Source organism: Pelodiscus sinensis, chromosome 22 (assembly GCF_049634645.1).
Source record: "Pelodiscus sinensis isolate JC-2024 chromosome 22, ASM4963464v1, whole genome shotgun sequence".
Lineage (NCBI taxonomy): Eukaryota > Metazoa > Chordata > Testudines > Trionychidae > Pelodiscus > Pelodiscus sinensis.
The window spans coordinates 16,455,451-16,527,539 of record NC_134732.1 but is presented as its reverse complement, the minus strand read 5'-3'; the positions used below and the strand labels follow the sequence as shown (position 1 = coordinate 16,527,539).

General features: G+C 48.5%; 1 protein-coding gene across 5 annotated transcripts; it reads left to right on the top strand.

Moving 5' to 3' along the window:
* The first annotated feature begins 26,970 nt into the window (after positions 1-26,970).
* Positions 26,971-67,801, top strand: LOC102451136 (histo-blood group ABO system transferase-like). Of its 5 annotated transcripts, XM_075905153.1 has the most exons (9): positions 26,971-27,380; positions 33,180-33,273; positions 37,002-37,058; positions 40,125-40,160; positions 44,343-44,390; positions 45,128-45,175; positions 46,279-46,314; positions 53,369-53,503; positions 66,973-67,801. In XM_075905153.1, exons 1-9 carry the CDS (start codon positions 27,365-27,367, stop codon positions 67,658-67,660), a joined length of 1,158 nt encoding a protein of 385 aa, XP_075761268.1. In that variant the 5' UTR covers positions 26,971-27,364; the 3' UTR covers positions 67,661-67,801. The 5 variants fall into 5 exon arrangements, with proteins under 5 accessions (XP_075761268.1, XP_075761269.1, XP_075761272.1 ...); XM_075905154.1 differs by lacking the exon at positions 44,343-44,390; XM_075905157.1 differs by lacking the exon at positions 53,369-53,503.
* The last annotated feature ends 4,288 nt before the right edge of the window (positions 67,802-72,089 follow it).

The window sequence follows — 72,089 nt, the reverse complement described above, 5'->3', positions numbered from 1 at the left end:
GGGGTGTTCACACTTGCTTCCTTTTTTGACAGATCATGTCCACACTGGGGGCACCATTATCTATAATGTGAACAATGTACTGCCGGTATGTTTCTCACAGTGCAGTCTTGTGGGAATGCAGAGCTGTTCCCTGCATGATGGGGTTACCCTCCAAGTTCTCCCACAGCCTCCCCAGCATGAGTAAGTAGCTCTATGAGCTCTCTGTATTGAGGAATGTCAAAGAAGCACAGCAGTCTGTCCTCTCCCCCTGCAGCAGCACTCTGCCTGCCACTGTGTTTCTGGTGCAGGGCAGAACAGGAACAGTCTAATGATTTGTTATTTGTTTATTCCCCAAATGGAGCTGCTCATTCCCGGAGCTTTCAATGTGGAGGGATGCATGCCTGAAGGACAGCAGAGGTCAAAACACTGAGCAGAGCCATCGTGGCAGGTATTGTGGGATACAGGCAGAAGCTAGTTTGCAGAGTCTACAATGGCTCTTTATCCACAATAAAAGGAGGGGGGCAGGAAAAGTCTCTCATAGGGGTGGAAGTTTTGTCACCGAAACAATGTTTTTCCAGACAAAAGTTGCATTTCAATGTGAATGCAGTCAAAAGGCAGTTTCGGTGACGAAACTTGGTAGTGTAGACATACCCTTAGTCTACTATTGCCAGCTTTCTCCTCACACAAAACTGAACACCCCTGCTTAGCGATTCCTTTTGTGCCCCACCCATGCCATACCCCTTCTCTGAGGTCTCACCCTCCCCCCGCTTAGTCAGTCTCCGCTCTATGCTGCTCACTCTCCACACCCTCAGTCATTTTCACTGGGCTCAGTTGCAGGAGGGGATGAAGGCTCCAGCTGGGAGTGCAGGGTCGAGGGTGGGGTCAGAAATGAAGGGTTCTTCTTCGGGTAGTGTCCCCGTGGGTGCTTCACTGTGGGTGGCGGGCTTGTCCCAGGGCCGCAGTTCGGAGATGTGTTAGCTGTTGTTCGCCGGACTGCACATGCGCGGCAGCCATCTTGTGGATTTTCGCGCCGTTTCTGGTCACGCGGTCCGGCCCTGCCAGTTCCTTCTGACCGTCTTCAGGCACAGACAGAGAGATAGCTCCCTCTCATGATGATCCCGTCAGGACTGAGAGAGAGGAGAGTTTTGTACGTAATTAGATAGTTCATTAGTTAATTAGTTTCTTCTAGTTCTCTAGTTGTTAGTAAGTTTAAAAAAAAAAAAACATTTATTATTTCTTGTTCTTCAACCATGCCCAGGTCACCGGGCTTCAAAAATATCTGACATGCTGGGACTCTATGCCCGTGTCAGACAGGCACTCTTCCTGCATAAAGTGCCTTGGGGAAAGCCATATTCCCCCAAAATGTCAGCACTGTTCAAGGCTGACAGCAAGAGCACGGCGCGACCGCAAAATGTACCTCAAAATGCTCCTATTTGATAAGGCGCTCTGGCCTCAGACAGGAGCCGAAGAACAATTGCCATCCCCGCCGGCCACATCTCGTCAGCCCTCCCCCGTGGTGACAAGCTCCCGAAGAAGTCACTCCACATCTCGCTCCCTGCCAGCGATGAGGGTGAGCTCCGGGGACAAGCCGGGAATGTCTCACAAAGCGGCAGCTCGAAAGCAGCACAAAGAGTAGCTGGTGCGAAGCATATTGGCACCGAGCTCAACGGTGCACGTGGCACTGGGACCTAAGCTGGCACCAAAGCTGATCCCGGCACCGAAGCCGACCCCAGCATGGCCAACCCCGGCACCTCCGGTGCCTGACCTCCCAGCACCATCTTCGGCACTGATGATAACAGTGCACCCGGTGCCCAGTCCCTCAGCAACGAGGCCAGTACCAGGGAGTCAACGGTGCAGCACGGGACCTCTGTGCAGGCACCGACAGCTCCACCTCCAGAACGTGCACTGACATCAGCACAAACAACGCTGTCAGCACCCGCCTCCTGACCACATCTTCACACGGCGCCATCACATGTGGCACCGGCACCACTAAGACGCTCTCCAACTCCATCATATTCCCAGAGGATCTCCATACCGAGTGAAACTCCACCCACACCTCTGATCCAGGTGTCCCACTCCTCCACAAGCGGACGGTCACCAGTAAGCCCAGGACCAACGGCTTTCTCCCTGGAGCTGCCATCTCCACCTCGACATCACCGGCGACGGAGACACTGTGTCTTCCCCCCCCCCCATCAAGACACCGTTACCACAGTTATTATTGATCGCCATTTCCCTGCTGCTCTCACCACAGATCCAGGCCACCAAGGTCCTCCTCCTATTCTCGAGGTTCCAAATACAGGGAGGACTACAGGCACTCATACCACTCTTGGTATGATGACCGCTGGCACGCACATCACGACCATCGAGACCATTATTCCCGATCGATCTGTTCTTCACCATCACCAGATCCATCATGGTTCACTCACGGCTGGAGTAGATCCTCCACTCCGGCAGCAGCCAGACCACCGACTCCGTCCGGTGACTTACCTTCTGCGGAACAGCCCATCATTGAACTACCACAGGTCTTGGAGGTAGAGGCACCACAGCAAACCTCTCCCACAGACGTGGCTTCCTCTTCTCCGGACAATGCCATCCTCACCGGAGATACGTCACCCTCCGATGACCTCAAGGAGTTCCAAGACCTTTTTCGCTGGGTAGCGGACACAGAGAACGTGAAGCTCACAGAAGTCCAACAGAAACAACGCTATCTGTAGCACAATCTACATCCTTCTCATGCTTCCAAAGTCACACTGCCTCTGGATGAGGCTATATTTGAGATTGCCAGCACTATCTGGCAGATGCCTGCCATGGCCCCAATAATGAATAAAAAGGCCAATAAGAAATATTACGTCCCGGCCATGGGGATGGACTACCTATTCACGCATCCCCAATCGAACTCGTTGGTCGTTGACGCGGCGCAACAACTCGCAAAAGCCCCCCAGTACAAGGCAACGACTGGGGACAAAGATAACAAACACGTTGACCTGCTCGGGTGAAAAGTTTTCTCTTTGGCCACCTCCATCCTTCAAATGGCCAACTACTCCGCACTGCTGGCCAACCATACTTTGACAATTGCTCGAAATTAGTCCAGCTACTGGAACACCTGCCGGACACAAAACACCAGCTGCTCAAGGCCATTATCCAAGAGGGCTATACGGCTTCCTGCTCAGTGCTGAACATAGCCTTTGACATGGCGGATGCTGCAGCTAGAACAACAGTGATATCTGTCGTTATGCTCCATATATCAGCGGTCCCCAGGGAACTTCAGTCTAAGGTTGAGGACTTGCCCTTTGACATTCCAGGTTTGTTTTCAGAGAAAACAGACCAACTTCTCCATTCTGTCAAGGACTCACGTACCACCTTGAGAACCTTAGGCATGTATACGCCGCCATATCGGTGCAAAAAGTATACACCCTATCAGAGGCAGAGACCGCCCGCCTATGCACAGCCATGACAATACAAACAGCAACGTCCTAAGCAATGTCCTCAAAGACAACGTCCACAGGCTTCCAGACCTACAAGTCAACCACAATCCAAACAGCAAGTTTGACGTGTTGCTCGAGAGTTTGCAAAGTATTCCAACTCTTTCTGCCGCGAATGCCGACACCACACTCTTTCACCACCACTTGTGGCCCTTCCAACATTGTTGGGCTGCAATAACAACGGACAAATGGGCCATGCAGCTCATAACAGGCTATGTAATCCCCTTCACATCCCATCTCCCTACTACTCCTCCCCATCTCTTTTCAGGGACCCAGCTCACGAGCTCCTCCTCGAGCAAGAGGTGGATCATCTCCTCAGTATCCGAGCTATAGAGAGGGTGCCCATACCCTTTTAGGGGAGAGGGTATTACTCCTGCTATTTTCTGACACAGAAAAAGTCTCGCGGCTGGGGACCCATATTGGACCTCCGCAGTCTCAACCAGTATGTGAGGAGCCAATGGTTCAAGATGGTTACTCTCACCACCATCATACTGGCGTTGCAGCAAGAAGACTGGTTTGCATCCCTCGATTTGCAAGTTCCTTACTTTCACGGCACAGTCCTCTCTGCCCACAGGCATTTTCTTCGCTTCCTGGCAGGCTCCGAACACTACCAATACAAAGTACTGCCGTTCAGTCTTTCGTCAGCACCAAGGGTGTTTTCCAAGACACTTGCTGTAGTGGCAGCCTTCCTGCGCCGCCTAGGAATCATAATCTTCCCTTATCTGGACAACTGCCTCCTCAACGCCCGGTCCTTCAATGAGGTCTTGATAACAGTCTCCACAACAAGGCTACTTTTCGACAACCTAGCTGTGATAATCAATATCCAGAAATCATCCCTCATCCCTCAACAGACTATAGATTTTATAGGTGCTCGTATTGATTCTGTGACGGTATGCACTTACCTTCCCAATGCCAGACTTAGCATGATCCAAGATCTTGTTCAGGTCCTTACTACCAGTCCCACAGTTCCGGTGCTCACCTGCCTGCAACTGATGGGGCATATGGCAGCCACGACTTATGTCATCGTGCATGCATACCTACATTTCAGATGCCTGCAACAATAGATATCGACTGTATACCTACCTCACAAACGCGATGTGTACAGAATGGTTACCATACCAAACACAGTCAGACAATCTCTGAAGAGGTGGACAATTCCACACAACATGTTAGCGGGTATCCTGTTCCACACACCCCAGCCTACCATCCAGGTTACGACAGATGCCTCCCTGCTTGGCTGGGGAGCCTACATGCAGTACAAACAAGCACAGGGCCATTGGTCGCCACAAGAATCACTCTGCCACATAAATCTTCTCTAGTTACGAGTGGTATACAATGCTTGCAATCACTTTCTCCCCTGGATATGCAACCAGAGGGTACAAATTCTTACAGACAATATGACAACAATCTATTATATAAACAACCAAGGCGGAGCCTGATCCTGTACTCTGTGCAGAGAAGCCATGCATCTCTAGAACTGGTGTATATGACACAACATCATAATTACCTCAGCATATCTCCCAGGGGACGACAACACCAAAGCAAACACGCTCCGCTGACATTTTGCACAGCAGCATGAATGGGAGCTACACCCCGAGGTTTTAGAGAACATATTCCAACTCTCGGGACACCCAACTACAGACCTCTTCGCCACACAGTACAACGTGAAGTGTGATCACTACTGCTCCAGAGCAGGCATAGTCCGAGCATCGAAGGGCGATGCCTTCCTCCTCCACTGGGGTCGACAACTGCTGTATGCATTTCCACCAACCCCCTAAAACACAAGGTCCTAGAGAAAGCAAAAGCGGACAGAGCAACACTAATCCTAGTAGTACCATTCTGGCCATGCCAGACGTAGTTCCCTTACCTCCTCTATATGTCGTTTCATCCCCTATATCGCCTTCCCAGTCGGCCCGATCTTCTGACACAGGAACAGGGGAAACTACTTCATTCATAACCGGATCACCTCACCCTATCCGCTTGGCTCCTGGCACCTGCCAACAAGAAAGATTAGGGGGTTCAGCAGCGGTCGACCATGTGCTCTTACATAGCAGAAAAACCTCGACCCAGAATACTTACCTTCATAAATGGAAAAGGTTCACCGAATAGTGTGCACATAAGGGCACGGACCCTCATGGAGTGCTGTTATACTCCATTCTAGAATACGTTTTACACCTCAGACATAGTGTGCTTTCCCTATCGTCCCTGAAGATCCACTTAGTGGCCATCACAGCCTTTAGACAGTCGGTCGAGGGCTATACCATTTTCTTGCATCCAATTAAAAAAAGATTCCTCAAAGGCCTAAACAACCAGTTCTTCTTTGAGTGATGTCCCCATGGGTGCTCCACCATAGGTGTTGGGCTTATCCTGGTGCCGCAATCCGGAAAGTTTTTGCCAGCAGTAGCCCCATCTGGAGGACTGCGCATGCGCAGAGGTGTCCTGCGCTGTTCATGCCTTTTCTGTGTCACACGGTCCGATGCGCCAGTTCCTCTTAGCCGTCCACGGCCATAGACGGACTTGGAACATGCTCCGCTCCTGAGGAGAAATTGTATCTTAAATTCTTACTGTTCCTTCCCAGTTAGCCCCTTCCTACATAATGTTAGTCAGTTTATTATCATAGTTAGTTAGTTAGTTAGTCGTTTAAAAAAAATTCTCTTTTGTCGTTATAATTACTAAGGGCCGCTCCGACCAGCCCCTCAAGTTGTTTCTTCCCCTGAAGACCTATGCACTAAACATGCCCGGCTCTCCCGGCTTTAAGAAATGTGCCTCGTGCAGCGACACCATTCCGGCCTCTGATGGCCACTCCCATTGCATTCGCTGCCTGGGAGAGGGCCACATCCCCCAGAAATGGGGTCACTGTTCAAAGTTGACCACTCGGGTGAGACGGGATAGAGAAAGGCGCCTGAAGATGTTACTCTTCAATAAGGCGCTTCAGCCCCTGTCAGCAGAAGAATGGGAAGATCCAGTCCTATGTAAGTCCAGGGATGGAAAAAGCTCCGCTCCGCCTAGGAGCGTAAGTGCAGGAGAGGCTCATCGGGCTTCCCTCCCAGACAGGAAGTGGACAAGTCAACCAAAGTCTGAAGTACATCGGCGCCTAGCCCCGCACTTTCAGTATTCTTGGTACCGCCAGGTCGTCCAGAATCGGCATCATCATCTGCGGCATCAAGTCTCCATGTGGCACCGACTCACCCGGCACCGTTGCCACATACGGGACTGGACCAGACGTCCAGGGCAGAGTCGGCACCGATGACCGATCCCACACCGAGAGCCGGCACCGAAGACTAAGTCGGCACCAAGAGCCGAATCAGCGCAGACAGTGGAGCCTGCACCGAGAAAGCACTCGGCACCCAGATCAACCCGGCCCCATTCAAGACCTAGGGACGCGGCTCCGCATTGCATACAGGGCACGTCCACGCCTGCCCGCACCGACCACCCAATATGTGCGACCCGACCGGCACTGCCCGTCGTTTCGGCTCCAGTCCCTGTGGTCCAACAATCCGGCGGCCCAGGGGAGGATACAACACCAGCATCCCCACTCTCTGCACCTAGGTCACCACGCCTCTTGGGGGAAGTCTCCAACTCTGCCTCAGTCATCTCGATCCCCTGTAGCCCAATCCCCATGGCTCCCCCATCCACAAGAATACAGACTAAGGCGCAAAGGAAGACTCACCATCCCCATACGCCTTCCCCCAGTCCCGACAGGGCGGCGTTTTCCCCTGAGCCATCACTCTCACCTTGTCAAAGACGATGGCACTACCATTAGGGACACTCTCCCACACACCATTACTGCAGATCTCCAAGGTGATCTATCACACTGCCACGTTACCACCACACATACTACTCGAGATCTCCATGTCGTCATTCCCATCGCTCACGATCCCTGGGATCCCCTCCTCGCTCACGTTACTATCGTCATAGGAGCACTTCTTCTTACTCTCCGACATATTCGCACCATGACTTCCATTACCGTAGGTGCACCTTGCGCCATCGTGATCGTTCATGTTCCTTCACAAGGCCTTCACCCCCCTTGTCTCCAGAGCGGCAGAAATTATACTCACCAGAACCAATAACTCAGGACTCTATCCCGCTGGCTCAGCGCCTACCAATGCCTACCAGTGATGCGTCAACAACTTCTGCTCCCCAAGGCGACGTCACTCAGTCACCTGTTGTGGAGCTGCAACCCACAGCTTCCCCAACGGACATCTCTTCCTCCTCCCCAGATGACGTGGTATTTAATGATGAACCCTCTCTCGTGGATGATTACAAACAATTCCACGAGCTTTTTAAACGGGTAGCTTATTCACAAAATTTACGTACCTCCGAGGTGCCACAGAAGCAGCATGCCCTCCTCAGAAACCTCCAACAGTCCAACAAGTCGAAGCTGGCTCTCCCTTTCAATGCCGCGATCCTTGAAATATCTAATGACATCTGGCAGACCCCAGTGTCCGTGCCCCCTACCCACAAATGCACAGACAGGAAATACTTTATTGACGCCAAGGACGCGGAATTTCTTTTTACACACCCCGCTCCAAATTCCATCGTCGTTGACGCAGCGCAGCAAAAGGCGAAGACCGCACAATCGAGAAACTCTGCCACGGACAAGGAAGCTAAGCATCTGGACTTGTTCGGGAGGAAGGTGTATTTGTCGGCAACAGCCACACTGTGGATGGCCAACTACTCCGCCCAACTTGCTAACCACAACTTCGATAATTACTCAATGTTGGTGCCTTTAATGCAACATTTGCCGGACTCCAAACAGGACATACTGAAATCCATTGTGCAGGAGGGTTATACAGCAACCCGTAATGCACTCCAGATATCTCTGGATATTGCCGACTCGGCTTCCCGCACTACGGTGACATCGGTCGTCATGTGACGTGCCTCTTGGCTCCTCCTTGCTTCTCTACCGAAAGATATACAGCCCAAAGTGGAGGACCTCCCATTTGATCGGGCCTTCTTGTTTGCCCAGAACACGGATCTAGTGTTCCATTCTGGAAAAGACTCCTGAACCATATTAAGAACCCTCGGGATGTACACTCCGCCTTTCAGGTGCAAGAGAACATGGCCGTATAATAGACAGAGGCCTTATTATTATTATTGTTATTATTATACCACCAACGCTTCAGGCCGTATGACCAACATAAACAAAGGCAGCGCCCCCAACGACAACGCCAGCAGCCTAATAAGCCACAAAACCAACAACAGACTCGGCAGCAGGTTTGACGCCCTTGTCGAGATTCTGCGCATCATCCCCCTATTGGAGCCTTCGTCACAAGTAACCATACTTTTCCACTGCCACCTGGGCCCTTATTGCCGCTGTTGGTTCGCCATTACCACAGACCGTTGGGTCAGGGTGATCGTAACCTCTGGACTCACCATTCCCTTCTCCACTCTAACTCCCTCCAACCCCCCATCCCCGTCCCTTTTCAGAGACCCCTCTCATGACCTTCTACTGTGTCAGGAGGTCATGTGCCTACTTACCATCGGTACAGTAGAAGAAGTTCCACCCGAGTTCTGAGGCAGAGGCTTCTATTCCCGGTACTTCCTCACCGAGAAGAAGTCTGGCAGGTGGAGATCGATCCTGGATCTTCATGGACTCAACCGCCACCTGCGGAAACAGAAATTCAAAATGGTTACTTTGGGCTCCATCATCCTAGCGCTACATCAAGGGGATTGGTTCACATCCCTCGACCTCCAGGACGCGTTCTTCCATATTTCCGTCCATCCTGCTCACAGGAGATTTCTACGCTTTACCCTGGGCAATGATCACTACCAATATGCAGTGCTTCCCTTCGGTCTCTCCGCAGCCCCAAGAGTGTTTTCAAAGACCCTGGCAGTCATAGCTGCGTACCTTCGATGGGCCGGCATCACCATTTGTCCCTATCTCGACGACTGCCTCCTCACGGCCCCCTCTATGCAAGAGACTGAGACTGCAGTTACCGCTACAAGAGGTATTTTCGATACTCTTGTACTAATCATCAATCTTCCAAAATCTTCTCTGGTCCCGGTCCAGTCCATCGAATTCATTGGCGCCAGACTGGATTCTACAACCGCTATGGCGTACCTACCCATAGACAGAGCTCACGCCATCCGAGACCTATCGAGTGTCCTGCTTACTGCCCCAGCAGTCTCGTACCTTACCTGCCTGAAGCTGTTAGGCCACATGGCGTCTGCAACGTATGTCATAGCACACGCTCGTCTTCGTATGCGGTGCCTTCAACATTGGCTTCTGGCAGTCTAAAAACCCGGTATCACCAATATCCACAAACTCAGGTCTATCCCTGCCCACGTCAAGGACTCGCTCGCATGGTGGCTCGACCCTGCCAATACTCTCGTGGGGGTCCCCTTCCGCGCTCAATCCCCGTCAATCCAGCTTACCACGGACGCGTCCCTTCTAGGCTGGGGAGCACATATGCGACAGCATCAGGCCCAAAGCTTGTGGTCCCACCAGGAATCCCTAGTCCATATAAACTTCCTGGAGCTCAGGGCAGTTTTCAATGCTTGCCGCCACTTCGTCCACCAGATCCAGGGAACTACACTACATGTTCTCACGGACAACATATGCACTGTATACTACAACAATCGCCAGGGCAGAGCCAGATCCAGAACTTTATGTGTGGAATCGGAACGCCTTTGGAACTGGGCGATTCGCCACGGTGTGTCACTCATAGCCTCCTACCTCCCCGACAGGACCAATACCATTGCAGATGCACTCAGCAGATCCTTCCACTCCCAACACGAATGGGAACTTCTCGACTACGTAGCCCGCGATCTTTTTTAGCTATGGGGCTACCCAGAAATCGACCTCTTTGCCACCCGCGACAACAAGAAATGCCGTGGTTACTGCTCAAGAGCTGGCATAGGCATCCAATCGAAGGGAGATGCCTTCCTGCTCAATTGGGGGACATATCTCCTATACGCCTTTCCCTCGATTCCGCTGATACCCTGAGTGATAGGGAAAATACTAGCCGATGCAGCGACAGTAATCCTGGTGGCTCCCTTCTGGCCTCGTCAGAGCTGGCTAACGCAGCTCATGCAGATGTTGCTATCCCGACCTCAGTGACTTCCACAATTGCACAACTTGCTCTCGCAACAATGCGGCAATCTTCTCCATCCAAACATCAACTGGTTGCATCTGACAGCGTGGCGCCTAACTGGCTCCAAGGGCTAGAACTAACCTGCTCCCCAGCAGTCAGAGACGTATTGGTACAAAGCAGGCGGCAGACCACTCAGAGGTCTTACCTCTACAAGTGGTTTCGCTTCTATGCCTGGTGCCACTCACAGGCCATTGATCCTCTCCAGGCACATATCCAATGCATCCTAGACTATATACTCCGCTTGCATTCGCAAGGCTTGGTGGTCGCTTCCCTGAGAGTACACTTGGCAGCGATTTCGGCCTTTAACACTCCGATAGAGGGTTTTTCCGTCTTCTTGCATCCACTCACAAGAGGTTCTTTAAGGGTATTTCCAATCTCTACCCACCACACAGGCCTACCCCAGAACCATGGGACCTTACCTCTGTATTGGACACTCTTACTCACCCACTGTTTGAACCACTCGCAACTTGTGACTTACAGACTCTCGCTATTAAAGTTGCCTTTCTCCTCACGATCACCTCGGCCCGCCGAGTTTCCAAACTCGCTGTACTCTCCGCCGATCCTCCCTACACATTATTCACTCAACAGGGTGTCACGCTGAGATGTCACCCAGCATTCGTTCCAAAAGTTAATTCGTCATTCCACGTCAATGAGCCTACAGTTTTTCCTATCTTCTACCCCAAGCCACACGCTACACCCAAGGAAGCGCGCTTACATACATTAGACGTCAGACGGGCTCTTGCATTCTACTTGGACAGAACGTGTCCCTTCCGGAAGTCCTCATGATTACTATGATCAGTGGCGAACCGTTCTAAAGGTCATCAACTGTCATCACAATGTATATCGTCGCATATAGTTAACTGCATCACTCGCTGCTACACACTTAGGGGCAGGCCTCTGCACTGTGCACCAACAGCGCACTCAACCAGGAGCCTGGCTACTTCCACAGCATTCCTGAAGAACGTCTCGCTACGAGACATATGCCGTGTGGCAACGTAGTCGTCATTATCCACATTTGCTAGGCATTATGCCCGGATCGTTTCAGAGCTACGGACATAGCAGTCGCTCAAGCCGTTCTTTCTTCTGTACACAGATAAATCTGAAGCACGATCAGTCGTTTGGATTACTGCTTCATACTCACCTATAGTGGAGCACCCACGGGGACATCACTTGAAGAAGAAGAAATTGTTACTCACCTTGGGCATTAACATCTGTTCTTCGAGATGTGTGTCCCCGTGGGTGCTCCACGACCCGCCCTCCTCCCTGCTTCAGAGCTCTTTTATTTCTCTGTTTCTGTTGTTCTGGCTAGGAGGAACTGGCGTGTCGGACTGCATGACACAGAAAAGGTGCGAACTGCGCAGGACACCTCTGCGCATGCGCGGTCCTCCAGAGGGGGCTACTGCTGGCAAAAACTTTCCGGATTGCGGCGCTGGGACAAGCCCAACACCTATAGTGGAGCACCCACGGGGACACACATCTCGAAGAACAGATGTTACTGCACAAGGTGAGTAACAATTTCTTCCCCGAGCACAAACAACCCTCCAGATCCTTGGAACCTCGAATTGGTTCTAGATACACTCATGCCACCTTTCGAACCATTGTCCATGTTCAATTTTAACTCTCTCACCATGAAGGTTATGTTCCTGCTGGCAATCACAACTGCACGCAGGGTATGGAAACTGGCAGCCTTGTTGGCATCACCTCCTTATATGGTTTTCACTGCACAGGCAATCATCCTTTGACCACAACCAATGTTCTTAACCAAGGTCAATTCCAGCTTCCATATAAATGAACCTATCGTTATACCCGTGTTCTACCTTAGACCACACACCTCTGAACGCCATGCTAGACCCCATTCATTAGACGTCCATAGAGCACTGGCATTCTATATACAGTAAAACTCCATTAGTCCGGCATCCAATGCTCCGGGACTCTTGATGGTCCGGCACCATCAGGAACCCGGAAGTGCTGGGGCAGCCGGACAGGCTTCCCCCATTCAGCTGCTGCTGAAACTGACCAGCAGCTGAATCGGGGAAGCTGGGAGCAGAGCAGCTGGGGTGCTGCTGGGTTGGTCTCGTAGCGCTGCCCCTTGGGGATGCCTGGGGCAGAGCTGCTCTGCCCGGGGCTTCCTGGAGTCAGCCGCTGATCTGTTTCAGCAGTGGCTGACTTGGGGACCCCTGGGGCAGAGCAGCTGGGGTGCGCCGGATTGGTCCTGCAGCGCCGAGGGGTGGCGCTACGGGACCAACCCGGCAGCACCCCAGCTGCTTTGCCCCAGGCCACGGGATTCAGCCGCTGCTGAAACTGACCAGCAGCGTCAGTTTCACCAGCAGGCTGAATCCGGAGGTCTGGGGCAGAGCAGCTAGGGTGCTGCGGGGTTGGTCTTGTAGCACCACCCCTCGGCGCTTCAGGACCAACCCAGCAGCACCCCAGCTGCTCTATTGCAGGCATCCCCGATTCAGCTGCTGCTGAAACTGACCAGCAGCGGCTGAATCAGGGATGCCTGGGGCAGAGCGGGACTATCGTAAGGGGGGGCTATGAGAGGTCTGGGGTAGCATCCCCTCCCACCCCACTCCAGACCCCTCATAGCCCCCCCCCTTCTGATAGTCCGGCATATCTGATAATCCGGCACCCCCTGGGTCCTAAAGGTGCCGGATTATCGGAAGTTTACTGTAGAAAGAACTTGTAAAATACGGAAAACAAACCATCTGTTCATCTCACTAGATGACCGCACCAAATGCTGTCCGTTATCATCTCAGCGAATATCTATAGGTACGTCTACACTACAGCACTAATTCAAACTAACTTAATTCGAATTAGTTAATTCGAACTAAGCTAATTCGAACTAGAGCATCTAGACCTAAAAACTAGTTCGAATTAGCGTTTTCCTAATTCGAACTAGCATGTCCACATTGAGTGGACCCTGAACCGAGGTTAAGGCTCGCCGGAAGCAGTGCCGGCAGGGCATCAGATTAGGACTTAGAGCATGGAGCTGCTGCCTCAGGCTAGCCAAGGGCTGTGCTTAAAGGGACCTGACCCCCACCCTGGACAGACAGTTCTCAGGGGTTCACCGCTCTCTTGTCTAACTCGATGAGGGACAGCAAAGCAGTCCTGGCTTGGAGTGCCCTGAATGCCCACACTCGGCACATCACAGCACTCGGCCATCAGCCCGGCTGCACTTGCCACAGGCTGCCATCCGAGGGAGGGGGCCAATCGGGGGGCTGCAGGAGAGCTTCCACCCCGAGGAGCCCGCAGAGCCATCCCAGTCCTCCCCATCGGGGGCTCGTACCCCATTCCTCCCTCACCTCCTTCCACTTACCCCTCCCTAGCCCCCCCTTCCTGATGTACAAAATAAAGGACACGTGTTCAAAAATAGAAACTCTCTTTATTGAACAAAACTCAGGGAGACTGGGAAAAGGAGATGGGACAGGGGAAGAGAGAGGGTGGGAGAAGGGAGGGCAACTAAAATGTTCAGGTTTGGAACAGGTCCCATATGAAGAGAGGCTAAAGAGACTGGGACTTTTCAGCTTAGAAAAGAGGAGATGGAGGGGGGATATGATAGAGGTCTATAAAAGCATGAGTGGTATGGAGAGGGTTCATAAAGAAAAGTTCTTCATTAGTTCCCATAATAGAAGGACTAGAGGACACCAAATGAAATGAATGGGTAACAGGCTTCAAACTAATAAAAGAAAGTTCTTCTTCACAAAGCAAATAGTCAACCTGTGGAACTCCTTGCTGCAGGAGGCTGTGAAGGCTAGAACTAGAACAGAGTTTAAAGAGAAGTTAGATAAATTCATGGAGGTTGGGTCCATGGAGTGCTATTAGCCAGGGGGTAGAAATGGTGTCCCTGGCCTCTTTTTGTGGAAGGCTGGAGATGGATGGCACGAGACAAATGGCTTGGTCATTGTCTTCGGTCCATTCCCTCCAGGGTACCTAGTGTTGGCTGCTGTTAGCAGACAGTCTACTGGGCTAGATGGACCTTTGGTCTGACCCAGTACGGCCATTCTTATGTTTTTATGTTCTAAGATCAGGGCTCAGGGGTCTCACTCGACCACCTTGATTTTCATGCAAACCTGCTCCTGGGTGGCCAGGCTGGCAGCTAGCCTGCCCTAGATGGCCGCTTTCCTGTACCTAGTGCGGAGGTTGTGGACGTTGGAGGCTTCCCCCCAAATCTCGATGAGGTCCATGATGTCCGCACTAGACCAGGCGAGCGCCCGCCTCTTGCAGCCCCCGGCAGGCTCCCGGGAGCCGCCAGCCTGGTCCCGGGAAGAGGCGGAAGGCTGGGTGGCAGTGGGTGTCTGGCTCATGCTGTGCCAGGTGCAGGGTCTGCTGGCTGGGTGCCGGCAGGCTTGCACCTGGCACAGGCACTGTAACCAGACCGTGCCCCTTTAAGGGCTCCGGGGCCGGGTGGGGGGCAGAAGAGTTTCTCTGGTGGTGCCCAGAGTGGCCACCAGGGAGAGCTGGGGAGGGCTAGCTTCCCACTAGTTCGAATTAAGTGGCTACACAGCCCTTAATTCGAACTACTTAATTCGAACTAGGCGTTAGTCCTCGTAGAATGAGGTTTACCTAATTCGAATTAAGCGCTCTGGTAGTTCGAATTAAGTTCGAAGTAGCGGTTTGCATGTGTAGCGCCTATTAAAGTTAATTCAAACTAACGGCTGTTAGTTCGAATTAACTTTGTAGTGTAGACATACCCTAAGATAATTGTGTCAGGCATCACCAAATGCTACCAAATGAGAAATGTCACAGTACCCCATATGATCAAGGCCCATTCCACCAGGGCAGTAACATCCTCAACAGCCTTCCTTAAAGGGGTCCCTATGAAGGACATTTGCCAAGTGGCAACGTGGTCTTCTGAACTTATGTTCCTGAACCATTATGCACTTTCCAGAGTTATCACCTCCGACAGCAGTAGCCAATGCCATCCTCTCTTTGGAGGCACCACATTGACTCTGACCCTCCTCCTTAGGTCAGCTACTGCTATAGAATCACCCACAGTGGAGCACCCACTGGGATACTACACGAAGAAGAAGTTACTCACCTTGTGCAGTAACAATGGTTCTTCGAGGTGTGTGTCCCCGTAGGTGCTCCATGACCCACCCTCCTCCCCTCTTTGGAGTCTCTTGTTTTGTCTTGCAGACCTCGACGGTCGGGAGGAACTGGCAGGGCCAGACCGTGCAACCAGAAACGGTGCAAAAAGCTGCAAGATGGCCGCTGCGCATGCATGGTCCAGTAAACAACAGCTAAAACATCTCCGAACTGTGGTGCCGAGACGAGCCCAACACCCACCGTGGAGCACCCACGGGGCGACACACCTCAAAGAACCATCGTTACTGCACAAGGTGAGTAACTTCTTCTTCAGGGTGTAAGAAGGGGCTCTGGGTTGAGGTGGGAAGTTGCAGTGCGGAAGACTGAGGGCTCCAGCTGGAGAAACAGGCACTGATGTGGGGCTGGAGATGAGGAATTTCGGATGCAGGAAGGGACTCCGAGTTGGGATTGAGGGGCTGGGAGGAAGGGAAGGGGATCATGGCTGGGACAACAGGTTAGGGTGCAGAAGAGAGTGAGGATTCTGGCTGGGGGGGGTGGGCTCTGGGTTGAGACTGGAGATTATGGGTTTGAGGTGCAGGGTGCTCTGGGTTGGAACTGAGAGATTCAGAGGGCGGGAAGGAGATCAGGGCTGGGACAGGTCAGTGGTGCTGACTGCAGCCACCAGGATCTCTTTTTCACAGGGTGTGCCAGTCAAAAACTAGACACCTGGTACCATATCTCAGTCCCACCACGTAGCAGTTAAGGATGCTACCAACAGGGCTTTTGGCACAATCAGATTTCTGTGCTCTGATGACTGGGTTAGGAATAGGAGACCTTTGAATACTATGAAAGGAGAGAATTTGGATGATCCACTGACTTCTTGCAAAGTTACCTTTAGAAAACTAAAAGTATCTAACTTTGTACAATTGCTTTGGCTCAATGAGACGTGGCTGATCTTCTCTTGCTCCTACTAAGTTTGCTCTTTGCTCTGTCCCAGAAATTGAAATGCCGAAAAAAAGACTTCCACTTTAATCTGTTCTAAACGAGCTGGACTTTCTTTAGTGATCCATGAGGTGAAGCCATTAACTGAACGTGGCAGCAGGTACCATTATATATGGCAAAATATATTGCACAAAAATATGATACATAGATCCAGCAGATTAAGACACACAAATTGATGGGTTACATGAGGTATTTTGCCAAAAAGCATCGTATGCAAATGTATGTCCATAAATCTATTTCAGAAAGAATGGTCTGGGGGGATGAAATTGTCACACCAACAGTTCTGCTCATTCCGGGGCCTCAGTCTGGGGTCTCTAGTGAATACATTCCTGGTCTCATGGCAGACTGGCCTACTGTACGTCTTGCCCCATTCCACTGGTCCACAAGGTTCTCCTCAAGCTCCGCAGGGACGGGGTGAATGTCATTCTGATAGCCCCAGTCTGGGTGTGTCCACACTAGCAACCCATCCTCCAGTACCTGTCAATTTGGCACTCCTTTCACCTTCCCTGGCTCCTAGACTTCATCACTCAGGACTGTGGTTTCCTTTGCCACCCAGACTTGTGCTCTTTCCATCTCACAGCATGGTGGCTCCCTGGCTGAACCCCATCGAACCCCATTTGTCTCACATAGCTGGCAAAATTAAAGTGCTTCTTCTGTTGGGACCTCCAGCATAACCTGAAATTCTTATTGGCCTCCATTCCCCAGGTGCTAGAGCAGTGATCTCCAACCTTTTTACACCCAAGATCACTTTTTAAATTTCAGAACAGGTGAAGATCTACCACCCCGCCCCTTCCTTGAAGCCCTGCCCCTTCCTTGAAGCCCCGCCTGCCCTCTCTGTTCTCCTCCTGTCCATCACTTGCTATCCTCAGCCCTTACTTACACACTCTGATAAATAGTTTATTTTTAAATTATGCGATACATAAAATTAAAATCAGGTGTTTATAGTTATGAAATAAATGGTCTGTTTTTTATTCATGCTATTTAAATCGAAAATGAAGCATTTATAAGAACAAGTTACTCACCCTGTGTAGTAACGGTGGTTCTTCGAGATGTGCCCCATGGGTGCTCCACTCTAGGTGTCGGGTCCATCCCGGCGCCACTGGTCAGAAGATTTCAGAGCCATCTTCGGCCGGTCTGTGCATGCCCCCTGCAGCGCGCGGCTTTCGCGCCTTTGATCACGAGCGCAGACCGGCCCCCCCGCCAGTTCCTCTTACTGCTCAATCCCTGAAATGATAAATCAAAGGGAGAGACCCAGAGCGGGGAGGAGGGCAGGTTGTGGAGCACCCACGGGGCACATCTCGAAGAACCACCGTTACTACACAGGGTGATTAACTTGTTCTTCTTCTTCAAGTGGCCCCGTGGATGCTCCACTCTAGGTGACTGTATAGCAGTAACCGAAACACCAGCGCTCCGGGTCAATTAATTATTGCCTGTAAAAGACAGGACTGCGGAAGCCACCGCGTGGTCTGACGCCCATCGTTGCACTATGGCATAGTGTCTCATAAAAGAAGTACTTGAAGCCCACGTAGCGGCTCTACAAATATCCGCTAGGGGAACTCCGCTAGGCCGTAGAGGTTGCTACTGCCCTAGTTGAATGCGCCTGTGGATTGGAGGGCAACGGTCTGTTACGAATAGAGTGACACATGGTTATGCAGAGGGAGATAAGCTTAGCTATGCGTTGAGTTGAATGCGCCTGCCCTTTGGATCGCTGCGCTGTTGACACCAAAAGTTTATCTGTTCGGCGTCCACTGTCTGGTTCTGTCCATGTAGAAGGCAAGGGCACGTCTGACATCCAGTGTATGAAGCATAGCCTCCTTATTTGAGGCATGCGGCTTTGGATAAAAAGAAGGAAGTACAATCGGTTCGTTGATGTGAAACGACGAGGAGATCTTAGGTGTGAACACCGGGTGCAATCGTAGCATCACTGCTTCTTTTGAAAACAATGTGAATGGGGGAGTCGACATCATCGCTCCTAACTCACTGACTCTGCGCGCTGATGTAATTGCAAGCAGGAAAGCAGTCTTCATAGTTAGCATCTGCAGTGCTAGGGATGCCAGTGGTTCAAAGGGGGGAAACATAAGCGTTTCGAGTACTAAGTCCAAATTCCACGACGGTGGAGGAGGTCTCCGAGGTGGACTTATATTATTTAGACCCTTGAGGAATCGCTTGGTGGTCGGGTGTGAAAACAATGAGAAACCCTGTATCGGAGAATGGAAAGCACTGATGGCTGATAGATGAACACGAAGGGATGCCGACGAGAGTTTTGAAGTCCGCAAGTGAAGCATGTACTTGAGGACCTGGTGTAACGGAGCAGACAGCGGTCGGACATTGTTTTGAAGGCACCAAGACGAATATCTGCGCCATTTAGCGAGGTAAGTACATCTTGTTGAATCTTTTCTACTGTGAATCAGAATGGACTTGACCTGCTGTGAGCAAAGGTTCTCATCTTGTTCGAGCCAGTCAGGAGCCACGCTGTCAGATGTAACATCTCTAGCTTGGGATGTAGAAGAGAACCCCGTTCTTGAGAGAAAAGGTTCTGGTGTAAAGGCAGAGGCCACGGAGGCCGTAGAGACATCCTGTGCAAGAACGGATACCAAGCTTGTCTGGGCCAGGCCGGTGCTATCAGTATCACCGTTGCTGCCTCCGTTCTGATCTTCTCCAGTGTTCTGGGAATGAGAACCATTGGAGGAAACGCATACAGTAGTGATTTCTTCCAGTTGGTTAGTAGTGCATCGCCTAGGGATCCCTTGCTGATCCCTGCTCTGGAACAGAAAAGGCGACACTTCTTGTTGGAGGCCGTTGCAAACAGATCTACCAGGGGCGTACCCCATCTGTTGAAGACATCCTGAATCACATCCTGCCTTATCTCCCACTCGTGGTCGACGGGAAAGCGTCTGCTTAGGGAGTCGGCAATGATATTGGCTATGCCAGGTAAGTAGGATGCTGCTATGATGATAATATTGTTCTTTATGCACCAGTTCCAACACCATACCGCTTCTGTGCATAGGGAATGTGACTTTGCGCCGCCTTGTCTGTTTAGGTAATACATCGCTGCCATGTTGTCCATAAGCACTCTGACTGTCTTGCCTTTCAGGTGAGGGAGGAAGTGTTTGCATGCCAGGAATATTGCATGCAACTCCAGTCTGTTGATATGTAGACGCCTCTCAGCAGGAGACCAGCGACCTTGTATGCGTTCGTCGCCCATGTGTGTACCCCTTCTGATGAGGGAGGCATCCGACGTCAGCAGTACCGATGGAATCGGTCTGTGGAAAGGCATTCCCACCAAAATGTTTGATGCCTTGGTCCACCAGAGCAGAGACATGTGAACATGGAGCGGAGGAGAAACTTGTTTGTGAATGTCGTGTCTTCCCGGAACATACACAGTTGAGCCAGTGTTGCAGGTTTCTGAGGTGGAGGCGTGCATGGGGAACGACAAACGTGGCTGCAGCCATGTGGCCCAGGAGACGCAGACAGGTATATACTGAGACTACTGGGCCCTTGCCGAGTAGGCTGACCAAGTCCTTTATTGCCTGGAATCTGTCCTTCGGTAAATAGGCTCTTGCCATCCTTGAGTCGAGAACTGCCCCTATGAACTGTATGTTCTGCGTTGGAGTGAGGGTCGATTTCGACTCGTTTACAATCAGTCCAAGAGAGTTGAACATTCGTCTGACCGTTGTGACCATGAGGGATGTTTCTTCCTGAGATGTACCTTTTATCAAACAGTCATCCAGATAAGGGAATATGATAACCCGCAGTCGCCGGAGGTGCGCAGCAACGATGGCGAGGGTCTTTGAAAATACCCGTGGAGCAGAAGCCAGTCTGAATGGGAGGACACGATATTGGAAATGCTCGTCCTTTATGACGAAACGCAGGAATCGTCTGTGTGTAGGATGTATTGCTGTATGAAAATACGCATCCTGTAGGTTGAGGGCCGCGAACCAATCATTGTTGTCCAGAGCTGGAATGATCATAGTGAGCGTCACCATTTTGAATCGCTGTTTTTGAAGGTAGTGATTCAACTGGCGCAGATCCAGAATAGGTCTCCATCCCCCTGTTTTCTTTTGCGTTAGGAAATAACGTAAATAGAACCCTTTTCCTCTGAAGCCCTCTGGGACCTTCTGTATCGCTCCGATGGATACTAGGCGATAAGCCTCTTGTTGCAGAAGATCCTCGTGAGATGGATCCCTAAAAAGGGACGGGGATGGTGGGGTGGTAGGAGGGAGGGATGTGAATGGGATGGTGAGACCAGATCTTATCACCTCCAATACCCATTTGTCTGACGTTACAGCAACCCATTGATGGTAATAGGGTTGCAGTCTGTGATGAAAAATGGGCTTGGCATCTCTGGCAACGACTGGAGTGTTCAGCATGCCCTCAACATGGAAGTCAAACCTGCTGTTTGGGCACCCCGGCATTGTTCACTCTAGCCGGGTGAAGACGTCTGCACTGTGGCTTCTACTTAGAATGACCTTTATCATAAGGACGGTTTTGTTGTCTCCGGAATTGATAGTCATAACGTTTTTGGAACGGAAAATATTGTCTGCGGCGGAAAGGTGGGACGTACATTCCGAGAGTACGTAAGGTTGTTCGCGAGTCCTTCCCAGTATGGAGTACGTCATCCGTTTTTTCCGTGAAGAGCTTAATCCTATCCAATGGGAGATCCTCCACCTTGGATTGTAGCTCTCTGGGTACTGCGGCCGTTGTTAGCCATGAGGTTCTTCGCATGGATACTGCCGTAGCTACTGTTCGCGTCGCTGTGTCAGCCATGTCACTGGCAATCTGCAGACCTGCTCTGGCACACGCATAGCCCTCTTGAATTATCTCACGGAGGAGAACCCTATCGGCCTCGGAGATTCGTTGTGCAATTTCCGTCAATCTTGCAATGTTATCGAAGCTATGATTGGACAACAGTGCCGCATAATTAGCGATACGCAGGAGAAGCGTGGATGAAGAATACACCTTCCGTCCAAAGATGTCTAGCTTTTTTGCATCCTTGTCAGCTGCTGAATTTCTGACCTGTGGGCTCTTTGCTCTCTGCAAGGCTGCGTCCACCACCAGTGAATTTGGCTGGGGGTGAGTGAACAGGAACTCTGCCCCTTTGGCTGCTATGAAATATCTTTTCTCAGCCCTTTTACACGATGGGGTAACTGAAGCCGACGTGTTCCAGATCTCTGAAGCCAACTCTAGAATTGCCTCGTCTAGCGGTAAGGCCGCTCTGGACTGATGCCTAGGGTGCAAGTTCTTCCACAACTTATGTTGTTTCGCCTGCACGTCCGTTAGTTGAACTTCCTGCGACTGTGCCACCCTCTTGAATAGGTCTTGGAATTCACGGGCATTGTCCGGTGGTGAAGGATCCACCACGAAAACTGTGTCATCTGGGGAGGATGATTGGACATCCCCAGGGGAAGCTACAGGCGTGTGCTCGCCTGTATCTGAAATTTGACCTTCCTCCTGATCAGAAAGGACTGATACTGAGGGGGCCGTGGGAAGGGGCAGCTTCGGTGACTGAGGTCTTTGATATTCTGGAGCATGTGGTGAAGATCGTCTATGATAAGGCTGATGGCAACAGCAAGAGTGGGAATGGGAGTGTGATCTGCCCTTTCTTATAGGGGCATGATAACTCCTGTGAGCATGATAATCATAGTCAGGAGATGATTTCCTTGATGCATATCTGCTGCCATGCCTGCTCCGATATGATCTGGGAGGAGAGTAGGTCGGCGAGCGAGATCTATGTGGAGAGACTCATCTATAGGAGTAATTCAAGCAGGAGCGTCTATGAGCATTCCTATATGCAGAGGAATAAGCCCCCCTGTCTGAGTGACATGCAGGTGGGAAAGGCTCAGGCGAGAAGTACGGTGAAGGCGACCTGGAATGGTTTCTAGGTGCTGATTTCCTTGCTGTCTTAGTAGGAACAGCTGCCCGGGACTGCAGAGCAGCTGTCAGGTCTCCTGCTGGGTTGCCATGGTTACGCTCAGCACACACCCGCTGAGAATGTCTTGGAGGCAGAGAGGTTGATTGTAATCTCGGTGCCGAGGGGTGGGAGGACTGAGCAGCTCTCGGCCCGGAGTGAATGAGCTCACAGGGCAGCGAGTTAATGATCTCCCCCGGTAGGGAGAGAGTGCTCTCACACGGCACCCGGGGCACTCCGGGGAATTGCTCTCTTGCGGTGCCGTCTGTCCTGTCGGCACCGTGTCTACGGCGCGGTGAGCCGTGGTCTCCTGGTGCCGCTGTCTCTTCTCTGGAGCGGCCAGTGCTCACTCCTGTGGAGGGGTCAGGGATGCCCTCAGCGGTGCAGACTCTGGTGCCGCTCCTGACTTGTCCCGCTGCTGCGGGGACAGTTCCTTGTCAGGTGGCATCGTTGGTGGCATTAGTGGCATGGCCAGCTTATCCCCCGAAGGGGTTCTGGTCCGTGCATGATCCCTATGAGTAGGGGAAGCTGCTGCAGGAGCTGAAACTGTGCGCGGCTTTGATGATTCTGCCACAGACCGGGAAAGTGATTTAGATGCCGGTCGAATGCCCACTGTTGCTGCCTCCAACTTGTCCTGACTCACCCGCAGCAGGGGGACAGTGGGGAGAGAGCGGGCGGGAGAAGCCTTTTTCTTTTTTGTTTTAGGCACTCCTGGGGATAGCGCCCTTCTCTTCGGAGCAGTTATTTGCTCCTGTGAAGTTTGTACAGGCTGAAGAGCCTTGTCGCAGAGAAGAAGCTTGAGCCGGAGATCCCTGTCCCTGCACGCCCGCGGGGTTAATTTCAAGCAATGAGCGCATTTTTGGGGTACATGGGACTCCCCCAAACAATGGACACAGACTGTATGACCGTCTGAGGCTCGCATAGCCTCTTTGCACTGGGAACACCGTTTGAATCCTGGTGTCCCAGGCATGATTAAATTGACTAGGCAAACTGCCGCACTGGCAGAAATTGACTAAAACAACGTCTTTTTTTTTTTTTTTTCAAAACTAACTAACTAACTAACAGCCCTCCCAACCTCCCACCATTCCTTGCATCTACTCACCGCTGGTGTTGTTCGGTGAGTAGCTGCTCCTCAAATGAGGAAATCTAATGTAAAGGTACTGTGCATGCGTGCAGTTAAGAGAGGGCTCAAGAGCTACTCTGAGAGTGACCGGTAGATCGCAAGCTACTGGTTGGTGACCACAGTGCTAGAGTATCTGGTCTCTTTGAAACATCAGGGACTGGCTATCTCCCTTTTGATGGTTCACCGGGCAGCTATTTTGGCCGTTTACCTGGGTGAGGCTGGTTGCTTTGTTTTCATGAGCCCCTGGTTGGGCACTTTCTCAAGGGTATGGATAGGCTCCACCCATCAGCCCAGCACCCGGTCCCTGCTTGGGATCTCAACCTGGTCCTCTCAGCACTCACAGGTCTCCCATCCTCCACCCCTTTGATCCTTTAGCAACATGTTCATCACTTTACCTTTCATGGAAGGTTGCCATTATCTCCACTAGATGGGCGTCGAAACTCTACACCCTCATGTCAGAACCTCAAAATGCTGTCTTCCGTAAACACGTGGTTCAGTATCTCCATCACCTGGCTTTTCTCCCCAAAAGTGGTCTCTCCCTTCAATATAGGTCAGGACTTTTTCCTTCTGGTTTTCTACTCCAAACCTCACCAGAGCTCATAAGAACAGCCATACTGGGTCAGACTAAAAGTCCATCTAGCCCAGTATCCTGTCTTCTGACAGTGGCCATTGCTAGGTGCCCTCCAAACAGGTTATCTATCATCAAGCAACTCCACCCGTCACCCATTCCCAGCCTCTGACAGACAGGCTAGGGACACGATTCCTACCAACCTTGGCTAATAGCCATTAATGGACCTAACCTTCAGGTATTTATCTAGTTCTTTTTTTTAAACTTGTTGAAGTCCTGGTCCTCACAACATCTTCTGGCAAGGAGTTCCAAAGGTTGATTGTGCTTTGCATGAAGTAAAACTTCCTTTTGTTTGTTTTATTAATTTCATTTGATGAGCCCTAGTTCTTATGTTATGGGAACAAGAAAATAACTTTTCCTTATTCACTTTTCCTTATTTACTTTTTCCATACCAGTCATGATTTTATAGACCTCTTTCATATACCCCCTTAGTCTACTCTTTTCAAAACTGAAAAGTCCCAGTCTTTTTAATCTCTCTTAATAGGGCACCTATTCCAAACCCTCATCATTTTTGTTGCCCTTTTCTGAAATTTTTCCAATGCTTTTCCATCTTTTTTGAGATGAAGCGACCACATCTGTACGCAGTATTCAAGACGTGGGCATACCATGGATTTATACAAAGGCAATAAGATGTTCTTTGTCTTATTCTCTATCCTATTTTTAATTATTCCTAACATTGTTTGTTTTTTTGACTGCCGATGTTTTTTTGACATTGAGTGGATGTTTTTAGAGAAGTATCCACAATGACTCCAAAATCTGAAGAAGTGGAGTCTACTACTCCTGCAAGGAGGTTTAACGGTAGTTCAAATTAGGAGCTTTAATTCAAACTACTTAGTCCATGCCGTGTGTAGCTGCGGGCAGGTAGTTCGAACTATGGGGCATTTAAAAATGGCAGCGCCCGGGAACATGCAAATGAAACCTGGGATATTTAAATCCCGGGCTTCATTTGCAAGTTCGAATGCCTACATTAGCCACCCTAGTTTGAACTAGGGTGGCAGTGTAGACATACCCTAGTATGTTAGTAAGGCATGATTTCTCATTACAGAAACCATGAGGACTTTATCCCAACTGTTTATGTTAATCTATGTGTCTGTCAATTCTATTATTTACTGTAGTTTCAACTAATTTGCTCAGTACTGATGTTAGACTTACCAGTCTGTAATTGCCAGGATCACCTCTAGAGCCCTTTTTGAATATTGAGGTGACATTAGCTATCTTCCAGTTATTTGGTGCAGATGATGATTTAAAAGATGGGTTAGAAACCATAGTCAATTCTGCAATTTCACATTCGAGTTCTTTGGGAACTCTCGGGTGAATGCCAGTGCTAGAACAGAGATTGCACTCCCTGGATGTCAGGCAAGCTCTCAGTTTCTACATCAACAGGACTAAACTTTTTCATAAATCCTCCCAGCTGTTTGTAGCAGTGGCAGACCGTATTCAGGGGCTACCCGATTCATCGCAGCGCCTCTCCTCCTGGATCACGGTGTGCGTCCGCATGTGTTATCACCCTGATAAGGGTCCCCTACTTCTCTCATGCGCACTCTATGTGAGTACAGGTCTCTTTGACTGCTTTTCTGGCCCATGTTCCTCAAGGAAATATGCAGGGCTGCAATATGGTCCTTGGTCCATACCTTTATTTTGTACTATGCTATTGTACATCTGTCCAGACGTGATGCAGCTTTTGGCGCCACAGTACTTGAGTCAGCTACTTAGTGACTCTGACCCCTTCTCCTCGGAAAGGCTTATGAATCACCTCAACAGGAATACACACGAGCAAGCACTGGAAGAAGGAAAAACAGCAAGAAAGAAGAACGGTGCTCAAGTAGGCAGGGTCATATATAGTGCACCACACATGCACCACTCTTGGGGGCTCCATAGTCAACCCAATGGGGTGCAGCGAGGGTAAAACTTTCCAGGAGTCATAGACATGGTGCGGGCACACCTCAGTTGGAATAGACATCAGCAGCACACAATGAAGAACAACAGTTACAATGCTGAGTAATCATGTTTTATTCCAGTATCCTCCATTATATCTTCTGGGCACATGGACAAAATGGACAAAAACTTGCAAACCTATCAAATTAGAAATGGGCCAATGGCTCATCCACATTTTTAAGTTTTCCATCACCATGACATCTAGGGCACCAAAACATCATTTTAGAAGTAACCAAGAGTCCTGCCTCCCTGTCAATTTTAGTTTGAGTTGCTCACATGTAGGGCTTTCAGTCTAGATGATTTTCTTGGGTATAGTTTAATTTGGTACTGTCCCTGTAACTCAAAGCATCATTTCTCAAGATTTTAAAAAACAACATTCTTGGCACGATCCCCATGAGAGAGATTGGCATGATTATGATTGGCCTTGCTCAAAGCATATCTTCAAAGGGCATGATCTTACATGTGCCGCGGGGAGCAATTTGGTGTGTCCATGCTCGGTGTGTTGTTGGCGCTTTAGAGGCAACAAGTGGTTAGGAGGCAGACATTTCTAGAGTGGACAAGACCTGAGATGTATGACACATTCATTTAAAATCAGGAGAGCAGACCATGGCTGGGCTTTACAAGTGCTTTGGAGGAAAGGAGATGGAAGTGTCATACCCCAGCACCATATGGACCAGCTTCCTACATAAGGCTTGTCGGAGCACAAAGTGGGCAAACTAACTACCAAAACTACCAGCACATAAAGTTTGCAAGGAGCATGCTTAGCAAATGGAGGTGTTTATTCAAATGTCTCTTTTTAGAGCAGCTTAGAGAATGCCCTCGCCCTCCAGCCTGTCTCAATATGTTTTGTCTTCCAAAGAAAGGCTGGCTCTAAGCCACAGGTGTGGCAAAAGTTACTGTACTCAAGCATCTTACTCCTAACTAGGATTATATGGACCAGGGAAGAGTTTCTGTAAACAAGGATTGGACTGCGTCAGAGCATGTCAGGATTCTCATAGGCTTGCAAACTGCCCATTTCATTACTATTCATATTGATAGGGATATAAAATAAGAGGTTTTGGTGCCTGCTGCCCTCTATAGAGAGCTCCCAGCTGCTTAAGACTGCTCCAGTCAACAGCTGTCAGCAATAAGATCCCCAGTTCCGTCGTCTTCACACTCATTCCTGTGGGAGTAATTCGGTACACAATGAACAAGGACCAAGGTACCCATAAATTTTCCTTAAAATGTTCTATGAGCTGTGTCATATCTAATCTTCTTTGGGTTTTGAAAGACCGTAGCAGGTCTGGGGTTTGTAGGGAGTCCATGTTTTAAATGCAGAGAAAGAACTTTAAAGTGGCAGATATTAAATACACGAGACAAACCAATATACTATTAACTTAGGTCCATTTCCTGCTCTTGGCTATGTCAAGATAGATCGGGACTAATTCTACTGGCTCTCGCAGATCTGATTTATGCTGGGATAGTTTGTACCAGAACAATATTTGTCACGTTTTCTTGCAGAAATTGAATCAAATTTATATCTGTGTCTAGAGATGAGGGAAGCCTTAGAAATGCAAGCAATTTTTTATATTCTTTTCTCCTTTTGTTCTCTGTATCCCTTTCCCAGTTTTCTCTCTTTCTCTTCCCTTTTCTTTCTTCTGCACATATTTTCCTTGCTCTCAACCACTTTCATTATTTGTCCACAAAGGAATGGAAGGAGTATATACTTTTGATAAATAGTATATACATATTTTGTAGACCAAGAGTTATTTTTGTCCTCCCTATGGGGCCAAATTCTTCTCATTTACAGTAATGCAATAATTAATAGAGAGTAGAAAGCAGCCCCTGCATATCAGCTCCATAAAGTCACACCAATGTAATGGAAGAGAATTTGTTCCTGTGAATTTTACTTATATACATTTAGGTATATAATGAGTATAGGACTCAATTCTGACCCACTAAAGACAATGGAAGTTCAGTCAATGCAGGATGGGGCCCACACTTTTTGATCTATTTGAGGAATATGAAAGATTACCCATAAGCACATGATATAAAATACGGCACTGGCTTTCTATCAGATGTAAAAAACACTTTTATTTGCTCTCTCCAATGTCTGAGTTGATGTATTTAAAAAAAAAAAATTCAGGAAAAAACTCACACACAACAATCCCAGGCTTTTAGTTGGATTTGCAGCCTTTTTTGCATTCATCTACCACATAGCAGAAACTCACAGTTTGTGAGTGTAACTATATGGCATTCAGAGCCTAAACCCTCAACTTGATTGTGCAATTCATTATGTTGCCCTGGTGAAGTCAATGGAGCTGTTCCATTAGCACTACTTCCATAAGAGTTTCTAGAACTTCTACATCTGGTTCATTCTGGAGAAAAGCATCTTATGAAAAAGAACGATTGTGTTTAAGAATTAGCCTCTAACACTTAAAAATGTTTCCATCTCCTCACTTGATAATTTATGTGATCCAACTATGTGTGGTCCAAAATCTTTTTAAGATAGCATTCTCTCTCTCTGTTTCAGTTTTTAAAGCAAACCTATTTATTTGACAAAAAGAACAGGGCATTCTCCTAATGTATCTGTTGTGACAGACGTCATGATCTGATATCAGTGTCTTAAAAAATGTGGTGGAACTGACTAAGTAGCAGTTCTGCAGATAAGGATCTGGGAATTACAGTGGATGAGAAGCTGGATAGGAGTCAACAGTGTGCCCTTGTAGTCAAGAAGGCTAATGACACATTAGGTTGCATTGGGAGGAGCATGGACAGCAGATCTAGAAAAGTGATTATTCCCCTTTATTCTGCTCTGGTGAGGCCACATCTGGAGTATGGTGTCCAGTTCTGGGCCCCCCACTACAGAAAGGATGTGGACACATTGGAGAGGGTCCAGCTGTGTGCGACTAAAATGATTAGGGGGATAGAGCACATGACTTATGAGGAGAGACTGAAGTATTTCGGTTTGTTTAGTCTGCAGAAGAGAAGAGTGAGGGGGGATTTGATAGCAGCCTTCAACTTCCTGAAGGGAGGTTCCAAAGAGGATGGAGAAAGGCTGTGCACAGTAGTGACAGATGGCAGAAGAAGGAACAATGGTGAAACGAGGGTTACAGGATATGCCGACAAAGTGTTCTGGGGTCGGCAGATCCCAGCCTAGACTGCCGCGTTGTGCCGATGAACAACTGATCGGCACAGCGCGGTGGCCATTTTGATTTAAATGAAGCAGTGATTATTTAAATCACCACTTCATTTCCCTTTGTCGAGTAAACTAATCTACATGGCTCCATCGAGGGAGCCATGTAGGCTAGATGTACCATATGATTCTGCAGACAGATCTTATTACTACTTTGGCTGTATGTCCAGAATGGTAAAAAAAAAAGGGAGGGGAGAGGAGATGAGAGGGAACCAACTTTCCTTCCTTTTGCCACTTGCACACTTAAAATTTAGGGTTGCCAACTTTCTAATTTTGCAAAACCAAACAGCCCTACTCCACCCGTTCCCTAAGGCCCTCCCCCTTCTCTGAGGCCCCACTATTGCATGTTCCTCCTCCCGCCCCTTCTATTGTGTATTCTCCTCCACTCTGTCACTTTCATTGGGCAGGGATAGAGAATTGGGGTGCAGGTGGGTGTGGGGGCTCTAGCTGAGGGTGTAGGCTCTGGGTAGGCCTAGGAGTGAAGGGTTTAGGGTGCAGGAAGGGGCTCTGGACTGGGGCAGGCAGTTGGGTGCAGGGGTACGTGTGGTGTGCAGGTACTAGGAGAGAGTTTGCATGTGGCACAGGAATCCAGGCAGGGGGCTGGTTTGTAGGAGGAAGTTGGGAGTATGAGGGTCCTGGTGGCATTTACTGTGGCTCAGAGAAAGAAGTTGCTAGATCTCTGCGGCCCCTAGTTTCATGGTGGCTGGTCAGGAAGACTCGGTGTGTTGCCCTCATATTACCAAATTTACCCATTACTTTGGGGTATGCTCATTTATTAGGGTTACTCTTATGGGGGATGGAGTTGTGTTCTCATGTGGAGCTTTACTTCTCCCTTCTGCCGGTTCCCTCCCAATGAAGGTCTCTTGCAAGATCTAATCAGCACTCAAAAACTGACCCTTTATATGTTCCTGGACTTAGTAGGCTTATAGCACAGCAGTGCCAAGCTGTGACCCTCATGCGCCCTTGGACTCAGTGGGCTAGATTGAAATAGCAATTAAACCAGCCACCTTCGTATGCCACCAGGTTCAGCACCTCCCTGTCCCCACTTTCACACCACAACCATTCTGCTATCAACCCACTTGATGAGCAAACCCCACAGCGTTTGGGGGCGCTATGGGGACCTTTAGCTTAGGTACAAGGAGCGTTACTGCAAAGTCAATGGGGGAAGCCAAAACAACACTTCCAGGGAGGAGGGAGAGAGAGGAAAAGAGAGGGAAGCAGCCACCTTAACAATGAAAGTTATTTATTTCTAGGGAGTGACCATACAAGGGGAGCCAAACAATCGCAACAGTTCCAATATTAAATCTAATTTAAATCTGGTTACACATGTTAGGGCTAGCAAACCGTAACTGATCACATAAGGCAGGGTCAGGAGACTATGTATCTACAGTGGGCAGTGCGGGGGAGGAGAGGGATCTCATCATTCCGTGAAACTTTGAACTGATCGAGATTCCCAGATGGTGATGGTAGCTGGGGGTCTATAGTGTTGGAGACAGGCAGAGCAGAGCAGAGCAGAGCAGAGCCCCCAGCAGGATCAGTCAGGAGAAGATGAAGTGCCAATGGAACTGATGCAGAATTTAGATCCAGGCATCAGAACATTTTACTTGAGCATGAGTAGGGATTTTTGTAGGGAAACAACAATGGTTCAAGAAGGAACACTAGACTTGTTTATGGGTAAATGGATGGTTCAAGGGAGTATCCCAAAGTTGTTTTGTGTAGGCTAGATAATAGGGACTGATTATTCCTGGCTATGGGCGGTGTTCCTTCAAAGAAGCTCATTATGCAATTAGGCAATTTCAGTATGTTGGATACCAATAGGGAATTTATTACTAAACTTATCCGATAATTGATTTGGGTGTGGAGTCATTAGCACGGAGAGCTAACAGATATCCCACCAGGCAATGCTTTCCTGCTGTGTCCCAGTTCGTGCAGTTCTGGGATGAAAATGGAAATACCTCCCTTGTCCCATCCTCTATGCAAATGAGGCTGAGAGAGTTTCCTTAATCCTGCCACCATTTTCCGGCTGGGTTTAGGTGCCTTTTCCTTGCTTTTTTAATCTGCTATATTCAGTCAGAGGCTAGGAGGAGAGGGGGAGGTTTTTATGTCTTCCATGGATATTATTCCCTGGTTCCCCAAGAACACAGAGTTTGTAGGAAACACTCAATGCTTTCAGGCATTGCTCCTGCAGCTCCCATTGGTTGCAATTCCCAACTAAGGAGCTGCAGGGGTAGCATCTGCAGTCATGAGGGCGGTACCCAGAGCTTCCCCGATCACCCCTGAGCCTAGAGGTCGCAGGAACCTGGTGGCCATTTCTGGGAGAGCCAGGACAGGAGGGAGCCTACCTTGTTCTGTGGTGTTCATTGTACTGACTGGACTTTTAATAGGTCTAGTCAGCAATACATCTATACAGCAGGACAAAAGTAAAATTAAGATACGCAACGTCAACTATGTCAATTGTGTCGCTGAAGTCAAAGTAGCTTAAATTGGCTTTTGGCGCTGTCTACACAGCAGAAAGTCAAAGGAAGAACACTCCTCCTTCAGCTTCCCTTACTCCTCGTGAAATGAGGGTTACAGGAGTCAGAGTAAGAAGTCCTCCATCTCGACATTATTTTGAAATAATGGAGTGTGGTGTATATGTTAGTTATTCCAAAATAACTGCCCTGTAGACATATCCTTAAATGGTAATAACTGCCCTTTTGGGGGAAAGAGTTCAGATGGGGTAGAGCTGCTGTCATTAAAAAGTCCAATTTTTTTAAAAAACACAAACACAAACTGGGAATGAAAAGAACAGCAAAAATAGAAAATACATCTTCTGTCTGTAGCATCTTAGGGTATGTCTACATTACGGGATAAAGTTTAATTAAGTTCCCAACTTCAGCTATGTTAATTGCATAGCTGTAGTCGAAGTAGCTTAACTCAAATTTTGGTGCTGCCCACACTGCAGGAAGTCGATGGGAGAGAACACTCTCCCTTTGACTTACCTTACTCCTTGTGGCAACAGGACTGCCAGCATTGACCAGAGTATCCCTCTCAGTTCGATTTAGTGTGTCTTCACTAGACCCATTAAATTAAACCCTGGAAGATTGACAGCGGCGGCTTTAATCTTCTCTGTAGTGTAGACAAACCCTTAGAGATTAATTCATGAAAGCTCATGATTCTATGTATTTTTGTTAGTCTGTAAGGCTGTGTCTAGACTACATCCCTCTTTCGACAGAGGGATGTAAATTAGACACTTAGAAATTGCAAATGAAGCGGGGATTTGAATTTCCTGCGCTTCATTTGCATAATCGCGTCATGGTGCTTTTTCGAAAAAGCGCCATTTCGAAAGTAAAACCACAGTCTAGATGCAGTTCTTTCAAAAGCGGCAGGCTTTTTTGAAAGATCCTGTAAACCTGCCCCCCTCTCGCCTCCCCGGCACTCACCTGCAGTGCTGAGGCAAGTGGAGCAACGGCTACAACTTGCTTTGCTCTCCTGGCTGCTCTGCTTCTTGCCAGTGAGTGTGGGTTGGTCCTGCCCCTCCCCCGGGCGTTGGGAAGAGCCCAGGGAGCTGGGACCATTGTGGGATGGATCCCTGCTGCAGGTGCCAGGTTCCACCCTCAGTTGTCTCCCCCTCTGGATGATGGTCAGCCCCTCCTGCGTACAGCATTGGGGGGTGTGTGCATGGGACCCCTCATGCATTCCCCCTCCCCGTGTCACCTATGCCGCCATGGGCTGTAACCACACCTCTAGCTTTACCCCACATCCTGGCTAAAGGAAGGGTTGGCCGCCAATTGATGCGGATTTGAACAGAAAGGACCAGTCTCATGCACGTCTCCTTTATTCCAGGGAAAAGAGGATGGGTCAAAGACTATTTTACAAGGCGCATTTTTCGTGTCATGAGCTGCACCGTGGTGCTGTGCTTCAGTCTTGGCTACTTTTGGTAAGTAGATTGCTTTGGTAAGCAAAAGTATCCATAGTTCCCCTCCTAAGATATCGCTTGTCTAAATTCCATGCAAGCTGTGTGGACTAGCCAGTTTAGCACCACACAGGTGCTCAGGGAATCTGTTCGTGGATCTGCCGCAGTTGGGGAAAGATTGGCTCGAACCCTGACCTGGACCTGCCATGGACAGGTGCTCCTCTCCCAAACCAGCTCTGCTATGGCCTAGACCTGCCAGGACACCTTGAGCTACTGTGGAGCCCGGACCTGCTGCAGTGTCCCTTCCCAAGCTTCAACCCAGCCTCAGCCCAGACATGCCGGATCCAGAGGCCAGGTGCTTATTCTGTCCCCCAGTCCCAGAGCTGCGTTGGCCGAGAGAGGTGCCTCTTCTTCCCCCCTTCCCTCACAAACCAAGGGTGTGTCTAGACTACATGCCTCCTTCGACGGAGGCATGTAGATTAGCCAGATCGGAAGAGGGAAATGAAGCCGCGATTAAAATAATCGCGGCTTCATTTAAATTTAAATGGCTGTCCCGATCTGCCGATCAGCTGTTTGTCGGCAGATCGGGGCAGTCTGGACGCGACGCGCCGACAAAGAAGCCTTTCTTCATCGGCACAGGTAAACCTGGTTTCACGAGGCTTACCTGCGCCGATGAAGAAAGGCTTCTTTGTCGGCGCATCGCGTCCAGACTGCCCCGATCTGCCGACAAACAGCTGATTGGCAGATCGGGGCAGCCATTTAAATTTAAATGAAGCCGCGATTATTTTAATCGCGGCTTCATTTCCCTCTTCCGATCTGGCTAATCTACATGCCTCCGTCGAAGGAGGCATGTAGTCTAGACACACCCCAAGTGTTGCCCCAGGGTGAGAAAGAGCTGGGGGAATCCTCTCCTTGCAGTATCTCCACCTATAACCCAAACCTCTGCACCCCGACCCTCTGCCCTAGCCTGATCCCCTCATCCCTGGCCCTACCCCAGAGCCAGTATCCGCAGCCAGAAACCTCACAACACTGCACCCCAACCTTCTGCTCATTCTGACCTCCCTCCCATATGCTGAACCCCTCATCCCAACCCACACCACATGAATATTGTTATGTGTCACACATCATCTCCATATTGGTGCACATGACACAATTCATTCTGCCTATGGGTGGGGAAAAGTAGAGGGGGTGGTTAATATCTACAGAAATTCAAATCGGTGGTTCACAATCCCAGTTCTCAGAGGTACACTAGATTCCCCAGTGTTGTGTTAGCCTAGCTGGGCAGAAAAATGAGCGAGAGAGCAGACTCTTCTGTCACACCCTGTGCAATCCAAGTGGCATGAGAGGGGCTGTCACAGCCTGGCTAACAGCATCATTTATCTCCAAGTGTAGAAATCATTAACTCTTAAAATCACTGCCCCCCTCCCTGTGATCATCCTACAGCGTTTGTCTAGTTGCACAGCACATTTGCAAATTTAAAAACAAGGTGGCTCAGAGGGAAGCTTTCCCACTGTTTCTGAAGGTTCCTTCAGTTTGTCTCATGCCAGGAATGAGTCAAAGCTCCTAAGCTCCCTAAGCTCCTGCCCCTGGACAAGAACTAAATGCTGGACTTAGCAAGAAAAAAATCAAATGCCCAACTACAAAATGGGGAAATATTGGGTAGGTAGTAGTACTGCTGAAAAGGATGGGGGTTACAGCAGATTGCACATTCAATATGAACCAACAATGTGGTTTTCAGTGTTGGTTTAAGGATTTCAGAGAGACAAGGTAGTTGATGCAATATATTTTATCCCTGACAAGGTCATTCAGTTCACCTTGCATTATGAGGTGTGGTTCAGAGGAGGAGGATGGGAGAAAATGTGGGTTCTGTGACATTGATGGTTCAGGACCAGAAGTTTCATCCTCTTCCTCTTCCTCGTCTGACTCAAGTGAGAATGATTCTGGTGCATCAGGAACCGGCAGTCTTTCCGTGGGGTACTGGGCGTATAGCTGATGGAATGTTTGGATAATGCACAGTCCACTTTTTCTTCTTTGACACACCTTTCCCAACTGGAGGCACCATGCAGAAGTAACAATTGCTGGTATGATCTGTTGGCTCTCTCCAAATCATTGGCACTGCAAAAGGCATAGATTTTCTTTTCCTGTTCAACCATTGGCGAAGATTTGTTGCACAAGTGTTGCAGCATATGTGTGGGGCCCACCTCTTGTCCTGATCTCCAATTTTGCAGCCAAAATAAAGGTGATAGGCTTTCTTAACCATAGTGATTATACTGTGCTTTTGTGATGTAAAAGTCACTTCACCACAAACATAGCAGAAGTTATCTGCACTGTTCACACAAGTACCAGGCATCTCTGCTCACTTTGGCTAAACAGAAATGTGTCCCTTTGCAAAATCAAACACTGACAAATAAGAGAGCAGGACACTGTATGATTTCTAGAGCTGATATAGGGCAATTTGTTCAGCAGAGTGATGTAAGCTTCGTTATGATTGCATCATCCATGACTTCTAGGAATAACATCATGCAATTCATATCATGTATGACGCAATACCAGCTTCAGATTGCATCATTCATTGTTTTGCCTAAAAAGCAAGTACTGTCCAAACCCACTCATAGATTTATTCATAGATTCAGTTAAAGATGTATTTTAGTCATTTCTGGTTTAAATTGAGATCCCTTCCCTTTATAACTCACTTATCCTCCGCCATTCGCAAGTCAAGGGTCGTATATACTGACCCAATAGCATATCTTGAAAACTAGAGCCAATCAACAATTTTAAGCATCATTTTTGTTCTAAGTGACCCAGAATTAGTAAAGTTTGACTACATTTATTTCAGAAGCATTTTGGCTGTAGAGCACTGTTATTGAACCAAATTCTGTTGTTGCAAGGGACAAGCTTTAGGTCTTTAGGTCTGGCGCAAGCATTTGAGCTAAATACAAGTTGGGACAGGTTGTTGCACATACTGTGGGAGACACCTAAAATTAAGTGAGCAATTAAGGGTTAGCTGGCAATAAATTGTTATAATGAGCCATAAAGCTGGAGTCCATGGTTTTCAGTATCTGGCCGAATTATGGATTTACATTCCCAAGGCTGCATAACTGATTTTTCAGTTTGGGTCTGAACAGAAGAAAAAAATCAGTTGGTTTCAAATTGAAATTGATTTTTTTTCCTGGCAAATTAAAATAAACTTTTGGGGTTAAACAAAATGTTTTGTTTTCAGTTTCGGGTTGTCTTCAGGGTATTTTTCATCTTTAAATTTTTTTTAAATAAAAATGAGTGAAATTTAAAAACAAAGGAGCTTTTGAAGTACAGAAGTTGAAGCATTATCACGTAACACAGACACAAACAGAAATACTGTTGAGCGTGAGGTCTTACAAGTTTGGTAAGTAAAAAACTACATCTGTTTTGCCATATCATTCTCTTCGATTATCTTTTAACGGCTATAGTTTTGGCATTCCAATGATGAGGTACGATGTAAGCTCTTTATTGCAGAGATCATGATATATCATTGACTGCACTCCCAGTGCATGACTGATAATAATATGAAGCTGCTTTTCTTCATCTACCACGGCATTCTAGCAACCTTTGGTTAGATTTGTTCTATTGTAAGGCTAAACTGCTGGGTTTGTTTCTTTGCTGTACAGTTTGCATCTTTAAACGTGCCTAGAAATTGGACTCTGTGATTTTTAGTGTTAAGCTTTTATGTTATTTAGATCTCCATGTTTAACATGACATTTGGATTTAATGTGCAGGAGTACATCCAATCATACCTGGCAGTACACACCAGTCAAGACCTTCAGCACAATGAGGTAACTATTCTGTGTTGGAGTTTCCTAGATTATGTGAGCCTTTGAGGTTTTACAGTTAAAGGGCTGGAATCAATTCCACTTTGTTGAGATTCCTAACCACTTCTCTTTTAGCTTTGATAAATGCCCGGCTCTGGTCTCTCACAGCCCCTCCCCCCGCTGGCTCGTTTAGAGGGGGCTCGTTGGCAGGCGAGGGGGCCGGAACGTGGGGGCTGCGGGGCGGGGGCGGGGGTGGTGGGGGCTGAGCTGTGGCCGTGCCTGCAGAACCATATTGTTTTTGTTGACCCCCTTTTCCACTTACAGAGCTAGGTTATTGTTTTTCTTTGAAATAAATATTCATGTAATTTTATTGGTATCTATCTTCATTTTTTACATTTACCAGTAGCTGCCTCATTTCCTACCCTAGGCTTATACTCGAGTCGATATTTTTTCCCAGTTCTTTGGGGTAAAATTAGGTGCCTCGGCTTATATTCGGGTCGGCTTATACTCGAGTATATACGGTAATGCACATTGGAAAAAATTATCCCAACTACGCATGCAAAATAATGGGAAATAATTCAGCTACTATCACTCAAGAGAGAGATCTTGGAATCATTGTGGATAGTTCTCTGAAAACATCCACTCAGTGTGCAGCAATGGTCAAAAAAGAAAACCGAATGTTAGGAATCATTTAAAAAGGGATAGAGAATAAGACAGTAAATATCTTATTGCCCCTAAAACTGCATACAGATGTGGTCACCTCATCTCAAGAAATATATATTGGCATTGGAAAAGTTTCAGAAAAGGGCACCACAAATGAAAAGGCGTTTGGAATGGGTGCCATATGAAGAGAGATTAAAAAGACAGGGACTTTTCATCTTAGAAAAGCAGAGCGTAAGGGGGAATATGATAGAGGAGTGTAAAATCAGGACAGGTATGAAGAAAATGAATAAGGAAAAGTTATTTACTTGTTCCCATAACATAAGAACTAGGGGTCACCAAATGAAATTAATAGGTAGTAGGTTTAAAACAAACAAAAGGAAGTTTTTCTTCATGCAGCACACAGTCTACCTTTAGAACACCTTGCCAGAGGATGTTGTGAAGACCAGGTCTTTAACAGGTCCAAAAAAGACTTAGCTAAATTCATGGGGTATGTCTACACTACCCCGCTAGTGCAAACTAGCGGTGTAATGTAGGCATACCGCACTTGCAAATGAAGCCCGGGATTTGTATTTCCCGGGCTTCATTTGCATAAGCGGGGCGCCGCCATTTTTAAAACCCCGCTCGTTTGAACCCCGTGCAGCACGGCTACACGGGGCACGAACTAGTTAGTTCGAACTAGGCTTCCTAGTTCGAACTACCGTTACTCCTCATTTTTCTGAATTAGATACATTATGGGAGTTAGTTCTGTAAACTGGCTCTGCAAGGCCCTTTCCTGTATCCACATCATCCACCAACTTTCTAATGACACCAGCAGCCACAGATGAAGAGCTGAGTTGCACCTGTTGTCATGCTGATCCTTTGGAGCCGTACTTTGGCAAGATCTTGACACACCATCACAAACTATGTTAGGGTAGGTCTACACTACACCCCTCTTTCAGCAGAGGGATGTAAATAAAGCAAATAGAACGTACAAATACTCCATTTGCATAATCACGTTCTGGCGCTGTTTTGATTAAGTGCCATTTTGAAACTGAAACCATGATTTAGAAGTGGTTCTGCCGACAGCAGGGTGATTTTTCGACAGATCTTGTACTCCTTGTTTTTTGAGGAGTACAGGATCTGTTGAAAAATCACCCCACTGTCGGCAAAACCGTGTCTAAACCACGGTTTCAGTTTCAAAATGGCGCTTGATCAAAACAGCGCCAGAACGTGATTATGCAAATGAAGTGCAGGATATTTAAATCCCCACTTCATTTGCACTTTTGATGTGCTTTATTTCATCCCTCTGCTGACAGAGGGGTTTAGTGTAGACCTAGCCTTAGTGTAACCCTTCTGCCAGGTGGCGCCAGCAGCAACTTGGGCTGGATGCAGCAGAGGGTTTCCTTTCCATCGATACAACACAAAACTGGCTCAGGTCCCCAACTAGTAAAATTGACACACCACACCCGGGCACTACAGAGAGTCAGTTCTTCCCCAGTAGCAAGCACAGAGTCCGAGTGTGGGATAGAAACTTTTAGTAAAAGAAGGGGAGTCACTTGGCATTAATTTTAGAAAACACCAAAGCAAGAAGGTTCATAAACATAAACCATGAGCAAAAGAGCCATCCCCAAGTAGGCTGGGGGGGTGTCCTTTTCCTCTCAGGTTCTTAAGTCCAGCCACTCAAAACCCTTTTACATGCCTGACCCTCTCTGCACCCCACTCACTGTTGCTGGTCAGCATTGCTTGGCCAGTGCAGAGCTAAAGTTCAGAGATGCAGCTACGGAGTTCACTTCCCACCCTGGGTGGAGTGGGGTGTAAAAAGGCACCTTATTCCTCCTGCTGCTTGGGCATTTGCTCACTGCCCTTCTCTGCTAACCACCCAGCCACTTGTTTGCCAGGTGATTGTTAGTCACCTTCTGCTACCACCTGCCTCTTGCTGTAATCTCTGCACATCAGTAACTTTCATCTCTTTGCAGGGTGGGCACAAACACTCTCACGTAGTTTCAGCTGTCAGTGATTTTTATCTCTTAGCAGGGAGGGTGGAATCAGTTCTCCCACAACTGATTTCATCTCTGAGTGAGGTCTTAATAACAAGGTGGTGGTGAAAGGGCTTTCCATAAGCTTTTTGAACAGATTACTATGCAAGGAATGTCATAACTGAGATGAGCTTCATGCAAGATGCCTCACGTAATATATCCTTGGAAAAACTGTCATCTACTGAATAAGATTATCCCATGTGTATGTATGTATCATTTGTGTAGATCAAGTGAGAATTACTGAATGGGGTCTGTTTAATGGCGTATTTGCTGGTTTGGGTCACTCTCACTGATTGGTGGGAATCAGTGAGTGGTGGGAATCTTTATCTGTAAACTGCAGAAGGTTTTTTGAAGAGCTATTAAAATTGTTCCTCAACTTGAAATAATTTTTGTTTTCCTGTGTTCTGTTTAGAATTATTTACACAAAACCACAGATTCTAAGGCAACCGTAAGTAAAATTAAAAATATGCGTTTTTATTACCTGCAAGATGTAACTAAAGTTAATAGACTAAACTCTGACCAAAATGCAAAAAGAAGTTTCTGAATTTAGAACCATAGGCCTGACTGGGACCTTAAGACATAAGCGCTGACTTTCCCTTTAGCTGGAGGTACTTGATCCTCTCCCGCTTCTTGCCTCTGCTCTGCCCCTGACACCATGTCCATTCCACCACAGCCTTAGCAGTCCTAGCAGTGGGAGAGAGGCGCTGGTGGGAGGGAGGAGCTGGGTTGCTCTGGGGCAATGAGCATTGGTAATTTTTCCCTGTGGGAGCTCTAGCTCCAGAGCATTCATGGAGTCAGTGCCTGTGCATCGAGAGCTCATCTAGTCCACTCCCCTGCACTTGTGGCAGGACTCATGAGAGTGTGCCACAAGTGCAGATGTACAACGTTGGTAGTTACAGCTCTGCTCACAGAGCACTACAGGGAAAACCACTGTTGTGCTCCTTGTGATGGTGGAGCACACCTGCATTAGCAGCTCTTGCAAAGGCCCAGGGAGCAGTGCATTGTGGCAGCTATCCCACTGTGCAACTAGATACAGGGTGCTTTGGGAAGGGTTTGCAATGCCACATGGGATAGGCGCATGGTTTCCCAATCCCATTGTTCTGTGGTCATCCTACTACATTGACACTGAAGTGGGGGGAGGGTCAGGGCATGTGTGTGACAGGGAGCATTATTACCCTCATTAATCAGTGAGGATTACTGGATGGAGTCTCTGTAATGGCATATTTGCTGATTTGGATTACTACCACTGATTCAAGGCTGTGATAGCCCATTAGCAAGAGACAATGGAGCAGAACATTCCTGCAGAGGTGTGGGTTAGCCCATGAAATATGGAGACTAGGGCCTTGCAGAGATGTTTATCCTGTCACCTGATACTGAAATCTATATTAAAATCTGCACATTTCCAAGAAAAGCAGGGAGGAGATCAAACTGAAACAAAGGACTCTGCCTATACTAATCCTAGTTAAGAGCTGAGAATGAGTCAGTTCTCCTGGCTACCCCACCCAAGATGACTGCTGGAAACAACTAAGACTTAACTAGAGGAAGGAACTGTGCTTAGGCTAGAAGGATGTCTGATCTCTGAAGATAATTATAAGAACAACTTTAGGGTGATATTAGTTTATTTAGTGTATTAGGCTTAGTTTGTGTATTCTGTTTTATTTTGCTTAGTAACCTAATTTGTTCTTTCTACTAACTCTTATGATCTCTTCCATCCTACCTACCTTTGGGTATGTCTACACTAACCCCCTAGTTCAAACTAGGGAGGCTAATGTAGGCATTCGAAGTTGCAAATAAAGCCCAGGATTTAAATATCCCAGGCTTTAATTGCATCTTCCCATCCGGTCGCCATTTTTAAATTCCACTAGTCCGAAGTAACTGCCCGCAGCTACACGCGGCAGTGAAACGGCAATTCGAACTAACTGTTACACCTCATTCCATATTTAAATTCCGGACTTCATTTGCAACTTCAAATGCCTACATTAGCCTCCCTAATTTGAACTAGGGGGCTAGTGTACACATACCCTTTTATACTTAATTAAATCACTTTTGTGTATTGATAAACCCAGTGTAAATAATTGTTACCTGGGACAAGGAGTCTGTGCATCTCTCTTTATATTGAGAAAAAGGACAAATGTACATGAGCTTGTTCTGTTTTCCATACAACAGGAGACAGATTTATTTGGGGTTCAGCTCCCAGAGGTGCTCTGTATTAGAGTGCTGGGAAAAGGTCGCACAGTAAGGTGCTGCTTTACAGTCTGTGTCTGCAGCCTGGGGGACGTGGCCCTGTCCCTGTGATTCAGTTGAAATAGGCTGGAGATCTGGGCTCAACAAGACAGGGCTACAAGGTGTCCAGGCTGTCAGGGTAAGCAGGCTCAGTGAGGCCTCAACACTTCAGTCCCAAGGGGGACCTGACCCAACACAGAGGCTCCTAATAAAACCCATTTAGCTCTTTCTTTGATCAGTGGGGGCAGGGTAAACTAGTTAAAATAGTCCAAGGAGACCACTTGGGGGAGGGTTCACATCCCTTCACTGAGAGAGCTGCACCCACGCCTCTTATTTGCCCAGGTAATTTTGATATTCAACCCCTTGCTTCATGAGGTACTTTTAGCTGAGGGTGACCCCCTCATTTAGGAGACATAAAATAGAGTACCGCTTCCCTGTGTTCACACAATAATGCCAACAACATTGGTAACAGAATTTTACTACCTCTGCATTCAGTACAGGTCGAACCTCTCTAATCCAGAACTCTCTCATCCTGAAACATCCATGGTCCAGTATGATTTTAGTCAGATGTCCACCTTTCTCGGGGTGTGGCCAAGTTTCCCGTGGCCCCATAAAGTTTGTTTACCGTCACCAGTCTTAGCTCTGAGTGTTCTGTGATGTTATTTAGCTCTAATTTACCTCTAAATGATCTCTTATCAGCCCAGTAAGCAGTGGAAGTGTTGGTCATGCTACAAAACAATATTGACCTACTGTGGTCCAGAAAATTCTCTTTCTTATCAGGTTCCAAAGGTGCCAGATTAGAGAGTTTTAGCCTGTACTAAAGTGATTTGTAACCCAACACCAACCAAAGTTGACAATTGTGAGCAACAGCACTCTATCTGCTCTAAGCAGACTGAGTGTTTATATAAATACGGTTTTGTTCTGGATGTCTCTCCCACACCCAGCTAGCTGTCAGGAGAGAACTCATTCAGTTCACTTAGACCCTTACAACGGTAAGCACTGGGCAAAATCCTTTCCATTGAAGGTATGTGAGCCTTGATTACCTGATCTGAGCTTGCAATGAAATACAGAAGCTGGTGAGAATGCACGGTTTGAGCTTTAGTTGTAGATGTTCTGTTCAGCCCTCTTCCCCCATTTCTCTCTCACCTGCATTGACGTGGGCTGGCATCCAAAGGTGTAATTAATTGCTTTCTGAAAACACTACTGACCATTCCTTCTCTAATGAGAGATGGCTTGCTTAAGGCCATCTTTAGAAGTCTAATTTCCTCTAGCTAACCAGATCTGTCTGTATGTCCCTCACTCTCACTCAGCCTTCATTCTCGCTCATGGACTTCCACCATCCTCTATGTGTCTCAGCCTTCAAACAGTCCATTCCAAGTTCTTAACACTCAAAAAGGCAATGAAATAATATGATTTAATACTGAATTAACAAGCATTGATTCAATATTTTGTTTTATCCACATTTTCCAATGTGTGCCCCCAGCCTTTATATAAACTAATTTGTATGGCACCATATAGCACCAATATTGAGCCAGGGGTGCTGTGGAAAAAATAGCAGGTGCTCATGTAATTAAAGATGGTATCCCAATGTATATGCACTATAGGGCAAAATTAAGGTTTCATGGACATCCTTAATTCTGGAATTTTGTAACTTCTGAATGTTTTACTTTAAAACCTTAACGATCTTCTAATATAATTTTCTTTGTAATACAGGAGACTTTATATAATATAACCATTGCACAGACTAGTATAGTAATTGCAATATAATAATATCTTGTTTTTGCCATTATGTTTGCTACTAGGCTTTGAATGATGTTTCAGATCAGAATTTGATTCAGAAACAGTAGATAGATAAAAGTACTTTACTTCTGGGTAATTAGGAGGGACAATAAGAGAACCCCACCCACCCAAATACCAGCACGTAATTCCAGAGAAACTTGACCTACATATTGGAGATTACCACATGACATGATATCCAAACCAGAGGTGTTTATATGAAAGAATTGGCCGGGTTCCTGTCAATCAGTATTGGGTTTTGTGGTGATTTTTTTTCTCCTTGCTCTTCTCCACCAACTAAAAGGGATAGTATTTCTTCTCTTGTTATCATATAAGGTGGTACCATGTGCTGGCTTGGGGAAAGAGCCTAATGCCCATTCCCCACCCTCCCATGTCTGCCACTAGCCATACAAATTTAATTAATAAAATTTCCATCACTTTCTCTGCCATGACTTGGATGAGGCACAAAAAATAAAACATCCAAGGTGGAATCTTTTGTTCTCTTCTCTTAAATGTTTAAATGGTGTTAATCTTGACACTTCTGGTGACTGCCTATTTTGTTCTATGCTGTGTTTAAAACAACAACAACAAAACAACCAAACACTAAATGTCACATGCTTTCTTCCTGTAGCCCAAATACCCAGGACCCAGATGACTTTCACAAAATAAATCTACTAAGGTGGAGCCTTTTGTTAATTCCATTTAATATTTGTGACATAATCATGCAAATGTTTTCTAACTTGACTAGCCTTTACTGATATGATAGTACCATTTGCTTCAGTGGGACTATATGTTGAACCTCTCTAGTCCTGCACTCTCCAGTCCAGTAACCTCCATAGTCTGGGATGATTTTATTAGCTGGATATCCAATCCTCATGGGTGTCGTCAAGTTTCCCGTGGTCCTATAGAGTTTTTTACGTCCATCAATTCTAGCGCTCAGGGTTCTGTGCTGTTGTTTAGTTCTAATTACATGTCTTCTAAGAGCCCATTAAGCAGCGGAAGTATTGGTAGTGCTGATATAAAATATTGACAGTCTCTGGTTCCCCACCGGGAAGGCCTCAAGGGTGCTGGACTAAAGAGGTTCAACTTGTACTTATGTGAATAAGGAATATTCATATGTAGGTTTGCAGATGTAGCTTCCTTGGACTTGTTTTACTTTTAAACAAATTATGCTCTAATAAGGCTATATTTTTAGTAAACTAAATGTCCAATGTTTTCTTTCAATGAAAAAACAAACCAATGATCACACTAATATTCAAGAAACAAAGATAATACAGCAGATTTTTTGTTGTTGTTAATTTCTTTTATAGTTAGATGCTGGTAAATGTGAAATAACTCAATGATTTCTTGGACTAGTTATTTTCTATTTCATGCCGTGTTTTTGTAAACCAAAGTTCCATTGCTCTTCCTCCATAGCAACCGTACCTACCTCCTGGAGAACTTACTGGAAATTGAATTACCAAGGTAGAACTTGTAGTTAGTTTCTTTTAAGCATTTGATCTGCTTTTAGAAGAACTCTGGGGTTCCTGAAGGATGATCACCTATGCTTGTGAAACTCCAGTACTACAGCTTAGCATTGCATTTCTGTATTATTAATTGTCAGGAGAGCCTGATGACACGGAGATTTAGATAAGTTTGGATATTACCAACCTCTCAGCAGAGATACGATGGATTTCCCTCTATGAATGTTACCAGCCTGCACCTCTACTATTCAAACTCTGAGCCACACCCACTGCTCTATCAATGTGCCCCATTCCCCACTTGCAAAACTTTTATTCTTCAATCCTGCATGCTCACACTGCTTTTCTAATGCACATCATTCCTGACTTTTGCTATGTCCCTCTGAGCCTCTCATAAGCATAGATTGTTAATGAAGACGCACAATGTAGCGGTTTTGTGATCAGAACCAATATTAGAGACCATTAAACTCATGTTCATTTGTAACTTGAACCGGGATTTAAACTCAAGCCAGAGGTATAGTTAAAACTCTTTCCTGAGCAGTTCTGAGTATGGGTCCCTGAGGCTGTGTCTAGACTATATGACTCCATCGACTGAGCCACGTAGATTAGTGTTGTAGGCAAAGGGAAATGAAGTGGCAATTTAAATAATCACCTCTTTATTTAAATTTAAATGGCTGCTGCGCTGAGCTGACAAACAGCTGATCAGCTGTTTGTCGCCTCAGCGCGCTAGTCTGGACGCTCCGCAGTCGATATCAAAGCCCTTTGTCGACCGCCCCATTATTCCTCGTGGGATGAGGTTTACCGGGGCGGTTGACAAAGGGCTTTGATGTCGACCGCAGAGCGTCCAGACTAGCGCACTGAGCCGACAAACAGCTGATCAGCTGTTTATCAGCTCAGCGCGGCAGCCATTTAAATTTAAATGAAGCAGCGATTATTTAAATCGCCGCTTCATTTCCCTTTGCCCAATAAACAAATCTACATGACTCCGTCGACAGAGCCATGTAGTCTAGACATACCCTGAGCGGGGGGAATCCTCCAGAAGGATTTTTTTAACAGCTATGAAAATCGTTCCTTAACTTGAAATAATTTTTCCTCTTTTCCCTTTAGAATGATTTACGCAGAGCCACAGGTTCTAAAGCCACCGTAAGTAAAACTAAAAATAAGTGTTTTTGTTTCATCCAAGATACAACTGAAGTTAATAGACAAAAGCCAAACCAAAATTCTTAAGGAAGTTTCTGATATTAGAACCATAGGCCGGAAAGGGACCTTGAGACATAGGTGCTGACTTTTTCTTTAGCTGGGGGTGCTCAATTTCTCCTGCACCCCTCTCTGTCCCCACTTTATCTGTTCCCCCAAACTCCCAGTCCAGCCCCACCTCTTCTTGACCCTCCTTTGCCCTCTCCTGTTCCATCTCTGCCCCCATCTCTTCCTCTGAGCATGCTCCTTTCCCTCCCTCCTGGAGTATCCTGATTGCTGCAAAACAGCTGTTTGTGGGAGTGGGGGATGCCAAGAGGGAGGAGGAGGAGTTGGTCAGCAGGTCCACCAATGGGAAAAAGTCACTGGGGGGAGGAAGGAACTTGGCTGCCTATATGTTTTTCCCTGTGGAAGCTCCAGCCTCTGAGCTCCGATGGAGTCAGCGCCAGTGCCTCCAGTCCTATCCCCTGCAGTCGTGGCAGGACTCAGGGTATGTTTACACTGGCAGATTTACTGCACTGGCAGTTACAGCTCTGCTCACAGAGTACTGCAGGGATACCGCTGTTGTGTGTCCACACTGTGCTCCTTGTGATGGTGGTGTGCATCCACTTTAGCAGCTCTTGCAATGGCTCAGAGAAGAATGCATTGTGGCAGCTATCCCACAGCTAGACACAGAGTACTTCGGAAAGGGTTTTGTGACAGACCACAGCCTGCAAATGTCTGCCATATTGGGAGGTGGGTTAATGCTTTCTTATTTCCAAATTAGCCTCACCCAAACAGAGCCCAGCAGCCACAGCCTCGACAAGAGACATAGAGCTTTCTGCGCTGTGGCTACCGCACTGGGATGCCAGTGTAAACACTTTAATTGTTTTCTACATCATCACAGGTCACCAGATATGTCCCATAATTCTTCAAGTAGCCACTCTGCTCTTTATTTGAACTTGGCTGTCTGCTCTCCAGGCACATGCATATCCCCTTTCAAAGCTCTGGTTCTGACATCCTGCTGATCTGCTGTACAAAGGTATGTACAAACATCGACTGCTGAAAAATTTGGACCCAAGGCAACGGGCGAAAGTTGCCATCCCTATTGATGAAGCCATTATGGAAGTGGCAGACATCATCTGGCAGAAACCAGGGTCAGAGCCAACAACCTGCAGGAGAGCGGACAAGAAATATTTTGTCCCTTCCAAGAATCTAGAAGTCCTCTTTAACCATCCACAGCCAAATTCACTGGTGGTAGATGCAGCACAACAGCAGGCCAAAACACCGCAATATAAGACAGCATCAGATATAAAAAAGCTAGATATATTCGGCAGGAAAGTTTACTCCTCGGCAACCCTTCTCCTACGTATTTCTAATTATGCTGCCTTGCTATCGAACCACAACTTCAACAATTATTAAAAGATATCACTGATTCTTCCATGCCTGCCAGAAAGTATGCGCCCCCTCTTAAAGTCTCTAGTGCAGGAGGGCTTAATGGCAGCAAGAGCGAGTTTGCAGATCTCGCTGGATGTGGCAGACACAGCAGCCCACACCACTGCAACTGCAATCGCGAGGAGGCGCTTATCTTGGCTTACTTCCGCAGAAGTTCCAAAGGAGCTTCACACAAAAGTGGAAGACCTCCCTTTTGACAAAAACAAGTTGTTCGCAGAAAAGACGGATAAAATCCTCCACTCTGGAAAAGATTCCCAATCTACGCTCTGCACCCTGGGGATGTAAACCCCCACCTTTTGATGCAAGAGATACTACCCATACCAGAAGAGGTACGATTATCCTTATCAAAGACAACAACAGCAGTGAACCATAGACCAGTCACATGCAAGACAACGCCCGTAACATAGCCAATCTCAACCATCCCGTATGACCAACCAACAAAACTCCAAACAGCAAGTTTGATGTTTCAGTCAAGGGCATGCAACAATTCTTTATGGTGATGGAACAACAAGTCACTCACTTTTTCCACCATCAACTTCAACCTTTTCAAGATCAATGGTCGGCGATTACATCAGACCACTGGGTATTACAACTGGTGGTATCCAGGCTCGCCATTCCCTTCACTACCATACCACCCACAAATCCACCAACCCCGTCCCTCTTCAGGGACCCATATCACGAGACTCTGTTGAAGGAAGAGGCCCTACTCTCTACAGGGGCCATAGAGCCCGTTCCTCCTCAGTTCAGAGGAAGGGGGTTCTATTCATGGTATTTTCTCACAGAGAAAAAGACTGGAGGATGGAGGTCCATCCTCGACCTCAGGATATTAAACAAATACCTCTGCCGTCAAAGGTTCAAGATGGTGACTCCTTCCATCTTTCCAAGATAATACCATCACTAGAGAAGAATGATTGGTTTGCAGCAAGATGCGTATTTCCACATAGCAATACATCCAGCTCACAGACTTTTTCTCCATTTCTATATCAGAGACGCTCATTTCCAATACCGAGTGCTACCATTTGGACTCGCATTGGCTCCCAGGGAGTTTTCAAAAACCCTGGCGGTAGTAGCGGCTCATCTTTAGCGCAGAGAAGTGATCATATTTCCGTATTTAGACGACTGCCTTATAAAAGGCAGATCGAGACAAGATGTACTACACATGATGATAGTAACCAGGCAAATATTTCTCTCACTTGGGCTCATAATCATTGAACAGAAGTCGTCTCCAAATCCTACAGAGAGTATAAATTCCATAGGTGCATATCTAGATTCCATCACCGGATGTTCATGCTTACCTCAAGAGCGTTTTCAGATTACACATGAGCTGGCCACAGTAATCATCCACACCCCTACCATCACCGCACTTACCTTTCTCCGCCTCGTGGAGCATATGATGGCCACCACCTTGGTAATTCAGCATGCGAGACTTCACTTTCTCTGTCTCCAATACTGGCTGGCATCGGAGTATACTCCAATGAAACACTCCACGCGCAAGGTGATAACTCCGACTACTTTAGATCGCAGATCCGTGGGTTGGTGCTTGAACCCCAGAAATTTGCTAGCAGGAGTCCCATTCAAATGTCAACAGCAATTGACCCAGTTGACTACAGATGCCTCCCTTTTGGGATGGGGTGCACACATTGATGGCATGTCCATGCAAGGCAGATGGTCAGCTGTGGAGGCACTTTCCCATATCAACCTCCTAGAACTAAAAGCCATATTCTTTGCATATTCTTGCAAACACTTCGGCACACACATCACTGGTATAACCATCCAAGTGCTTACAGACAACATAGCAACTATGTATTATGTCAATCGTCAAGGAGGAGCATGATCCTGATTACTGTGCGCACAGGCAGTCCACTTATGGAACTGGTGTGTAAGAAACCTCATCACTCTGGTAGCATCCTACTTACCAGGCACGAGCAATGTCATGGTAGATGCTCTCAGCAGATTTTTCCCTCAGGACCACAAGTGGGAAATCCACCCCGATGTCCTGGACAACATCTTCGGAGCTTGGGGATTGCCACAAATAGACATCTTCACGACCTACAGGAACAGGAAGTGTCTCCTTTATTGCTCCAGAGGTGTCATGGGCAAAGGCTCACTTGGAGATGAACTGTTAATCCATTGGGAAGTGCCTCTCCTCTATGTGTTCCCATGACGATACTTATTCCAAGAGTAATACAGAAAATCAGAGAAGACGCAGCCCAAGTCATACTCCTAGCACCAGCCTGGGCAAGACAGCCATAGTACCCATTCCTTCATAGGATGTCCCTGTTACCACTACGTCCCTTGCCACTCCTCCCAGGCCTCCTTTCCCAGAACCAGGGGTCCCTGCTACACCCCAGACCAGAGACTCTCCACCTGACAGCGTGGCTCCTATCTGGTTCAGAGTAGAAGAGCAACTTTGTTCAGAGGCAGTGAAGACAGTACTGTTGAACAGTAGAAAACAAATTACAAGAAGGACTTACCTGACAAGAGGAGGTTTGTGTCTTGGTGTGAGAAAACTGGCATCCAACCACACTTGGCACCAGCGTATGAAATCCTTGATTATATCCTTTCCCTACACCATGAAGGTCTTTCGATCTTTACTCTGAGAGTTCACCTCTCAGCAATCATCACATTCCATGCAACCATCGAAGGCCATTCCATCTTTGCTCATCCCATGGCCAAGAGATTGCTTAAGGGAATAGCTAACCTCAAACCCCCACGAAGACCCGTCCCCCCGCTTGGAGCTTGGATTTGGTCCTCAACATATTAATGTATCCAGCCTTTGAGCCACTAGCCACCACATTGTTATCGATGTTCAACATAAAAGTGGTATTCTTATTGGCAATTACATCTTCCCATAGGGTGAGCAAACTGGCAGTATTAATGGCAATGCCACCCGTCATGGTTTTCGCCAAGGACTCAGTCACATTACATACCCACCCAGCCTTTTTCACTAAGGTCATGACACCATTTCATATCAACGAACCCATCATTTTACCGGTCTTTCACCTGAAGCCGCATGCCTCGACTTGAGACTCCCTATTCCACATCCTTGACGTACGTCAAGCTTTAGCATTCATTATAGACAAAACACAGACCTGGCGCAAGACTGACTGCCTAATAGTATCCATAGTGGACTGCTCCAAGGGTGAACATTGTCTTCCCAGAATCTGTTCAACATCATAGTCTGTTGCAACACCATGTGTCACTCGATGTGCAACAAGCCCCTTCAGACTATACCTAAGGCACACTCCACCAGGGCAGAGGCAACATCCATGGCGTTTGTCAGAGGAGTCTCACTGCCGAAAATCTGCAGGGCAGCCACATAGTCCTCAAGCTTGACCTTTATGAATCACTACGCAATAGTGCGGCAGTGGACACCCAAGTCTTCGGTGACCTTAGCATGACTTTCAGTCATTGACAAGCCTGAACTCCAGGAACGCAATGTGAGTACTGCTACAAAGTCACCATGAGTGGAGCACCCATGAGGACCACTACAAGAAGAAGTTACTCACCTTTGTGCAGTAACGATGGTCCTTCAAGATGAGTCCCCGTGGGTGCTCCATGTCCCACCCTTGCTCCCTGTTCTGGAGTTGTTTTCTTTTTGTATCCTTACAGATGCGGACCGGTGAGAGGGACTAACACGTAAGCCGGGTGTGCATGAAGATCAAAGAGCGCGAATGGTGCATGCTGCACACCGCGCAGGCGTGACCCGGCTGAAGACAGCTATGCAAAGCCTTTGAGCTGTGGCACCGGGACAAGCCTGACACCAAGAATGCAGCACCTATAGGGACCCATCTCAAAGAACCATCCTGCTAATACATCCCAGAATTATGTTCAATTTTTGTGCAACAGTATTATTCATATTATGTTTGTGATTCTCTGTAACCCCTGGATTCCTTTGTGCAGTACTCCTTCCTAGGCAGTCATTTCCCAACTGAGTCTTCCTAAGTGAAGTGCTTTGCATTTGTATTTACTGAATTTCATCCTATTTATGTCAGACCATTTCTCCAGTTTGTCCTGATCATTTTGAATTTTAATCTTATTCTCCAAAGCACTTGCAACCTCTCCCAACTTAGTATCATCCTTTACTTTTATTAGTGTACTCTATCATCATCATGAACAACAGCAACAGCCATAGGCTCAATGCCCGTTGGTGTCCTATGCCTCCCTCACTATTTCCTTCCATCTTTCCCTGTCCAGTGCAGAGTGGCTAAGTTTCTGTAGACTAGCTCTGCACCAATCTGCTATATCATCTACCCATTCTCTGTGGGGTCTGCCTCTCCTATTCAGAGCACCCATTATGCTGAATACCAGGGTCTTAACTTTTCGCTCAGTATTCATTCTGTAGATATGCCCGAATAGCTGTAACTTCCTTTATGTAACCTTCTGCAGTAGGTTCTCTTTAGGCTGTATCTTCACATCTAACACCTCGTTGGTGAACTTCTGCATCCATCTTATTCTCAGGAGCTTCTCTTCATCTTCCTCAATGATAATGATATCATCTATGAATGATATCATCTCCCAACACTCAATTGGTGTCGTGGACCTTGTTTATCTGGGTGACGTCCAAGCCAGCATCTTTTATCAGTTAATCTTACTGGTATCAGATTTCATTCATATTGTTGCTTTACAATCAGCACATCAATACTCATCTGATCAATCCTCCTCCTTTATCCAAGCTTGGGACTGGTATGAAACCCCTAGAGGCTTCATGGTGGAGTTAGTGTACTCTATGCCATTATTTAAATAATTGATGAAGATATTGGACAAAACCAGAGCCAGAACTTATCTCTGCAAAACTCTACTCATTGTGCTCTTCCAGCATGACTGTGAACCATTGACTGAGAACATTTTTCTAACCAATTATGCGCCCACCTTATAGTAGCTCCATCTAGTTGTAGTTCCTTAATTTGTTAATGAGAAGGTTATTTGAGACAGTATCAAAAACCTTTACTAAAGGCATGATGAACCATATCTACTGCTTCCTTACCCCCACATCCACAAGGCTTGTTACCCTGTCAAAGAAAGCTATCAGTTGGGTTTGACACAATTTGTTCTTGACAAATCCATGCTGACTGCTACTTATTACCTTATAATATTCTAGATGTTTGCAAATTGATTGCTTAATTATTTGCTCCATTATCTTTCTGGGTACAGAAGTTAAGATGACTGGTCTGTAATTCCCTCGATTCTCTGGGTGTTAATATCTTCATACAAAATCTCAGAAACACCTGGATCTTTAAACAAAGTACAACCCAAGATGTTTTATTTGGTTACAAACTTTATGCATGATGGATAGATACCATTAGTTAGCTGATAGCTTCTTATATTATTACTAAATCTTAAAGGGTTAATCAAAGGAGATCCCAGTAACCTGTTAACATTTATATAGCCTTATTGCACAATGCCACGTGAGTTCATGGACTTGTGTATTTCTATACACCTATTAGTTATCTATTTTTGAACTTTAACACATGGATCTGGTAGTGTCTTTCTAAATGTAGGGAAGGAAACTGCCTCCATATTTCTTACTTCTACGGTGTGATTCTAAAGAAAACTTCCTCTTCCACAGGAGAAATGACGTCCTTATGATGACTCCATGGTTTGCGCCAATAGTTTGGGAAGGGACCTATAATCTTGAGATCCTGAATGAGCAGTTCAAACAAAGGAATGTCACTGTAGGACTGACAGTTTTTGCAATCAAAAAGTGAGTATGGCTTATTCATAGAACTATATGTTAGTTATGAAAGGTGAAGGATAACCACTAAGAGGAGTGGGAATCTGTTTTGTCGATGTGTGTAGTGATGGTGTATCCCTTATTCATCTCACCTTTCCTAGCAGGAGTTTTGTTGGAAGACTGCTGATTGACTTAAAACACATTTCAGTGACAGGGAAAGGAGAGTGGGGTTTCACAGTGGGGTGGAGGAAAAAACTAAGAGGATCTGGCATTGGTGAAAAAGGGTCAAGTTAAGCTGCTTGTTGTGTGCATCTCAGAGAGAGGGACTGAAAGGATTAGCAACTATGGAAGCTAAGTAAAGTACTTTCCTCTTCTCCCTTTGCTCTGGGAATAAAGTCTTTGTCCTTATGCTCTCCTGACTTCACAGTAGGTGATCTTTTATCTTCTCCATACTGTCTAATTTCGCTACACTGCTATCCCTCTACTTGGGATGGAATATTTCAGAAATACAACCATGTAACTGGGAAAAGAGACTTTCCTCAAGAGTCCTTCTTACAAAGGAAGAATTTGACTTTCATGTTGAGCAGGGCTTTATCAGATTTGTAAGTAAAGGAAAATACTTGGTGGCTTGTGATGGACCCACACATGCTATGCAAAGACAGATTAAGGAACTATTCATTAACATAAGTGTTTTTCAACAGCTATGCATGCTACAGGGAAGTGCTTGATAATTCTGGATAGGGCCCTACCAAATTCATGGTCCATTTTGATCAATTTCATGGTCATGAGATTTTTTAAAACAATAAATTTCATGATTTCAGCTATTTACATCTAACATTTCATGGTGTAGTAATTGTAGGGGTCCTGGCCCAAAAAGGAGCTGAAGGGGTATCACAAGATAATTGTAGAGGGGGTGGCAGTGATGCTGGTGGCAGCATTGCCTTCAGGGCTGATCAGCTGGAGAATGGTGGTCGCTGAATGAGATCCGAGCTCTGAAGGCAAAGCCACCACCAGCAGTCTCACAGGGGTAAGGATGGCACTGCAGCTGGTAGCAGAGCCATCCCTAGGGTATGGCAAATCAGGGAAATTGCTCCGGGCCCCGTGATTTGGGCGTGGTGCTTCCGTGTATGTGTGTGTCATGCAGGGCTTGGGCTCAGTCTCCAGCAGTGGCAGCCCTAGGAATCAACTCCGTGAGTGTTCTGGCGCCTACGGAAATAATGTTGGGTACTCAGCAGCCATTGGGCAACCCGCTATCAATGCCTCTACCTCCCCCATCACAACCTGCTTACTGGTGGGCCCTGAGGCTCAGCGCCCTTCCTTCCCTCCCAGTGTTTATTGCCTGCTGCAAATCAGTTGTTTTGTGACGTTAGGAGGTTCTGGGGGAGGATCGGGGAGGAGCGAGGGAGCAGTGCATTAAGGAGAGGAAGAACTGGGTGTGAAAAGGCACGGCAGGCCCAGGAGGAGGCAGAGCAGGAGTGGGGCATTGGTGAAAGAGGAAAAGGAGGGAGGGACTAGGACAGAGGTGGTGGGGAACATGGCCTAGGCAGATTATAAATGCAACCTAGAATCGTAGAACATTAGAAGTGGAAGGGACCTCAGTAGGTCATTAAGTCTAGTCCTCTGCCCTCAGGGCATGACCGACTATCATCTAGATCATGGGTGGGGAACCTATGGCCCAGGAGCCAGATGCAGCCCCCAGCTTGCCTGACTCCAACTCCTGAGTCTCAGGGCTCCTCGCAGTATTGGGGAGTCTGTGCTGGTGCTCCGCCCCACTATAGGGCTGAAGCACACAAAATCTAATAGCCTGGGCCCTCAGCTCTGGTGTGCTAGGGAATGTGATTCCTTCTCAGTCGGGGGCTAGTCAGTGATGGGTTTATTGGTTGTGTGTGGCCCCAGATTGGTTTTTCTGTGTGTCAGCAGCCCCAGACTCAAAAAAGGTTCTCTATCCATGATCTATAGCTCATCCCTGATTGCTCTTAAATATCTCCAATTATGGAGATTCTACAACCTCCCTAGGCAATTTATTCCCGTGTTTAACCACGACTCAAAGTTTTTCCTAATGTCAAATCTAAACCTTGCTGTAATTTAAGCTCATTGTTTCTTATCCTATCATCAGAGGTAAAAAGAACATTTTTTCTCCCTCTTCCTTGTAATACCTTTTTAGGTACTTGAAAACTGCTATCATGTCCCCTCTTAGTATTCTCGTTTCCAAACTAAACAAACCAAATTATTTCAGTCTTCCCTCATAGGTCATTGTTCTTAGACCTTTAATCATTTTTGTTGCTCTTCTTTGAACCATCTCCAGTTTCTTCACATCTTTCTTGAAAGGTGGTGCCCAGAACTGGACACAATACCCCAACTGACACCTAATCAGTGAAGAGTAGAGCAGAAGAATGACTTCTTCTGTGAGTGATTGCTCATGTGAAGTCCAATATAGGTGTGCGTGTACAACGTGCACATGCCGTTGGAAACTTTTCCCTCAGCCAGCAGGGGAGCCCCCTAGAGTGGCGCCAGTATATCGGACCATATATACCCCTGCTGGCCCCCTCACCCACTCAGTTCCTTCTTACCACTGTGATGGTCATTGGAACAACCCTCAGCTCGTCATTGAGTTTGTTCTCTTCATTGTTCTTCTCCTCTGTTACCCAATCTTCAGTTAAGTACGTGTAAATTGAGTTAGAGACTTTTCTTTGTAGTTTTCTTCTTTCACTCTGCCCCAGCACGCCCCCTGCAGAAAGTGCAATAGGCCTATGCCGTGTGGTGACCCACACTCCTCGTACTTAAAGTTTCTGGGAGAATCACATATCACAGACGCATGCAAGATCTGCAAGGCGTTTAAGCCCAGAACCAAGCGCAAGTAGGAGTCATTTCTCAAGGCGCTCTTAATGGAAGCGGCACTCTGTCCGGCACGGGCTCTGGCACCAGCACCGGACCCAGCACTGGGCTCTAACTGCACTGGCCTCAGTGTGTGACAGCTCCATACACCGCGCCTCTCTGATACCTCACAGGACCAGACATTGCTCCCAGTCGCCGGCACCACAAAGGAAGAGGCAGCCTAACAGGTCGGTCTCCGCCCAAACAGAGGCTCTCCACTCGCTCTACAGTGGGACATGCAGCACCAACTAGTCCGGTGCCCAGGCTTTCTAGGTCAGGCGACTACTCTTCCCACTGGAGGGATGTTAGTCCCTCGGAAGATTTCCCAGACCCATCTACCCCGGAGGCTTTGGAAGCAGTGAGGGTCCTCATTGACTCGACTCCCTCCCCTCCGCCCACCCCAGCACCCTCCAGATGGCATGGGGTTCTCTAGGGGTTATCTAGGGTGCCTGGAGAACCAGTGCATGAGGTGCAGCAAAGCCACACAACACCTACGGCACCACTCATGACACCGGCCACTGAGGCACCGATACTTTCGGCACTGGCACCAGCACCGGACACAGCACCAGACCCAGTGTGGCTTAACCACCTGGTACTGCTATCGGCCCGCAGCACTGCGGCACCTACCTCTGTGAGGGATTCCGTTGCAACCATGCTTCCTCCTCAGCCTCGGCACCGTGACAAGCCCAAAGCTATGTCTCGGCACACCGCAGCCCAGTCAACATCAGCATCGTCACCACCATGATCCACCTCGGAGTACTTGTCTGACTCCGACACGGAATTAGCATGGTCCTCACCGTTCCCGCTCCTGGCACCAGTCCTGGCATCGTACGTCTCCACAATGGTACCAACAACAGTGGGCCCAGCCGATCCCCATACCGATGGTCCAGCAAATGTGGCCATCTCAACCACCCGGACAGTGGCCCTTCTGGACACCCTGGGCCTACCAGCAGGCCCAGGGCATGAATCCTCCTAGACCAGATTCCATCACTTCAGGTCCACAAGTCCCTCCATCGGCAACTCCTCTAGTCCAGTCTCTCACTTCAGGTCACTCGCTACCTCCAGGCCAGTCGTCCCCCTCTTCCTTCATGGCCACTTTGGACGATCCAGGCTGTACGGATGCCCCTGTGAGCAACATGGCACAGGAGTCATCGTCCTCCTCCCCAGACGAGGCATTAGCTGACTGCACCCTCCATGGATGCCAGGGCCGATCAAGACCTGTTCTGCCACCTGGCCCAAAGTTTGGGTGTCCAAGCGGACAAGGTCTCCGAGGACTTGGATCCCACTGTCAACATCTTGCACGTAGACACTCCCTCCAGAGTGGCGTTGCCGATCATCCGAACGGTAGCCAAGATTTTAGCAACCTTGTGGCAAACCCCGGCATCCATACCTCCCACCAATAAGTGTGCAGAACAGAGGTACTTTGTCCCTCAGGAGGATAACAAACACCTCTTCTCCCACCCTCCCCCGGGTTCGTTAGTAGTTCAGGCAGTCAACCAAAAGAAGAGGCAGGGACAGCCCGCTGCCACCCCTAAGAATAGAGAGGCTAAAAAGACTGAGTTACTGGGCAGAAAGGTCTATGCATCTGCGGGGATGCAGTACTGAACTGCCAACCAACAGGTCCTTCTGTCCAGATTCGCCTACAACACCTGGGCATCAATGGATAAATTTATGGACTTGCTCCCCAGAAACTCCTGTGTGGAGTATAAGGCACTTCAGGAAGAGGGGAGAGCAATTTCCCGAGCAGCTCTACAAGCAGCACTCGACATGGCTGATGCAGCTTCAGGAGTTATGGCCACCGGAGTGGTCCTGCATCATAGTTCATGGCTCCAGGGTTCCAGAGTGCTGCCGACACTCCAAAACACCATACAGGACCTTCCTTTTGAGGGCCCCTCACTCTTCTCGGAGGAAACTGACCAGTGGCTACATGGCCTGAAGGACATGACAGCCACATTAAAGTCCTTGGGCCTACATACACCTGCTACCCAGAGGTGTTCATATACAAACAGGAATATTCCTAGAATGCCTCCACAGTGCCCATGTCCTGACTTTACCCGACGTAGGGAAAGGGGCAATAATGGCAGGAACAATAGGCGCCCAGCCCCAAACAACCAGGGACCCCCCAATAAATCCCCCGGACTCCAACAGGGGTTTTGATGGGACCCTCGAGGGCTTCTTACCAGTCTCCCCGGTGCCTTTCTGGGACCGTTTATCCCATTTTCTCCAGGCTTGGCGGTCTGTTACATTGGACCGATAGGTTCTGGAGATAGTGGAAAGGGGTTATGTAATCCCTTTCCACTTGCCCCCTCCTTTCAAATCCCATACCTCATCCTTTTCCAGGGACCCATCTCAGGAGCCTCTGTTACAGGAGGAGGTTTGCCACCTTCTCACCATAGAGGTGGTGGAACGAGTTCCCCTCAAATTTCAAAACAGGGGATTTTATTCCCGCTACTTTCTGGTTCCAAAAGCAAAAGGGTGCCTCTACCCAAACCTGGACCTCAGGGCCCTACATCTTTTCATCGTCAAGACAAAATTCAGAATGGTGACTCTGGCGTCCATAATTCCTTCCCTAGCCCCAGGAGACTGGTACGCTGCCCTCGACTTAAAAGACGCTTACTTTCATGTTTCAATTGCCCCTTTCCATCAAAGGTTTCTACGATTCACTGTGGGCCAGGACCACTACCAATTCGACCCTTCTCGTTGGTATTTCTATGGCCCCCCGAGTCTTCACCAAATGCAGGGTGGTGGTGGCCACCGAGCTAAGAAAAAGGGGAGTCCAAGTGTTCTCCTGTTTGGAAGATTGGCTTCTCGGGAAAGTCAGAAACCCAAGTGAGAGATCACATCACCACAGTCCGTGAACTCTTTCAAGAACTAGGTCTTTTTTTAAACCTGGACAAATCCACCCTAACTCCTACCCAAACAATAGAGTTCATGGGTACTACCCTGGATTCCCGGTCTCAGAGAGCTTCTCTACCCAGCTCCCGCTTTCTCACACTACTGTCCGCAGTCAGGTCAATCCAGAACTTTCCAGTGACCACCGCCTGGGCTTTCATGCATCTATTGGGCCTCATAGCCGCCTGCACTTATATAGTGCAACATGCCAGGCTGCGCATGCGCCCACTACAGATGTGGCTATCGCAAGTCCACAATCCAACTGTTCAGTCCTGGGGCAGAGTGTTGACTGTCCCCACCCCTGTTCTCCTCACGCTGGATTGGTGGACCCATCAGCTACAGAGAGGGACAAGCATGTCTCTCTCTCTCCAAGGCTGTGTCCAGACTCAGGGGTTTTTTCGAAAAAAGTAGCCTTTTTTCGAAAAAACTTCACCATCGTCTAGACTGCAGCCACGTTCTTTCGAAATTAAATCGAAAGAATGCGGCTTTTCTTTCGACGGTGGTAAACCTAATTCCACGAGGAAGAACTCCTTCTTTCGAAAGTGCTCTTTCGAAAGAAGGCGTTCTTGAAAGCAAACAGGCTTTTTAGAAAGAGATCATCCAGACTCACTGGGTGCTTTCTTTCGAAAAAGCGGCTTGCTTTTTCGAAAGTTCCGCGTGCAGTCTAGACGCTCTCTTTCGAAAGAGGCTCTTTCGAAAGAGCCTCTTTTGAAAGAGGCTTGCAGTCTAGACATAGCGCAAGACACCATTCTTCATTTTCTGTAAGTAGGGTAAAGTTTAGGTAGTTTCGTTAGGTTTTATTATTTTAAGGATTGGGTATGGGATCTGAGATCTGTCACTGTTTAAAAGATGTTTTGGCTTTTCTTTGTAACTAAGTTCTAGGCCCATGGAGTTTCTCCATGAGTATATTTTGTTACCTTCCTATCTAGTCATTATACTTGCAACGGGAATATTGTTGTAATAATAAAAGTTCTTTCCTTTCTTTTTATTAACCTGGCATTGGTTAATAGTGTGCCCTGATTTTTATTTTAGGGATGAGATTTCCTAAATGATCTTTCGCCTGGTTTTTTTAGCAACATTTGGGTGGTGGCAGCGGAAGTTTTATTCCCAAGTTCTTCTTCGAGTGCTTGCTCATGTCCATTCTGATTCGGTGTACGTGCAACACGTGCACGGATTCTGGAGCTTTTTTTCCCCTTAGCAGTATCCATAGGGCCAGCAGGGAGCCCCCTGGAGTGGCGCCGGTATACCGGTGCATATATACCCCTGCTGGCCCCTCCACCCCCTCAGTTCCTTCTTACCGCCCGCCCGTGACGGTAGCTGGAGCATGCTTCAGGCTGATAGCCTATCTCTTAGCAGCTTTATTTCTTATCTGTTGTATTATAGTTCTAGTTGAAGTTTTTATCTAGTTAAGTAGTTGTTAAGTGTTGTAAATATTTAGTTAGATAGGGGAGCACAGCGGTACCCTCCCGTGAGGGGAGGGCATGCCAGGGCCCCCAGGGCTTTAAACCCTGTGCTTCCTGCTCCAAACCTATGCCCTGCGGAGAGCCCCACTCTGACTGCCTAAAGTGTCTGGGTGAGGCCCATCGAGCTGAAAGCTGCTCTATCTGTAAGAGCTTTAAGCTCCGGACCAAAAAGGAGAGGGACTCCCGGCTAAAACTCCTACTAATAGAGTCGGCACTGCAGCCTCAGAGCGAGGAGTGGCCTCACTCTGCCTGCAGAGCACTGGCGGCGGCACCCCCGTTGGACAACAAGGCACCGAGGCACAGATCGCAGTCCCCGGTGCCGAGGGCCCCCAAGAGCTTGAGGGGACGCTCGGCAGAGAGGAGTGCCCAGAAGGTGCGCCCTAAGGAGGGGCACCTTTCTTCTAAGGCCTCCAAAAAGAGGCGCAGCCCGGACAAGGGCAAGAGCCCGGGGCAGCCCGTGGGGCTAGGAGAGGTCCGTCGGCCCTCCACCCCAGAAACCTTTGAAGCGGCCTGAGACCTCATTCACATGGCTGCGGATGAAGGAGAGGGCCCGGTGCCGCAGGAGCGGACTGCGCCGGCACCGGCCTTAAGTGCCCCCCAGCAGGCTATGGCCGGGTCGTGGGACCCTCTGGGTGAAGGGCAGGCCTCGGCCCAGCAGCAGTTTTTCCCGGTGCCAGGAAGAACACCAGCACCGGAGCCGGGACGAACGCCAGCACCGACCCTGGGCCCCTTCCCGGCGGCACCGGCAGCAGCACCAGGAGCGAGTGCGCTTGCAGCGCTGACGGCACCGGTGCAGGGTCCGGTGCCGCAGACGGTCCCTTGGGCGGTGCAGGGCCCCGCACCATACTATGCGCCATCCGCGGTGCCACAGCAGGCACCCCGCACGGCACCGACGCTGATGCCTCTCCTGGCACCGATCCCTGCTCACACCATGGGAGCGCCAACCCAGCAGCAGGGCGCGGTGCCGCTGCACATGACAGCACCGGAGGGTTACTTACCGGCCTATCAGATGCAGCTGGGCACGGTACCGCTACAGCAAGGACCTCCACTTATGCCCCCACCAGCACCGCGTGCGGTTCACAGGGTCAAGCCATCGGCCATGGCAGTGCAGCAAAAGGTGCAGGCTTCATCGGCCCCTCCCTGGTCAGCATCAGAGTACTCTTCGGAGTCTGAGGCCGAATTGGTGGCATCAGCCAGGTCATCATACAGGTCACGGCCCCGTCATAGGTCTCGCTCATCGGTCAGATCATCTCACTGGGAACCGGTGGATCAGCAGCAGTGGCAGGGGCAACCTCAGTGGTCATTCTGGACGCCCTAGGCATACTACCAGGCCCAGGGGCCTCCCCCTACGGGGCCAGCGGCGGGGTCGTCCCGAAGGAGCAGCACCCCATCTGCCACCCCCTTGACAGCCCCCCCCCCCCGCCTGGAGACAGCTCATCTATAGTGGCGATGTCAAGACCTCCGGTTATTGGTCAGGGGCAGGGGGCTATGTCCCAGCCGGGCTCAGCCTATATGGACATCTCTGCCCAGGGGGAACCAGGGGCACAGCTCGGTGAGGAGGAGGCAGTCCCCTCAAGGGAGTTCTCGTCATCTTCACCAGACAAGGCCCTGGCCGACCCCGCGCCCCAGCCCCCGTCAATGGACTCCAGGGCGCACCAGGAGCTGCTCCGAAGGCTGGTGGTCAACCTTGCAGTCCAGCACGAGGAGGTTCACGAGGACCAAGATCCTATGGTGGACATTATAGCGGCAGCGGGCCCTGGTTGAGTGGCGCTCCCACTGAATAAAACAGTGGACAAACTGTCCAAAACTCTGTGGCAGACGCCGGCTATTATTGCGCCAACCCAGAAGGGGGTCGAGAGAAGGTACTACATACCCCAAGCGGGGCACGAGCATCTTTTTAACCACCCGGCACCGGGATCCATAGTGGTGCAGGACAGAAGGAGTGCCAAGGGCCTCCAGGTCCTACTCCGAAGGCGAAGGAGCCCAGGAGATTGGACCTACTTGGCCGGAAGGCCTACGCCACGGGGGGCCTCCAGCTGCGTATAGCTAACCAGCAACTAATGCTGGGGCGTTATGCCTTTAACACATGGGCATCAATGAAGAAATTTGCCAGCCAGCTTCCCCCTGAATCCCGCCAGGAGTTCGGGGCCCTGACGGAAGAGCAGTGGCGCGTACCTCTCTCAAGGCGGCCTTGGACACGGCCGATTCGGCAGCCCGCACTATGGCCACAGGGGTTGTGATGAGGCGTAGTGCGTGGCTGCAGGTGTCTGGCATCCCACCCGAGGTGCAGACCACCATTCAGGACCTGCCCTTTGAGGGGCTGGCCTTGTTCTCAGAGCAGACTGATTCCAAGCTTCATAGCTTGAAGGACTCAAGAGCGACCCTGAAGTCGCTAGGGATACATACCCTGGCGCCTCAGAGGCGCTCCTTCAGACTAGACCCTACCCTAGAAGGGGGCAAACAATGATAGGGGTCGCAGGAGGGGCCATAACAATAGCCGCCCTGACCTCTTCAGAGGCAGGCGTAGGGGCCCTCAGTCAGACTCCGAGAGAGGCTCAGGTCCATCACCCGGTCACCAAACTAAGCCCTCATTTTGAAGGTACGCTAGAGAGCAGAGTGCCAGTCACACCTACCTGTCCACCCTTTGGGGACCGTCTTTCCCTCTTTTACCAGGAATGGATAAAGATCACGTCGGACCGTTGGGTCCTAGACCTGGTGAAGCAGGGATATACTATCCCCTTCCTTTCCTCCGAAACCTGAACACCTTTATAAGGAAGGCAAAGTTCAGGATGGTGACGCTAGCCTGCATCATCCCATTGCTCAGAAAGGGGGACTGGTATGCTGCTCTCAATTTGAAGGATGTGTACTTCCACATTTCAATTTTTCCAAGTCACAGAAAATTCCTACGGTTCACGGTGGGACAGGACCACTTCCAGTTTACGGTCCTCCCTTTTGGCTGTGTACAGCCCCGAGAGTCTTTACCAAATGTATGACGGTGGTGGCTGCGTTTCTGCGGTGGCACAGGGTCCAAGTGTTTCCATATCTGGATGATTGGCTCATAAGGGGCAAGTCTCAAGAACAGGTGTTGGATCATGTCTCAAGGGCCAGGGTTTTGTTCGAGAGCCTCGGCCTCCTCATAAACGAGGCCAAATCATTGCTAGATCCCACGCAAGTCATAGACTTTGTGGGGGCCCATCTGGACTCACCTTTGGGCAAGGCGTCCCTACCGAGAAACAGATTCATGGCTATTCACTCGCTGGTAGTGGGGCTGCAGGAGTTCCCGACTACGACGGCGAGGACCTGTATGAGGCTCCTAGGCCACATGGCGGCGTGCACTTACGTGGTCCAACACGCCAGGCTACACATGCACCCATTGCAGGGGTGGCTCAGGGTAGCGCACAACCCCTTGAGGTTGCCGCTAGATGCGGTAGTGACTATTCCTCAGGACATTCTTCATTCGCTGGACTGGTGGAAGGACGAGGGCACGGTGTGTGTGGGGGTCCGATTCACCAAACCGTCCCCATCAGTGCAGCTGGTCACGGATGCTTCGGACGTGGGATGGGGCGCTCACCTGGGCAACCTCAGGACGCAACAGAGGAGGTCAACAAAGGAGGTTCACCTCCATATAAATATCAAGGAGCTGCGGGCGGTCAGGTTGGTCTGCAGGACAGAGTGGTGGCGGTGCTCACAGACAAGACTACGGCCATGTTTTATATCAACAAGCAGGGTGGGGCGCATTCCTTTCCCCTGTGCCGGGAAGCCCTAGATCTATGGGAACTGTGTATAGCCCACGGTATTTACCTGGAGGCATCTCACCTTCCGGGAACCAGGAACGGGCTAGCGGACAGGCTCAGCCGTTCGATCCAGGCACACGAGTGGGTGCTAAGGTGGGATGTACTTCACGGGGTCTTCTGAAGGTGGGGGTTTCCCCGCCTGGACCTGTTTGCAACTCTGAGCAACGCCAAGTGCAGGGAGTTCTGTTCGTACATGGGGCACGGTCTGGGCTCTCGGGGCGATGCACTGCAGATCAGCTGGCCCAGGGGCCTACTCTATGCCTTCCCCCCGTTCCCTCTGATCCACGACACACTCCTCAGAGTGCAGAGCTTCAAGGCCCAGATCATCCTGATAGCGCCAGTATGGCCTCGGCAGTACTGGTTCACCACCCTGCTGGTTCTGTCTGTGGAGGGCCCGCTCAGGCTACCCCTCGGGCTGGATCTAATCACTCAGAGCTGCGAGGCCGGGGTAGCTCTCCACCTGAGCCTACCATCTCTGCACCTAGCAGCGTGGCTCCTCAGTGGCTCAGCGAGCCTGCTCCAGAGCAGTCCACGAGGTCCTCCTAGAAAGCAGAAGGCTGTCCACTAGAGCCCTTTACGAGGCTAAGTGGAAGAGGTTTACTTCGTGGCTGGAGGGCAGGACGCTCGCTCCAGGTGAAGGGGCGGTTCCGACTGTCTTGGAATACCTTCTACACCTGCGGAAACAGGGCCTGGCCACAGCCTCCCTAAGGGTATACCTGGCGGCCATAGCAGCTTTCCACGCCGGGGGGGAAGGAGGGGGGCAAAGGTCTATCTTTGCCAATCCCTTGGTTAAAAGATGTCTAAAGGGAATTGACAGAATGATGCCATATGAGAGACCTCCAGTCCCGGCTTGGGACCTTAACCTGGTCCTGACTGCCCTTATGAAGCCCCCGTTCGAGCCTCTGGCTTCATGCTCTTTGAAGCACCTGTCCTATAAGGTAGCTTTCCTCGTGGCCATTACCTCGGCTAGGAGTGTATCAGAGCTTAGGGCTCTCACCTCAGAACCACCCTACACGGTGTTTTTTAAAGATAAGGTGAGGTTGCGTCCACACCCGGGGTTTCTTCCCAAGGTTGTCTCGCACTTCCATATGTCCCAGGATATCTACTTGCCAGTGTTTTACCCCAAGCCACACGCGTCGCCCAGGGAACAGGCTCTGCACTGCCTGGATATTAGGAGGGCATTGGCATTTTATATAGATAGGACACGAGAGTTCCGTAAGTCAATTCAATTGTTTATTTCAGTGGCGGAAAGGATGTGAGGGCAGCCAGTCTTGGCGCAGCGTATATCCTCGTGGATTACTTCCTGCATTCGACTGTGCTACGAGGGCGCGGGTAGCCCACCGCCGGGCATAACAGCACATTCCACTAGAGCCCAGGCAATGTCGGCGGCGTTCCTGGCTTGCGTGCCGATCTTGGAGATCTGCAGGGCAGCAACCTGGTCATCGGTGCACACTTTTGCAGAGCATTATGCAATCACGCAACTGGCCAGGGAGGACGCTGTCATTGGGAGGGCAGTTCTCTGCTCTGCAGAATGATAAGGCAGTAGTTAGTCACCTTCCGACCCCGCCTCCGGAGAGGGGACACGGCTAGGGACTCACCTAATCAGAATGGACATGAGCAAGCACTCGAAGAAGAAGAAGAAGAAGAGGTTACTTACCTCGTAATTGTAGTTCTTCGAGATGTGTTGCTCATGTCCATTCTGCATCCCACCCACCTCCCCATGTCGGAAGGAGCCGGCAAGAAGGAACTGAGGGGGTGGAGGGGCCAGCAGGGGTATATATGCACCGGTATACCGGCGCCACTCCAGGGGGCTCCCTGCTGGCCCTATGGATACTGCTAAGGGAAAAAAGCTCCGGAATCCGTGCACGCGGCGCACGTACATCTAATCAGAATGGACATGAGCAACACATCTCGAAGAACTACAATTACGAGGTAAGTAACCTCTTCATCTAGGTTTTTAAGATTTTGGGGGAGTTTTATACCAAAGCCTGGTAGATAAGGCTTTGGGGTACACTTGCTGGCCCCCACTTCTGCATTTATCATGCCAGAGTGGGGAAGGAGCCATGACAAGGTTTACCTGGGTGGTCGACAAATGCCTTTGATGTCGATCCCTGCGCGTCCAGACTACTGTGCTGAGCCAACAAACAGCTGATCAGCTGTTTGTCGGCTCAGCACGGCAGTCATGTAAATTTAAATGAAGCGGCGATTATTTAAATTGCCGCTTCATTTTCCTATGCCTGGTAGCCTAATCTACATGCCTCTGGCGACAGAGGCATGTAGTCTAGAGGTACCCTATGTTCAGAATTTTCATCCTCACCTTCATGATCTTGTACAGCTCTGCCCATTCTTACACTGCCACCCTTTTCCCCCCTCTACTCTCTCTTCTGCACTTCACTTTCTTGCTCTCTATGTCCCCCTTTTCCAGTCTTCTCCACTGTGCATTTATTTCTAATAGATAATTTCTTTTTTTGGGTAGGTATGTCGTGTTCCTCAAGACATTTTTAGAAACTGCAGAGATGTACTTTATGGTTGGACATAAGGTGAACTATTACATTTTCACAGACAGACCACAAGAAGTTCCTAAAGTTGAGCTCAAAGAAGGAAGGAACGTAGTAGTTCTGCAAGTCCAAAACTACTCGAGGTGGCAAGAAATCTCTATGCGACGCATGGAAATGATCAACCACTTCTCCAAGAAGCAGTTCATTAATGAGGTTGACTACCTTGTGTGTGTTGACGTAGACATGAGGTTTAATGACCTAGTTGGAGTAGAAATCCTGAGCAACTTGTTTGGCACACTACACCCAGGATTCTATGGTGCAGAGCGTCAGTCTTTCACGTATGAACGTCGACCTGCTTCTCAAGCTTATGTTCCCCATGATGAGGGTGACTTCTACTATGCTGGAGGATTTTTTGGAGGAACAATAAAGGAGGTTTACAAGCTGACCAAGAAATGCCATGAAGCCATCATGGTGGACAAAGACAAGAGAATTGAGGCAATATGGCAAGAAGAGAGTCACTTAAACAAGTATTTTGTTTACCACAAACCAACTAAAATACTTTCCCCAGAATACGTGTGGGATGACAATATGGGTAGACCAGAGATCCTTAGGAAAAGGAGGTTTCTTGCTGTACCAAAGAACCATGCTGCAATCAGAAATAAATGAAGTTCTTCTCTGACCGGTCTTAGTGCAGTGGTGGGCAACCTGCAGGCAACATGTGGCCCAAAGTAATTTGATTGGTGTCTGCGAGACATTTTGCTGATGTTGGTCATTTGCAGGTACCACACATCACAGCTCCCATTGGCCAAGAACAGAGAAGGGCTGCCATTAAATGTTACAGGGGCAGTGCGCACAGTCAATGCTAACAAAATATTTTGTGGCCTAGAATCAGATTAACCTGATGGACCACAGGTTGCCCACCACTATCTTATTTCAAACTAACCTAACTGATATTGCAGGTACCCTTGGTTGATGAGAATATACAGACAATTGGTAAGGCTCCATAACTGTTTCTTACATCTCCAGTGGTTCTGGATATGGGAATGGTTTGCAAAATGACATTTATCATAAGGACACTTTGCTGATTCCATCAATTTCTTTGCCAAAAATACATTGATATTTTTGTGCAATACAGTGGTACTGGCATTATGTTGTATTTAGCGCTGGGGAAATACAGAGACCTGTGGATTCAGATACTTATCCAAACCTCTTTTGCCAGACATCTGATGCAAAGAAGCTTTCATGACTCTTCCAATTCTTTCTGCTTTTATTTGGCTCTGAAGTGTTGTGGAAACACAAGAGATATTAACGTGTGAGTGTGTGACTGTAAAAGGTATTTTGGAATTTCTATTTGTTACAAAACCAAAATATCAGTGGGTATATCTGTGTGTTTAAAAAAAAATTAATACGATTTTTTGCTTATCTAAAAAATATTTGGTTCAATTTGATTTTCCAGATGATTTGGGTAACTATCCTGATCTGTAAGGGTATGTCTACACTAACCCACTAGTTCGAACTAGGAGGGTAATGTAGGCATACCGCACTTGCAAATGAAGCCCGGGATTTGAATTTCCCGGGCTTCATTAGCATAAAGCCGGCGCCGCCATTTTTAAAAGCCGGCTAGTTCGAACCCCGTGCCGCACGGCTACACACGGCACGGGCTAGATAGTTCGAACTACGTTCCACGAGGTGTACCGATAGTTTGGAATAGGAATCCTAGTTCGAACTACCTAGTTCATGCCCCGTGTAGCCGCGCTGCACGGGGTTCGAACCAGCGGGGTTTTAAAAATGGCGGCTCCCCGCTTATGCAAATGAAGCCCGGGAAATTCAAATCTCGGGCTTCATTTGCAAGTGCGGTATGCCTACATTACCCTCCTAGTTTGAACTAGGAGGGTAGTGTAGATATACCCTAAGATATTTGAAATGTGTCTCAAAGTTCTGCTACTTCCATTCTTCTTATGCTCTCTCCCTTGCAAAATACCCTTGACAATGAAAGAATTTTGTTTCTTAATAGCTGCAATTGAAAAGTTGGATCCAAATAAATCTCAGCTAGCTGAAAATGGCATCAAATTTTTAGGTTTTCATCTCATTTATAATGAAAAAAGCTCAGGGTTATTGGATGGATCTATTTTCAATTAATGTTTTCTTCTGAAGTCATAGGACTGTGTTTAAATGACCTTAGCTTCTTGGGAAGACATGGGAGAAGTAGTATCACAATAGAAAGGAACCCCATTAGCGGTGCTCCTAATACTTCATAAATCTTTGAATCCCAAAAGGAGATTCTAAAAATGTGTCAAAGCCACAGACTTTTCCTCTCTGTGACACATAACTCGTGAGTTAAGACACATAAGAAATCCTAAAACAATAAAATCTTATTCCTGAATTTAAAACAACTTCTAGGGAAATTATGGAATCTCCATCATTGGGGATTTTTTAAGAGCAGGTTAGACAAACACCTGTTGGGCTGCAGTGGGATGGAGCCAAGTGTTTGGTGGGCTGGATGTGGCCCGCTGCTATATTTTGCCTACTCCTGGTCTAGATGGTGCTTCTCCTGCCATGAATGCAGGGCACTGGACTTGATGAAGAGGTCCCTTCCAGTTCTTTGATTCTATGAAATGCAGCGGCTTGGATCTGGAGAAGGGAGAGGAGGCACAGCTACAGCTAGTGTGAGGCTTCTCTGGGCTAGGATTTCCAGGTGTCCGGTATTGACCCAGACAGTCCGGTATTTTCAGTTCCTGTCTGGTGGTAAATTCAGAAAATACCGGACACATAAAATGTCCGGTATTTTCTGGTTTTTTTCCCTGCCACGAAGCAAAAATACCAGATACCTGGCAACCCTACGACACGCTCAGCATCTAGGCCCAGCTCACTCCATCCAACCCCTCACCAGGCCCCCCCGGATACTTCCCCCTCCCTTGCTCACTTGGTTCCACAGGGGCTTGAGTTCTGGAACAGAAAAACAAACTGGGTGTCAGCAAAAAAGACTCTTCTTAAAGGGGCCACGCTGATTTTTAATTTTTAAAAAATTTTTCGCTTGACACTGCTGTCATGATCTTTTTTTTTTTTTTCTCAACAGAATTTTTTTCCCTTTTTTTTTTTTGCGGGCGGCGGGACGGTGTTTGGTATTTTTGGTTAAACCATCTGGCAGCCCTTCTCTGGGCAGATGAGGGACAGGACTGCAGCTGGCGCAGGGGACCTCTGAGCGAGTGTGCGATAGGGCTGCAACCAACCAGGGAATCCTCTGGTCAAGGAGTGGTGCTTGGGTTTTCTCTGGGTGGAGAGAGATATCAGCTTGTGGCTCCATCCGAGGGAGGGAGACAGGAGCCCATTAACTGTGCTGTCCTGAGCACAGTTACACGGGGCCAAGTGTCAGACCCCCGCCCCTTTCGAAAACCTCCTTCTTCTATTTGCATACCACTTCCGGAAAAAAAAGACAGTGTAGAGCCGTACCCTAAGAGTCCAGTAAGCAGTGGCAATGTGGGGAATTGACCTCCTGTGGTTCAGTGGTTTCTCACACAGATTGTGAGGATGAAGGAATCATTGTTTGTAAACTCCTAAGGTAAATACTGTGGTTATTTATTCATCTACCAAATAAAAGGTTCATGCAGACATAGAGAATGGGAAAGAAAATCTGCTTTTTCTTTTTCTCACAAAATGTGGAACTTTTCAGAAGGGAATTCCTTCCAAGGTCTCTTCCAGCTCTATGGTTCTATGATTCTATGACTGGTGGAAGCGGCCGGCTCGGCAGCCTTGGAACATGCAGACCCCACCCTAGTCACCCAGTAGGTACATGGGAAACAAAGCGCCACAGAGGTGCTGAAGAACTTGTCTTTGCTGCCCTCTGCCGCCTGGGAGACCTGCCCCAACTTCTCTCCTGGGGTTTGCCACAGGGGGGCCTAATTGCCCTAGCACGGCTCCCACCGCCCCTTTGGGAATAGGGGTGACAGGCAGCGGCCCAGCCTTGCCCCCTCCCCTGCTGGCACGGACAGCCCCGGGTCCAGGCGCAGGTCAGGGGCCGCTGTGCAGCAGCCTCTGAGGACAGGCGCTACTCAGGGCCCCTCTCACGGCAAAAGGGCTGGTGATTTTCCTTAGGGGCGGGGCAGTGCTACTGTACAACCGCTCCTCCCCCTCTCCCCGGGGGGAGACGCGCGCCTCCGCCTCCCCGCCTCCCTCCCTGCATTTCCAGGGCAACAGGCAAGCGCCTGAGAACTCGCGCCGGTGTGCAAAGTTTCTCGCGAGAAGATGAGTTCTCGCTCCCTATGTCTCTGGCATCCCAGGTTGCCACAGAGACCAGGGTACACCCAAGATCGCTTTTTAAATGACAGAACAAGCCAAGATCAACCGCCCCCGCCTCTTCCTTGAAGCCCCGCCCTCTCTATTCTCCTCCTCTCCATCACTTGCTATCCCCAACCCTTATACTGCTGCTTTTTTCCCCAATTCTTCTGTAGGAAGAAGTTTTTCCAACATTTGGCCTGTCTAGACTGGACCAAATGTCAGAAAACCCCTTCTTTTAGAAGCCCCCTTATTCCTCGTGGAAAGAGGAATATAAGGGTGACTGAATGGGGACAGGTTTCTGAGGCTGGGGAGTGAGGAGAGGGAGCAGTGGGGGCAGAGAATCCCCTGCACCTGCCTCCTCCCAGGGAAGCGGGCGCATGCCTCCTGTGGCGCAGCCAAACCCCCCCACACGCCTGCCTCGGGGCCAAACCCTTCTCTTGCAGCGCAACCAAACACCCATGTGCGCCCACCCTGGGACCAAACCCCAGGGCCGACCCCTGTGCTCGACTCACCCCTCCGATGCAAGGAAGCTGCCGCACTCCTCCTCCGGGCCAAAGCCATCTCCCGCAGCGCGCCAAGCACGCTACCGAGCAGTGGGAGGGGAGCAGCCGGCGCACTTCCGGAACCCCCAGAAGTGGCGCGAAGTTGCAGGCAGGACTTCCATCCACCCCGCGGGAAGCCGGCACTACGTTGAAGGTAGGTAGTGGGGCTTCTTGGGGGTGGAGAGAAAATGGGGGGCCCAAACGCCTCACAATCGACCAGTTGGTGACCATGGTGTTGGGAGGTCGGAGGAGAAATTGCATCATGGGAAGAGCATTCT

Excerpts from the sequence above, each read along its gene's own strand:
- LOC102451136 (XM_075905153.1), top strand. Across the intron at positions 33,274-37,001 it reads TTCAGTCTTGGCTACTTTTG|GAGTACATCCAATCATACCT; the intron begins GTAAGTAGATTG and ends TTTAATGTGCAG. Across the intron at positions 37,059-40,124 it reads AAGACCTTCAGCACAATGAG|AATTATTTACACAAAACCAC; the intron begins GTAACTATTCTG and ends TGTTCTGTTTAG.